General features: G+C 36.5%; 1 long non-coding RNA gene across 1 annotated transcript; it reads right to left on the bottom strand.

The window, feature by feature from the left end:
* Positions 1-39,445: 39,445 nt before the first annotated feature.
* LOC122846476 lies at positions 39,446-52,381 on the bottom strand. The gene is made up of 3 exons (XR_006373245.1): positions 52,332-52,381; positions 45,643-45,719; positions 39,446-39,656 (listed from the first exon to the last, which is right to left on the bottom strand). It is a non-coding gene; the product is annotated as an uncharacterized LOC122846476 (long non-coding RNA).
* Between the last annotated feature and the right edge of the window lie 19,708 nt (positions 52,382-72,089).

Genomic DNA, 72,089 nt, shown 5'->3' with positions numbered 1-72,089 from the left:
GACTAACAACCCATCCGTGTCTTCATCAAACTCAAGTGAACACACCAACAAAGCAGGTAATTATAGACAAGCTCGCACATAAATTAGTGGAAACAAAGTGAATGCATGCCACAAGCAAAGCGTCGACTTATTAAACTAAATCATCTCATTGAATAAATAGTTGACTGCACTTTTGCTCTGCATTGAAAAAAAAAGGTGATCAAACAGCATATTTTCAATCATAAACGGTTTATTTCTAAATTATGAATTCTTGTACGTCCTCTTAAAATATGCTTTAATGCAATAAGAGTAGAGACCACAGAGGTTGTACAGCTGCAGTAATTCAAGTGCCTGGAAATGAGAATCTCTATCAAACAAACTGAACCAAAAGGGGTTTATTTTTGTTTTTTTGTAAAGGACATTTTAAAAAAACTGATTTATGAAAGTCTCAGAGCAAACCACTGCAGTAACCACGGTCGAAATAACACAAATTAAGGACTGACAGTACTTCAAAGTAAATAAGGCTTTCCAGGTCCAGGATTTAATCCACACAGAGAAACATTTCAACATTCAGATGCTGAATGCAGATTGGGAATTGTCTTGTTTTCAGTATTCCGATTTTCAGTGTGCTTTAGCTTCATTACATGAGGCACAGGAGAGTCATGAAGAAGAGAATGTGACGTAAAAAGAAAATGACTTTTCACTGTGGATAGATTTTTAACTCAGGATGTTCCGCGAAATAGCAAGCAAACAGTAAACATCCTTCAGCTGGATACATACTGTATTGTGTGAGGATCATCAACAACTAGCTGGCTGGCCGTTAGCATGGGTCAGAGTGAACAACTGCAATGTTTCATATCCCATAAAATGTGTTGTTTTCCCCCTCATTTGCTTGCACCAAATAGTATTCTCATCTATTGTTCCCTTTAGGTACTACGTTTGATATCTTAGAATGTGGAAAATGCTCGTTGAGCGGTGCTTCTAGAGATAGGTTCTAGCATACAAATGTATAAATAATTACAAGTTGTGCATGGAAGGTCTGAGGGGAATGTGAACTTTCCTTTTTGCAAAATTATTGTTTTCCCTGACTTCAGTTAAGGGCAAGGTTGTGCAATCAAGATAACAAGGTGTTCAGCTGCAAAGAGGACAGTTGTGTCACACAAAATGAAGCAGTCAAAGACACATCAAGCAAAACGTACTTATAGGTATTCTTCCAGTGTACGGCCAATTCTCTGAACAATCAACAGAGCCACAGATTTGTCAGGAAAACATTCTGCTGCAACTAACAACAATTTTGTGAAGCTGTTTGATTTACACTACATCTTCAGAAATGTACTTCAGAATATATATATATATATATATATATATATATATATATATATATATATATATATATATATATATATATATATATATATATATATATATATATTCACAAATACAAATAACCATGATCAGTTTTCTCTCTGTGTAGCTCCAATTTAAATTTTTACAACTTCAGATACATAGATAAGCTCTATTAAAGCAAATAGCAAATATGCATGAGAAATAGCAACATTATGCTGTTTCACAGATATTGTGTGATCTAAGTAGAACCTGCTTTGATCACCAACCTAACATTGGCTGTGCTTTGTTTATTCTAGATTACTGGCACATTTGAAAGCTTATGACAACATGTGGCTCCCTATGTCATTATACAGACTAATTAGGCAATGTAGGACTTTGGAGGATTTGGCCTTTTGAAGGAAAATCTTTTTTTTTTCTTTTTATATATGTTTTTTTCTTTCACACAGTACACTGTAGACCCGCCCCAAAAAATATTTCCTGCACATATTTCTTAAGACACACTAACATCTACATTTGTGAGAGCAAAAATGTCTGTTTACTTATTTCCTGAGTACACAAAGACATTTCTCTAACAAACTACTGTCATTCTAAGGATGGAAAGGTGTAAAGCTGAAAGTCTGTGGACCAGTTGGGAAATACGCACAAGATGTTTTTTTTTCACTCCTGGTGGCCTCTGCAGTGGTGGATGTCAAACACATAAAACCTCATCCTGGAAAGTTTGTCTTAAGAAAACCTCCAGGCTCAATGTAAGGAGGCTAAAGGGAAGAAAGTGACAAGTCATTGGACAAAAGCAAACAGAGCAAAAGAACATATGAGCAAAGTTTGAAATCATTTTTGCAACAGCAAGAAGACAACAATACTTAAAATATTTCTGTGTAGTTTTACATGTGATTCATGTGTTTTTTTTTTTGTTGTTTTTTTCATTTTGGGGAGCTGAAGTTGAGTGTGTCTCTGTTCTAACGTTGTGTCACTTCCTGTTGGTGTATTTTATTGTACTATGGGACAATCTTCAGTTCAGTTCACATCACACCAGTTAGCCACAGAAGTAATATCCGAACACAAGAGGTTGACTTTGAGCTAGTACGTTGTAACATGAAATCAATTTCAGTTCAACTCATCTAGAATATCCAACTGCAAAGTAATTCATAAATTTCAGTTCAGCTTCAAATTCTGCTAGATAAGTTCTGTTTTATTAAAATTCTAACAATTTATAGTCAGATCCAGAAAATATAAACCGCAAGTTCAAATATATTTTTCTAAACTATTTTAGTTGACCTTGCAGATTTATCACCATCCCTTGAATTTTTTTACATTTTGTCAAACAACAACCATGACATGCATTTTATTGAGACTTTATGTCATACATCAACACAAAATTATACATAATTTGAAGTGGAAAGAACTAATAAATGATTACTATAATAATAATAAAAAAAAACTCAGCTAAAAATCACCAGTCATTTTATTGCAGTTACATGACATCACTTTTGGTAGATGTCTAGGCCAGTTTTGCAATTTTGGCCAATCTCAGTCGTTATCAAGAGCAGCTCAGTTTTCAAGCCTTGCCAAAAAACTTCTCCATGAGAGTAAGTGGAAGAAAATTTCATTTTTCACTTGTCAGATGTATTGCATGGAGAAGTTTGTCGAATGTGCCAGGGCATTTTTGCTCTGCAGAAATGCTTGATTGACTTTATTAAATCAGGATTGCATCTAGAATTCATGTTCTATTAGTAAAATGGAAACCTTTGATTGTATGACCTTTAACCTTTTGGCTTATTTGCAGAAGTCTAGGCTTTTCTAACATTTTATTTTGCTTACATCTACATCAGGAGTGGGGAACCTCATCTCAATCTCGGGGTACATTTCAAGTTTGTAAAAGTCAGTTTGTAAAAAAAATGAAAAATTAAAGCAATATGATGTAACTATTTTGGAATTATTAAAAGCATAGAGAATATGTTTGCATATTCCTTTTTGCATACATTTCTAAAATTGGCTTTGTAGTTGTTTTTTATATGCTTCCTTTCAAAACACAAAATAATACAATAACTTACCACCAAAAACAGAATGAGACATGTACAGTTAATTGTACGTTATACAAATATAATTATCAGTTTTATTTTTTATTAGGGATTTGATAACTAAAGCATTTGAAACAACTGCATTTTGAAAGCTACATTTCTACAGTCAGAGTGGAACTGCAGCGTCTTAGTCAGGCGTCTTAGTCAGGCGTCTTATGTCTGCAGGGAGACAAGTTGATGCCACTTGCAGTTAATTGTCCAGATTGGGGTCAGTGAGATATTAGCGGGACCGACTTCTCGCCACAGTCAGTTAATACAAGAACTGCTCACAGCGGTATGTTGTCCCAAACAGAGATACAAACTGGAGGGCATGTCTCCTTAAGTTGGCAAAATCCTCAGCATTGACATACAGTCTGTAGAAGTCCAGCAAAGGGTGACTGATGTATGTGGCTTTGTGCTCATTATGGCTGTGAAAGAGGATGATTTCCAGTCGGGTTGTCTGGCACATCAGATAGTTACATGGTAAATATGAGGTTCCTTTTCTTTTGTCTTCATCTGTATTGATTTGACTCACTCACCAATTTATTCACTTGTTACAAGAGGCTTTTGAGTAGGAAATTGCAGTGTTGCTACTTCTCAGCTGATGTTGCTAAAGACTTAGCTTCTCCTCCGATGTCTTCACACGAGGCAGCAGAGAACTGAGGAGCTGGTTGAGACCTGCAGCTTGATGTTCAGCTCTGACAGCTACTTAGTCATGTCCACCAAGAATGCCACATCACAGAGCCACTGGCTATCACTACTTTGCACAGCAGGTTTCCCTTTAATCTCCAGAAACTGTTAAACTTCCTCGTTCAGAGAATAGAACCATCAAACATGCTTAGTGTTTTCAGTGAACCCCTCCATGAACTGACAGCTGTTTAGCCCTCCGCTTTTGATGAAGTATGCAATGGAAATGCCAGATGTCATCAGATTGGTCATCTTCAGGGAATGAGCACACAAATTCCCTTGATGCACGAGGCAGTGGCATATAACTAAATCACTAGGATAGACACCGAGGCGGCTCATTTCATTTTTAATTAATTCAGTCGATCCCTTTTGCCCACCAACCATCGGTCGTGCTCCATCTTCAGGGAAGCCGCTCGGCTCAAGTTTGTTCATATCCAGAGCAACGTGATGGAACAGATTTTCCCCTTTGGTTTTTCATACTAGCAAAAACAGCAGCTAATTCTTGTTTTTCTTTTTTTTTGTTTTATCAAAGTCTGCTGTAACCCTATGCACAGAAATTATCTACCTGTGCAATGTTTGTGATATCTGCTGTCTCATGACAGGTAAGAGAAAAAAAAACCTGAAAAGTTCTTGCAGTGTCCTTCAGTGTTTTTTTTTCCCCCCGTTTTTTCTTCCATATCAGTGATCTTGTCTTCAATTGTTCGTCTGGCAAACTGATGCTTTCATATATCTTCACTTTGTCACAGCTAACAGTTCTGCAGCATCAGCATTGAGGTCTTTTTTCACAAATTTGCCCTATATGTCAGGCTTCAGCTTCTTAGCTAGTGATTCACTAACCACAGTTTGCACTCATAATGTTGAGTGCAAACTGTGCATGGAAACTCTGACGAGGCACAGTAACGTTTTCGGTCTGCAACCATCCTTTTCTCCTCCTCCAGCTTAACATGCTGGTCCATATTACTTTTTCTTCACTCCCACTGCCTCCCCATGATCTACATAGGCGAGTTTGCGTTTTACTTCAACAAATATACAGCATTTGGCATCTACATCTTTCCTGAGCTGTCAGCATGATCGACACGTGTCAGACTTTCTCATCTTGCACTGATAATTGATCACTTATGTTGTGACTGTTATCCTTGCTCAGATTAGCACTTTTACTGTAGAAATGCCCTCTATTGCCATTTGATCTAAACCCTTCCACTGTTGCTCTGGCTGTGTGCTCAGGGTCCTTGTCCTGCAAAAAAATAAATATCCACCCCGATCTTTGTTGCCAGTAAAATTGTTTCTCCCAGGATTTCCCACTATTTCCAGCCATCTTTCTTCCTATTAACTTTAACTAGCTCTTACTTTCCTATTGATTATAAGCGTTCTCACAACTTGATGCTGCCAACCACCCTTTCTCACAGTTGCCATAGTGTTTAGAGGGATAATATATGCTGACAGTGTTTTGCATGTTGACTTAAAAGTTACATTTGGTGTCATGTACAGAGTGCTATTGTCCATAAATTTGCTTAACTCAGAGATATGTGGCAATATCATGGAGAACGGCCATGATTTTTACAGGTGCACCACACTTTTTCCATTTTTAGATGATGAAAAGAACAGTGCTCCATTGGATGCTCAAAACTTTGCAAAGTGCTTTACAACCAAATTAAACTTTAAACCAAGTCTCCATATATTAATTAATATTTTATTAATTAATATTATTTAATACACTTCTGAGTTCTTTAATGAACCACTGCTGAGATTAAATTACATATACCGACTATTTACTACTTAAGTCTCATTAAAAGGTAGTTCACTGAGCTGGATTTTATTTCAGGGGAAAAGAGCAGAAGAGACTGACCACAAATCAGTGTCACACACTTTACATTTTTATCTGTAAAAGCTATTAAACAACTTTTATGTTTTTATTTGTACCATAGCTATGCATGAAAAGGATCAAGGGGTATTAACACTTATACATTACATTGTATATTTGTCCATTATGTCCAATCACTTTGACTAAAATACAGAATTACAGACAGAAAGACCTTAATCAATTTTAATTTTCTGCTTCTTAATTTATATAAGATTGAGCTTTTCTGTTTTTGGTCCTAACTGCCCCCAGATGATACAATCTAGATTTGTAATTACACTGGAAGGTGTGACCTTGACCTTTAGAAAGGTTTTTGTGTTTTAGTTTCCACAGTCAAAAATAAACACTTCTAAAAATGACCAAGCTTCAACAGATCTCACAACCTCATCAATCCATATTTTCTCAAAATAGCTCTTCACTGTCAGGGTGCAGGGGTATTACTTCTTCTTCCTAAGGTTTCCTGAAAATATGAGAATTTGACGTAGAGCTTTCACCTCTCTTGATCATGGAGAATTAGCTCCAAATTTGAGTTTGACAATCAGAAACATTCTTTACCTCGAAGATTAAGCCTAGACCCTTTCTTTTTTTTACAGTTAGGGCTGGTTTGAGTAACCCTGAACCAGCAATTTAGCTTTGCTGCAGTGCGCCTATAACGCTGGAGGACATGCTGTGATTGCTGAGCTATTATTGCTAACAGCAGTGGGGGCAACTATATGCTTTCTGAGGTGTTTACGGACACATTATAAATCCCCCGCCCCAACTATTCATTACCATAGCTGATTAGCAAAATGACAAACAAAAACAAATTGTGTAGTAATATAATAAAATGTAGCAATACCCAGTGTGTAATACATCTTCTGTTGTGGAAAGTGTGAGATTATAACATCTGAACGACAGCCTGTACTATATGAAAGAGTGTTAACACTAAATTGTTGCATGTCGTCCCTTTGCACTCACCCATTTGTCAAGAATGGCATCAAATGAAATAGAGCATGCAACACTGTTTTCAATAGAGATCACTGCTAACTGGGTCAAGCCTGTGTTCTTCTCCACTAAGTCATATGGTCAAAGAAGCATTAGTTAAGAGCTTTAAACAAATTGCAGATCTTGTTAATGCACTTTAAAAAAAATAATCACTTGGAATTAAGTGGCTGTTCCTACATTTCCACTTAATATTATACCAACCTTTGCCTTCCACTGTCTGTCCTGATTCTTTCTCTCTTCTTTTTGTCCATCCAACTGAATGACATGAACTTTGTGTTTTGTATGTCTAAAAAATGCAGCTGTCAAACCACATATTAAAAAACATGACATTTTATTGTAAGTGAGATCCTTGTTGGATAACAGTTATTGAGTGGATGTTGCATCTGATCAGACTTATCAGATACATCACAACAGACCTGTGGTAATATATTGAATGAAGACATTAATTCTCAAGGCTATCACTGCCACATTCTATAATTGATCTGTTTTATGATTCTTCATCTGGATAAACAAATGATTAGTTACTGTTTGGAGAAAAAATAAGCACAAACAAATTCCTTTATTAGTTATTTTCCTTGTCATGATATATTGTTAATACAGCACAAAGTTGCTGGACAACAGTGGCCAGTAATTTTAACTGTTACTTAAGCAAACGTGAACATTTCCAGACCTGCTCTTCTTACACTGATAGAACTTACCTGCTATCTTCCAAAATGTTTTTTCATCCCTATCCTTATCCTTCTTCCTCTTACATTTTCTGCCTTCAAAGCTTTCTTTTCTGCCTCTCCATCTTCAACTTCCTTTCTTCAGATGACAACACAATTCAAATGACAAGAATCACTTTGCAGCATGTTCCTAGAGGGGTGTGCACTGGTCACCCTCTATTTGGAGGGAGAAGGGCGGAGAGATGGGGGGATGATGGCGCAAAAGGGCGCCTAATCAGTACTCTTCCTCTGTTATTTATCACATAATTTGCACATGCACGGGTAGCTGTTAAATACAGAAATAATTTTTCTGTCATTGCTTTGTTGTCGTCTCTAGCACAGCACCACTGTGTTGTGGGTTTAGTGCAAACCAACTTTTTGCACCACTAACAGTATCTTAGTCGTTTATTCTTTTAACACAGAAGTCTCATAGAAGTTTTTGCTTGTCATTTTTAATGTGGCCATCTCTGACTAAAGTAGATGGCTGCTATTCAAGAGTGCCCATGAGTATTTAGCCCGCTACTGTGTCTGCTCAGTAAAGTTTCATTGTGCTGTTGTAAACCTAAGTTTCATTCTGATTAATTTGCTTTGCTAGAAGTATATTTTGGAAATTTAGTGATAAAGAATAAATAAAGTGATATGCACACACTCCTTTAAAACAACTGCTGATAACATGTCTTTGTTGATGTATGACAAAAAAAAAACAAATTGAAAAATTGAAAACGTGTGACCCCATCTATGTAGCATGCTGGGTACCATAAATGTTTAATCTACTAAGGTTAAGCTGTCAATGATCTTTTAAATCCTATAAGTAATATCCAATAAAAATTCATCAGTGTTTTATGATGAAGAGTAAGAATCAATTATTACAGTTTTTTAACATAGTACAACAACCTTGACAACTTGTATTACTCTTCTCAGTTTATGTACATGTCAAGTCAGCATACAAATAGCCATCTAGATTGGATTTTTATGTGTTACTTTGAAAAACAATGATTCAAAAATTAAGTCTCATGAATTACTCTCAGTACTTGGATAAGGAAAGACATAAAGTACATGCACACGCATCAGTCTACATGCAGATGGATTCCCTGTGTGAGATGATTAATCATTAATGATTTAGTGTCAGAGTGTATTCTTCCCTTGTGTTCAACTTTGATTTGACAGATTCATAACTCTGATTTGTTATTGCTGTGTATTGCTCAGAGGAACAACAAAGCTATGTCTTAGGTTGAGACACAAAAGTTAATGTCGACACTCTGACTAAAATAATCTGCAATGCCTTTATTCAGTAGAACTAGCAAAAGAAAACTCACTGCTAAAATTAGCCAGTGCACAGCAACGTGAAACCAGAATTTGCAAGTTTTAACAAATGTGGGTAAAAAAGAGAAAAAAGACCATAGCCAAGAAATTCAGTAAAGACACTGAAAATAAATGACATTATAATTTATTTTGTCAGCTGTTGAGTTGAGTTTATAATCCACAAGTGAACAAGGTAAACTGTTCAAATCCTGCTTTTTTCTAAGCAAACTTGTGGCATTCAAAGCAGTGGTGTCCGAATTTACTGGCAACCTTAGAAATTATGTGTGAAAAGTCTGAAAACAAATTAATCTCTTATTTAATCTCATACTGAAAACATTTCTTCACTTCTCCAACAGTCAGCTTTGCTTCAGATGTTTTTCAGGTCTCTTCCTCCTTAGTGTGAATAATGGAAACATAAACTTAACTGGATGATCATCCAATCATGTTACAATTTGTCCGTCACTTTTTGCAGGGAAACCATTCTGACCAGGCATTGGTATTAAGAGAGTAGGAAGACAAGGTACATTCCTTTCTCTATTAGGTCACTTTTCATAATTTTTTCCATATTTAAGTATCAACTGACCATCATAATCAACAACCTTCAGTTTTGAGAAGGCTAACTATATCAGAAACAAACAAAAAAAAGACTTTGCATCTGACGCCTTGAAATGGACCTCTGTCTCTTTAAGAATCTCCTTCTGTTTCCAACATTGCCTCTTCAGCATGGCATCATGACAATACTTCTCCATGCCGTCCATTGGTGACATTTACAACCATTCTTAGGGGCATTGTAGCTTCTATCATAAGCTCAGCAGACGTGCAGTTCCACCAGGTGTTTGCTAATTGCTGCTGTCACAAGTCTGCTGGAGTTGTGTGAGGGAGGTGTGGGGGAGGGGTCCTCAGCCAAGTCTTCAGCTGGGCTGAGGACTGAAGTGCAAAAGTTATATTTGAGTAGATAGGTGGTGCATAGCATGACCAGATGATAAAGTGAGATTCAAGGATTTCTCAAACATGCATGAACAAATCAAAGCAGGTGTGTATTTGATCAGGGAGTGAGACAATATGATATAAAGCTCAACAGAGTGCTTTCCCCCTTTTAAAAAGTAAGTCATGGTACCTGTTTGCATTATGTTAAGCATCCAGCATGCTGAGGTGAGTGAAGAGTCTACATAGAGTATTGGGAGATTAAATAATGCCTTTACTGGGTCGTAGTGGTGCTGATTCTGTAGCAGTGGGATATGATGGCATGACGGTAACAGCTGTGCTGCTTTTGTGACAGATTTTTTTTTTGACACATCCAAAAGATCTGAGACAACCAACTCTGATGATCAAATTCTTTATGCTGTCAGGCAACATTGTGTCTTTCTTCAATATCTACAATAGCATGATGGGAGACTTAGGAGTGCCACATCATTATGGTAAAAATAATAATTACTGGATGATTGAACTTTGAGAGTTATATAAATTCAATAAAAGTTTAATTTGTTTAAACACATTTTACTCATCCTCACCAGGGGTGCCAATAAATGTTCAGGGTTCTGTACATGCATGCACAGAATACATGGAGATACCCAATAATCCAATAACTATAGATCTACTGAAAAGATTTGTCACATGCAATAATCTTTGATGAGCCAGTATTTTAGTTTTTCTTCAGTCACTGCAAATGAAATGCCATGAGACGTCAGCACTAAAAGGAAAAAGGCACTTGTCACTTTTCCCGGGTTGGTGTCATGAGATAAAGATCAGTGTTCTGATCAATCTTATCATACTGCTTGATACTCTTTTATCCTTCTGCAGGTTAAATATCTGAGAGGGTCGCAATATTTGCTTCACTCAACAACACTCTGAAAATGCATTTAGAATAGATTTTGTTGCAGATATCCCTCGGACCTAAATTTGTGGTTGTGCTGGTAATGATAAAGTAATTCTTTTTCCTGCGTCAATATTATAGCTCCACAGCTATCATCAAAGGCTTGAAGGGGCTTTGAGTATTGCTCCAACTATGCAACATCTGCGAAAATGATTCCTTTGTGAGTAATTTACCTCTCTCCGCAGCATCCATTTTTAACAAAACAAGATATGCTTAGCTGAGATGGCAGTGTTTGAGATATTTATCATACGGCAAAAAGAAATTACGTGTTGACCCTCTAATCAGATTGTTTCTTTCTCACTTCCTGCATCTGCAATGTATTATATTCCTCCAATGTGTTTTCTGGGGTTTATGGATAATACCAGTGGATAGCTAATGTGCACTCCCTCTGAAACCATGATGCTTCACAATGCGACAGAGGATTTCTGTGTGAATGCTCCGTGGAAGTGCAACAAATCTTTGCCTTTCTATGTGCGACAGCTTAAGGGGCACAGTCATTATCTACAGCATTTTCTTTAAGAATCTGTGGCTACCCTCAATCTAATGGAAATCTGTTTTTTAAGGGGGAAGGGTGGGGTGATGGTAAGGAGAAGCCTGATGGAAAATAAATAAATAAACTCCAAGTTCATCATGCAAATTCATCCTCCCAACCGTGGCACATTCTTCAAACAGACACCTCCTCTGGAGAGAGGGAGACACAGTCTGATAAAGAGACAAATGAGCTTGTGATCTCCATACCAACCTCTTTCGTGGTGTGCTCATTTCAGTTTTGGTGTGTTTGCGTGTGTGTGTGTATGCCCGTGCGTGCACATGGGTGTGTTTGTGAGACGGAGAAGGTTTGTGGGTAGGTGGGGTTGGGCAGGCAGCTGAAATGGGGCTTTCAATGACCTTTGCAATGATCACAAGCATGTCTAGAAACAAGGCTGTGGATGTAGGCCTTATTTAACTTTAAGTGATTACAGCTAAAAGGGAAAGCAGGCTCATAAAGAGTTCTGCTGCATCAAGAAATTCTGTGTGTACCCTGTTTTACTCTGGCAGGGAACTATAATTATGTAATTACACAATAATCACACATAATTATGTGATGGTATACTGCACAATAGAACAAATTTTGTTTTTGTGATACAAACCTTTGGCTTGGCAGATGAATCAAAAACAAAAGCTATTTACTTATTAGTGAGGCAACTAACCATTATTTTCATTCTAATGTCATACACTGACTACGTTTTTGAATCAAGTGATTAATACTTTAGTTTATAAAATATCAAAAGATGCTTCGGCTTGTTCTTGAATACTCTGAAAATATTGAAAATGCAATAATGAAACCTGAAATGATGGGCCACAGTTCATCTGCGGAGCCAAATGTTTGCTCACTGTAATGTCGAACACGTTTCCCTCTCTGCCTCTTCTCTCCTCTGATAATGTATTCAGATATTCCAACACGGTGATACCAAAATTGCCTGACATTCCCAGATTTATTGCTGTATTTTCCTATTATTGCCAAAGAAATATACAGAGATTCCACCCCATAAATCATATTGAGAGAGCAGCGCAGACACTATTGTGTTTAGCCCATTGCTACCATTTTTGGATTAGAAATAAATTGCTGCCTCATTTTCACAAATGAAACGAAAACCCAGTGCTGGCGCTACGGCGTGACTTTTTCAACAAAGTGTTTATCAATGGATGGATTTCTTGAGTGTTGCTGCTACATGAGGATCAATTACTATTAGCTCTTATTGGCACTGACAATGGACTTAGATGCTCCTGTGTTTAGTTATATTTGTTTCCTCCCCTCTTTGTCCCTGTATTTCCCAAGCGCCTCATTGTAGCATTAGATGAGAACACACACTTCACTGGAAAATACACTTTAATATAATATAGAAGAGAAGGATTTATGCACATGTGTCATGGTAATGGAAATGACATGCATTTGTGATTTATGGGCCAGTCTAGCACTGAATATTCTCAAGGCCATACTCAGCAAGGGACTTCCTCATTTCCTTTGCCTTATGAGCACACATCATATTGCATAATGTATAATAAGACATAAACAGAATTTTTTATGTAAAGTCTAAATGTTTATTTTACATGATTATAAAATAAAACCTCTTTCTGATTTACAGCTATGCTGTGCAGCTTAGGTTCTTATGGGTTATTTTGCACGCCGTGGTGCAAAATAACTGATAACAGTGCTGAGTGGAAGACCTTACACGCTACACACAAGGTGTCATTTTTGGTGTTAGAAAACAGATTTAGACTCGATTGGGCTGTGACCTTTGCAAACACTGCTGAGGGCAACGGATCAGACGCAGACTTTTTTAATATTTATAGGTTTTTTTTTTTTGATGCCACACAAGGTCAAAGCAGATGCTCTTCTTACACTTCCTAGATAGTTTGAGCCTTTGAATCAGAGAAGATGTTGTGCCATTTAGAAATCACTTTTTCATGTTCAAAGTCAGAGCATCGCCCGGAAGGGTAGTGAAGGGTAGTGGATTTTAGGCAGTCTGCTTTTACCTTGGGGACAAGAGTGTTGGCTCTAAGTTTTGGGTCTGCCCGTTTGCTCTGTTATCAAGAGCTTGCATCTGATAATAGTATTTTGTGATGTTGAAAGCTTTGGTGCACTTCTGAGCAGAGGCTTGGTGACTGACCGACAAACTGGAGTTATGTCTGATGTGGTTAAACATTTCACTTCCTGTCAAAATGTGCAAGACACAAAAATGGTGCAGATACTCAATAGTTAGCCATGCCCTACTTACTTGGCTTCACACTTTCAACCAACACACTAAAATAATACTAGAATATTTTAATAATACTTCATTCCACAAATTACAAGTAAGTAGGTTGTCTTATCTGACGCGTGCATAAAATCCTGAACATTTCAAATTCTGTACAGTTCATTTGGTAAATTCAAAATTCAATTAGGCAACCCTGAGAAAGAAAGCTGTAAAACCATTGTCACAAGGCCATCGATGTGAGCAGCATCTTCATCCAAGCAAAATTATTAGAAAGTACAACGGATGGCAGTAGGAAAGCTTTGGAGGCTAATGTGAAAACTCAGGGTTTAGTTTGGAGTACTTTAAAAGCACAAGACATTTTGTATGATTATATAATGACATCATGTGAAAATAAATGCAATAAATAAAGATCTTTCAAATAAGAGGAAAAATGTGGCTTACCTCTGCAGCTTCTGCAGCAGATTATTTCCTGCAGGAGTCCTTGTATGGGTCCCTCGGTGAACATAAACCAGTAAATTTCATTGGCTTCAGTTTTAAGTATATATTGCGTGAAACAGTGCATTTGTTTGGGGACTGTGGCAGATATCTTTGCCAGTGGTGAAAACAGCAGGGGTGTCTCGACTTTTATTTTAAATTTGTCTTATTGTAGGCTCAGAGGTGTTTGACGCTTATCTGCTCCTCCTCGCTGAAAAATTAGAAATATTTGATCTGGTTTGGAAAGTCTTCATGTTGCAGGGTGTCGGGAATTTTCAGATATGAAGGGATTATTCACTGTGCACACTTGCTAATTCTTTTATTTTAGCGCACTTCAAAAAGATCTGACATTTTTAATAAATGTTGAATTAAAATTATACACAAATGTATAGTACCCATAAAAGGTATTCACCCCTTTTAACCCGTTTATCGTTTTTATGGATCAACCACGATCAACAACATTTGGCTTTGTCAAACAAAAAAGAAGTCTTTAATGCCAAAGTGAAAACTGATTAAAAAAAACTAGAGACAATTAAATAAAAATACATAGCACAAAACAATTGAATGCATAAAATGTTTTGACATTTTTTTCCATTAAAATAGCCACATTTTGTTGACCATGACTGATTAATAAAAAAGAATAAAGAGGGTAAAAATCCTAGGGAATTAGTATTGCATAAAGACAGTGTAAATGAAAAAAAACCAAAAGGCATTAAATATTTTTCTGTGGGAAATTAAATAGAACAAGGTCATGAGTGCCAAATCAACAGTCTATAAGCCTGACAATTCCCACGACCTCATAGGCAACATACATTCAAACGACAGGTAAACGATATCCTAACGTTTTATGCTAGGTCCAAAAATTGTGTTTTCATTGTTGAAAAAAAAAACTAAAAAACCGCAAATTACATTATCCCACATCTAGTAACAAGACAACTGCTTTATCCAGACGGTTAAGCCTTTTTCTACTTTACGTTGTTTTTCTGCATGAATCAAAAGCAGCACATAATTATATTGGATTCAAAAATTGTTTACAAACTGAAATATCACTTCAAATCTGGTCTAACTATTCATATGAAATTTCATTGTGAAAATATACCGACACAGTGCAGTACAAAAAGGGAGAATGTCAAATGCTTACTTTATATGCATGAGCACAGTGCATTTACTGCCTTTTGTGGTTGGTTAACCATGATTTCCCAGCAAACGTCTCCCCTATTAAAGGTATTTTTTCTGTTTACCTTGCTGCTGGGTTACATCTGACTGAACATAGTAACAAAACTATAACACACCCATCCTTTCATTCTAGTGTGCAGCAAAGCAGATCACTTTTCCATCTTCTCACGCTCACATTCTTATCTGGTTTGAGACCAGATAAGAATGGTCCTCTTTTGGCTGTAAAGAATCCAGCTCTAAGTTGTACAAATACTTTAAGCGACAGAGCCTAGAATAAAGGGGTTTTATGGTGAGCCAAAAGATTAATGTGGCTCTTTTATTCCATTGTTTTTCTAAAGTGAAAGAAAAAAAAAACTGTGGGGGTCTATTCTTTTTTACTGAAAGATAATGCAAGTCAGTACTCTCCTCTCTTTTTGCCAGCTACAGCAATTTAGTGTTTCAAGGTCCATATCAGATTCTATATCAGATTTTGAGAAAAAAATTTTAAGCCAAAGGTTGTTGTGTGATGGCAGGGTGCCATGGCTGAAAGTGCAAAGTAAGATACAACTTCATACAGGTTGCAGATACTGTACACCCCGAGTACAGTTGTAAAATAATGACTCTACAACCATGCCAGATTCTGCCTCTTTCACTGTAATCTCACTGGTAGAAACTGTAGTTTACCTGGAGCACAATGGTGTCGGCTAAATGAAAAATATAACAGTTTAATCTACTTTAAATGAAAGAAATAAACACAAGCAATAAAAAGAACTGACAGAAAACCAGAATTATCTGAGAAACTTCTACAGCAACTAGTAAAGACCTGCCCTTAAAAGAAATATCTAGCACCACTAAACTTACTCAATATGTGGATTGTCAGATATTGTTACATTTCTTACAGACATTTTAAGATAAACCCATGCTAGATTATTATGGGGGAAAACGCAGACGATGTTAAATCATGCTTGGTTCAGTCCCAGCTGATTCCAGTCAGTGAATCAAACCTACAATCACTGACATATTGATAGGTCAGTATGAAAAATTGTTATGTTATTATTTCACTTTTTAGCTTTTAAATGTAATAAGGTTAAAAGGTAAAAAAAAATTAAAAACTAAATTATATATATATATAATAGACTAATGACTACTCCATTTACCCTTCTTTTCAGTAACAGTCACAAGGCTTCAATTGATGGAGTCATTTTCTCGTTCTGCTGACTCTGCGTTTTTATAGCAGCAACTTGACACTGAGACAAATCTTATGTTTAAGAAGAGCCCACAAGTTCTGAATGGGATTTAATTTAGGTGAGGGAGAGGTCATGTCATTATCCTTTAATCATTAAGTCCTTTACTGGCTACCGATACAGTGGAGTACTTTGACTCATAGAGGATTATGACCTGCATAAAAAAACCATGGTCTTAGTGAAAAATATTCACTTTTTTATGTACCACAACTTCAAGAAAGTTGATTTTTTATATAATGATTCAACTTTTCACCCAAATCTCTTTAACAATAGCAGCCCATACTTCTTCTCTACCTCAGCCTTGCGAGTGTCCAAGTCAAAGTGGAAAATTTTGCCTGTCGTTCATTCATCCAGAAGCCAGTTAATCTCCTTATTCCATAAACCCTCTGGAAATCTCAACAGGCTTTTCTGTCTTAATGTTTATTGTTCAGACGTTGGGGTTTCTGTCTCCTTTATCATGGCCATTTTACCACCTTGTTGCTCTAGACACTCCAGTGGGCTGAAGTTCTGCTTTTTTTTCCATGTTTGATTCTTGTCAAATCTTTTCTTTTCTCAGCATACGTCTTGAAGCCGTGTTAAATGTTTGCAATCACAGGCTTGATTGTTCTGTGATACCCCATTAATATTGCCCATTAATAAATTGGCAATTTTAATTTCTTAGAATTGCCAATATATTAATGTTTACTTTTTTCTTTTTCAGAGTTATTTTAATATAAAATATTAAGTACACCTTAATATAGACCTCTTGGAGTGTTGTGAAATGGTTTTTGTCAGTCTTTGAAAACATATGAAATGATAAAGTTAAGCTGTTCTACTTTTGCTGTCATTGATCATAATGATATAAGGCCTTTAACTTCTGTCTTTATGATTAGTGATCCTCAGTGTTCTTTAATAGTTAAGATACGTTTTTTATTATCGAGCAAATAAACAGCACGTCGGTGGGTTTTCTTTCTCTGTGGTGTAATGTAGTCCTATTCTACTTGACTTACTCTTGATATTCTCACAGCTACATTGATTCACCATTACTTCCTCTACTGTGCTACTTCCTCTTTGGTCCTCGATGTCCTGTCCTGTTATGTGTCATGTTCAATCTTTGTATCAATAATAAAAGTAATCTTATAGCATTTCTGTGTATACAAGCCAACAGTGTGTTGTCACAACCATTTAGTCTCAGCAGCTCCATATAACACATCACTGTTGCCTCTGTTTGGCTGTATGTTTCACATATCCCCAAGTGCATGTACAGTTATCAATCATAGACTGTTGCCACAGTTGAGTATTTATAGTAAATATTGTAATTATCGTTTGTGACTCAGGGCGTGCTCAGACTCTGGCATGAGGCGTATTGGATCGTGCCAAGTTGAACTCTGAGTATTCAGCCATAAAGCCATTTGTTTACACTGAAAATCACATAGCCTCGAGTGATTATTCAATCAAACCAGAGCACAATTTGAAGAATCCGACCAAATGAAAAAAAGGTCTTACTAATCAAATTCTTTCTCTGTCTTTCTAAAATAAACAAACAATGATACCTTCCAGTCGCAGTGAAGGTAATAAAAAAAATATTTTTATCTGACAGCTATAATCCTGAAATTCCTCACTGCATGCGTATTTATAAATATCGTTTCTTACGTGGATGACTCACAAAAGTTTATAATTTTTCAGCTGTAACATACACTCAGATACATTACAGCATAAATTTGAAAAGGGAAAAGTATCTATTCATGAATTAAATGACCTACTCGAAGAGACAACACCATTCCTCATTATTTATTTAAAATGTCAGAGTGCAAGCATTCAGAGTGCACTCGATGAATCTTTGCTTGTTTACGGGAACACTGAAAGACATAAAATCAGTATGCTTTGTTGCTAGTGCCCTCCACATCCCCCACCCACCCAAAAAATAAATAAATAAAAATCACTTTAACAGCTAGTCTGTTTTTATTAAGTTGTAACTGACACCTATCTGGATTCTGTCTTTTTCACTCTCTTCTAGCCATCACTGTCCCAATGCAAATACAATTTTTGCCTTAAGAGATTTTTTTTTTGAATACTCTATGGCTCTATGGGCTTTATGCTCCATTATTTCCATCTATTGAAAACTATTTAATGCCCTGCTGAATGTCATGCTGCAGGATTAGTCTTATCAAATTCTAGAGCATTGTGACTAATGGGTACTTTAATCTACAGAGAAAAAAAGTACACAAAACAGCAAGTTATATTCATTAATCCTTGGAGCACACGGTAATTGCTTTATAGATACATTAGGGGCAGCATTTTAGGACCTAGTGATGAAGTCAGGAGCCGCATTAGGCATAATTGAGAGGCTGAAATAGTGTTATTGTGTCTGCGTCTCTAAAATAACCATTTCCATGACGTCAGATTTAATTTTCATCAGTCCAAATGTAAATATTGGAACTAAATAGTTTATCTGCAGTTCCTAAAGATGATAGTTTGAGTGGCTTTTCGAAAGTGCATACACCAATATTAACATACTAGCTTTTTGTGATGTAAAAAAAAATGAGACAATGATAAAGAAAACATGTGCCACATTTCTAATGTTTTGCTTCATGTTTATATCCACAAAAATATAGAATTTGCTAAAATATACAAAAATTTCCTGCATATTTAATAACCTGGAAGAATAGGTGTAAACACTCTTATGCTAAAATTTACAGCCTTTGCATTACAAAAACTCAAGGTTTCTTCAAAATGAAACCAAGGTTTGTAAAGGAGACTGCCAAGAGGCCAACTCAAACTCGGAAGGAGCTGCAGGACATTCTGGTAAGCACAACCAGTAAGCACTGGTTGTGACATGTGACAAAAATCTCCAGTTTCTTCTTCTGTTTCAAACCACAGGGATGGTGAGAAGTTTGTGTAACCTGCAACTCACAAAAACAGGTTAATTAATTTAGTATATATATATATATATATATATATATATATAAGAAGTTGGGCCTAATCAGAAGATTTTAAATTCGAGAGAACCCAGGTGTGAGCAACAAAGAAACACACAGTGTCTACAAGAAAACAGCAAAATTTAATATAATAAACAATGGTGGATCCACATTTAAAACAGACAAACAAATACTGCGCGCTTTTAAAAAAAATAATAAATAAATAAATTGAATACTTCGGTCTCCAATGAGTCAATTGTTCAGTCTCAGTCTCTCAGCTGGTGACCAGTCGGGTCACTATCTACCCGTGCGCCTGGTCCTCTAGGCTGGGGCTCGCCATCCAGGTTCAGGAGAAGAGGGTCTTGGAATCTTTGGCTCTCCAAGCCAAAAGTGTATCAAACAAGCTAAAAAAAAAAAACCTGACCTAGGCCTGTCGCGATAAACGAGAAATCGATTAATCGTACGATAAATTAAAACTATCTACGTCATTTTAATTATCGCCGTTATCGTCTCTTCCAGCCTTTTTCTCTTTCTGTTGATGACGCTAAATGAAAAAAGGCTCAACTCCGGTGCTCTCCACTGACCCTCCCTTCCTCATTTCCTTTGTGTAATGCCCAGCGCACACGACACCATCTTAGTGCTGTCAGTCGATTGCCGGCCCATTTTCAAAATCTGAGACCACACATTAGCCGACAGAAATCCTAGATATAACGGTTCCAATGGCTGGCTACAAGTCCAGCTAACTAATTTTAAAACCAGGTATTAATCAATGCTTTACTACAATCTACCTGCAGTGCATGAGGCTCTAGTGTCACCGTAACGTCCTGACTGAATGAAAATCATTATAATCTATTTATGTCACGTTAACGAAGAACAGCTGAAAGTTACCGGGTTCATCAACTGCGTAGCGATTTCGCTCCAACTCCTCCCCTCGTCATTTATATATTCTTCGTACGAAATGTTTTATAACCATTAATGTTGTTTCCACATATCATCTCCAATGTCCGCTGGACTTCAGGTTGCGCCGTGTCAGCTGTTTGGGATTTGGGTCAGCTGTAATTTCCCCTCTGAAAGCACGGAGCAGAATCCGCGCATTCTGATTGGCTACTTGTCACATTCAACAGGCTGTATTAAGATCCCAGCGGGGAAAACCTCTGATTTAGATCGGGGGGCCACAACGACCTAGCGTAACACACCACACACTACAGGATGATAACAAGAGACAATCTTAGAACGATAAAAGTTCTAAGATTGGCCTAAGGGTAAAATGTTTGTGTGAACAAACGCGTGTAGTGTGAACTATTGCATCAGGTAGTCGATGTGCCCATCTTCTCTATTTAAATCTAATGATTACTGAAGGGCAATATGGTTTACAGACCTCATAATCTGCACTCTTTTGGTTGAATGCAGTATTTATTTACACTTTGGCTTTATGTTATTTCGTTTTTATTCAAGTACATTTTTGTTAATGGAGACTGAGAATCAATTTTATTTTTATTTTTGGTTGTTTTGTTTATTTTTATTTTATCAGTTCCAGTGTTGGGTGTTCTTTTGAAAATAAAGTGTATCTATCTTTGGCAGGAAATCGCATGCATTATTATGTCATTTCCATTAAATCAGTGTACAAAGGTCTTCAAACAATACTATCGTCTATCGCAATAGTTTTTGAAACAATTAATCGCTCAGCAAAATTTGCTATCGTGACAGGCCTATGTGTGTGAATATATATATATATATATATATATATATATATATATATATATATATATATATATATATATATATATATATATATATATATATGGATAAACAACAGAGGAAAGTTGTGGTGGATGTGGCAATACCAAGTGACTGCAACATCAGGAAAAAGGAGCATGAGAAACTAGAGAAATACCAGGGCCTAACGGAGGAACTGGAGAGGGCCTGGAAGGTGAAGACCACAGTGGTGCCTGTGGTCATCGGGACCTCGGGGCAGTCACCCCAAACTGGAACAGTGGCTACAACAGATCCCAGGAACAACATCAGATATCTCAGTCCAGAAATGTGCAGTCCTAGGCACAGCCAAGATACTGCGCAGAACCCTCAAGCTCCCAGGCCTCTGGTAGAGGACCCGAGCTAAGAGGAAGAAGAATCACCACCAGTGGGTGAGAAGGGAAAAAATATATATACCGTAATTTCCGGACTATAAGCACTTTCTACCCTGCGGCTTATACAACGATCGACTTATTTATGAATTTTTTCTAACGGCCAGTAGGGGCGCTGGAGCAGAAAAGGTAAGCGTGAGACAGCTGGAATATATCTATAGAGGAAGACTAATGTAACGTCGTGCTTTGTGGATGAATAAAATTAGCTTGAACAGACCCTCATCATGGAGAATGCAAGAAGAAATGCATATAATGCAGCTTTCAAGTTAAAAGTAATCGAGCTGGCCGATAAAGAAGGAAACAGACACTGAGGAAGAAGACTTCCATGGTTTCAGTGCACAGGAGGAAGAGGATGACGGCTCTCCGTGACTTTTAACTGTATGTTATTTAAACCAGCCCTGTTAGTGTTGTTTTGCTATATTGCTGCTGTTCAGATAAAACTTTAAAAACACCTTCTGTGTACCGTCTTTCTTTGTAAATATCTCATGTTTCAATGTAGGCACATGCGGCTTATGTATGTATAAAATGTGTTTTCTTTAAAAATGTAGGGGGTGCGGCTTATAATCAGGTGAGCTCTATAGTCCGGAAATTACGGTATATGTGTGTGTATATATACATATATAGAGAGAGATATACATATCTATCTATATCTATATATCGATATGTAGATATATATATCTACATCTCTATACATAGAGATGTAGATGACATATAGATCTATCTATATATATATATATATATATATATATATGAGTATAGATCTATATCCGTAGATGATATATAGATCTATCTATATATATATGGATATAGATCTATATCTATATATGGATATAGATGTAGATCTATATATAGATATAGATCTATATATGTAGGTATATAGTATTGATATTATAAGTCAATTTGCATATATCTATATCTAGATATTTATATAGATAGATATATAAATATCAGTATATATCTATACATAGATATATATATATAAATTTAAATTTATATATATATTTATTGATATCGATATATCTATATCTCTATATAGATAGATATATAAACATCTATCTATAGATGTAGATATATAGATATATCGTATTGATATTGTCAATTTGCATTCACTATAAAGCTCACTAAATCTTTTTAGACTGTGGCAGGAAGCCGGAGCACCCGGAGAGAAACCTGCAAACTATTTATAAAGTTTAATTACAAAATTTATTTTTTATCTGCACCTAAAGAAAATTTAGAGAGACCAATTACACAGACGTGATTTTAGAGCGCCTGGAGAGAAACTTCAGATGAAATAATGGTAAAATATATATTCATTAGGGGTACAAAACTTTCAAAGGTAGAAACACTAAAACAGAACAAAGCAATGCCAAGAGTGAAAAGTGTGGAATAACCAGCCCAGAAAGAAATAAGACACGGAAAAAACACCCAGCACAAGGTCAACAAAAAGTAAAATATTGGCACGATATCCTCCCAGAAAGCTTCTTCACCTATCCTTTCATATATTTCAGGATCCCAGTCTTCCATCTGACTGACCCTCATTACTCCCTCCTCAATATGGCCGCTGGTTTTGTCCTCTGTGGTATTCTGATCCTCCACATTTAGAGGTTCTGGAGAGGAGCCAGCCGGGTCCGTTTGCTCTTCTAGGCGGCAAACGGACCCAGCCTCTTCTAGGCGGCAAACGGACCCATCCTGGTCCGTTTCCTCTTCTAGGCAAACGTCTAGGCAAACGGACCCATCCTGGTCCGTCTGCTCTTCTAGGCGGCAAACGGACCCAGCCTGGCCAGCCTGGTCCGTTTGCTCTTCTAGGCAAACGTCTAGGCAAACGGACCCATCCTGGTCCGTTTCCTCTTCTAGGCAAACGTCTAGGCAAACGGACCCATCCTGGTCCGTCTTCTCTTCTAGGCGGCAAACGGACCCAGCCTGGCCAGCCTGGTCCATTTGCTCTTCTAGGCGGCAAATGGACCCATCCTGGTCCGTTTGCTCTTCTAGGCAAACGTCTAGGCAAATGGACCCAGCCGGGTCCGCTTGCTCTCCTAGGCAAACGGACCCAGCCGGGTCCGCTTGCTCTCCTACGCAAACGGACCCAGCCGGGTCCGCTTGCTCTCCTAGGCAAACGGACCCAGCCGGGTCCGCTTGCTCTCCTACGCAAACGGACCCAGCCGGGTCCCCTTGCTCTCCTAGGCTAACGGAACCAGCCGGGTCCGCTTGCTCTCCTAGGCAAACGGACCCAGCCGGGTCCGCTTGCTCTCCTACGCAAACGGACCCAGCCGGGTCCGCTTGCTCTCCTACACAATCGGACCCAGCCGGGTCCGCTTGCTCTTCTAGGCAAACGGACACAGCCGGGTCCGCTTGCTCCCCTACGCAAACGGACCCAGCCGGGTCCGCTTGCTCTCCTAGGCAAACGTCTAGGCAAACGGACCCAGCCGGGTCCGCTTGCTCTCCTAGGCAAACGTCTAGGCAAACGGACCCAGCCGGGTCCGCTTGCTCTCCTACGCAAACGGACCCAGCCGGGTCCGCTTGCTCTCCTAGGCAAACGTCTAGGCAAACGGACCCAGCCGGGTCCGCTTGCTCTCCTGGGCAAACGGACCCAGCCGGGTCCGCTTGCTCTTGGGGAACCATTGTAGGTTGGTTCCCACAGGAAGTGCTCTTGTCCGGAGAGGCACTCTGGTCTAAATCCTTCCCTGGCAGGTAATGGTCGCACAGTTTTTTCATTCCTGTTGTGACCAGGTATCCGAGTCCCCAACCAACAGGGAAAATCAATGCGTAAGGCATCTCTGAAATACTGAAAATATTTGTCCAACACGAAGCTTCGTTTCACTGAACTGTTTGGATTCTGACTGACGATGAACTGAGTTACACGCATTTAAAGTCTCATTGACCTTCTATGAGGTCATCATAGAAGGTCTTTGATGTCATCAATGACCTCACTGGAGCTCTGGTGCAAGGTCTTGCTTCTGATCGTTGCTATGGAAACGAACACATCAGTTCTGCATGACTCAAACTATAGATGAAATAATGACTAAATATTTAAATAATGTCATTTTTTAAAATTTATTTAACATAAAGAGATTGATAATAGATTTTTATATGATTGAATTGTTTCATTTGTAGTTTTCTGTATCTGCTGTGCTATAAATTGTCTTAACCCAATTATCCATTATTATTTTTAACACAATCCTTTGGTAAGCTAGCTGTACCAGTTTGAGAAAGATCGGTTTAATCAAATCTAATCTGCTATTATCCGACACTTTGATCGCTCTGATTTAAGGGGATAAAGCAGATGAGATTAACAATGATTTCCCAAAATGAAAAAAAGAAATGATCTATGCAGTTTGTCTTCAGGCAGCAAAAAGGTGCATAGACCCTGCAGTCATAGTGATGTAGCTTATAATTTATTAAATGATAACCTGATAAAGAAAAACCTACTTTGAAATATATATTTCAGTGCTGTCAGCGTTAATCCGCCAATACAAGCGATTAATGATCTGAAAAGTTTAACTCGTTAATGTTCCTTCCACTGAAGCACCAATTTACTGTTAACAAAACGACTCATTTTAAACCAACTTCAATAAAACTCAGAAAACTGGCGTGAGACAACAAAAGTCTTTCAATAACGGTTTAACGGTTCGTTACATAAGTAGCGAACCGTTAAACCGTTTTACGACGTTAAAACTAACCGTTAAAAAAACTAAACTTGCTACTTACGATGCTAGCGCCGTTCCAGAGTGGACTTTTACATCACTTCCTATGAATTCATATATTTTGATTTTCTGTTAAAAGGTCCCTGATTGAGATGGAAATATTAACTGAAGGGTTGTTGTTTACTATACTACCACAGTGTGAGTCACATATTCTGTAATGATTAATAAATAATCGATTACTGTTTGTCTATTCTTATTCTAGAAGTTCTATGAAGTGTAAAAACTAATTCATTGGGTATTTCTGTCATCTTTTTTAATAAACTGATCAAGTTTTTCTCATTGGACATCGAAAACAATATGTAAAGCATTTTGAAATGCCTTGCTGCTGAAATGTGCTGTACAAATAAAATTTGATTGATTGATTGATAGTGTGAACTATTGCATCAGGTAGTCGATGTGCCCATCTTCTCTATTTAAATCTAATGATTACTGAAGGGCAATCTAATATACAGACTTCATAATCTGCACTCTTTTGGTTGAAACCAAAAGAAAAATAAAGATTATTTATTATTTATTGGTTGAAAAATAAAGAGTATTTATTTCCACTTTGGTGTTTTTATTCAAGTACGTTTTTGTTAGAGGAGAGTGAGAATCCATTTTATTTTTGTTTTTGGTTATTTTGTTTATCAGTTCCAGTGTTGGGTGTTCTTTTGAAAATAAATGTATCTATCTTTGTCAGTTAAATCTCATGCATTATTATGTCATTTCCATTAAGTCAGTGTGAAAAGGTCTTCAAACAATACTATCGTCTATCGCAATAGTTTTTGAGACAATTAATCGCTCAGCAAAATTTGCTATCGTGACAGGCCTAACCTGACCTATAACAAGGCCAAAGTAAAACATGTTAGCACATAAGATGCCAGCATCACTAAAGCTTAAGCTATATTTAATAATTTCTCAAGTTCTTCTTATTGTTTTTCTTTCATGTTGTACAACAACAAGTTAACAGAACACAATTATTTCCAACATATTAGTAAAACTAAATAGATTAGCTTATATGTGGTTAAAAAAATATATAATATACATTCAATCTTAAAATAAATGCAATTACATAAAACAAATACAACATACACAACAATAACAATACAAAATATTTCAATTCATTTCATTTTATATAAAATTTGATAATTTAATAAGTATTTTAGCCAATTTTCACCAAATTTTCTTAACCAACGGTCGAGCGCGTGCAATGACTCACCGATGCTCCGAGCTGTCAACGGCTATTTCTCGGGGTTCAGCCGTTTACAGGGGAAACTCTCCGAGATCTAATAAAACGAATTTAGTACTTTGAATTACATATTCAGTCAATTTATATTAATATTGATTTCCTTACCAACCTCCAGATTTGTCAATTTCTTTCAAGCTCTTTAAGGAAACAACCGTCAGCTGTTAGCTCTCAGGCGTTCTGAGCGAAGCAACCGTCAGCTGTTCTCAAGCGTTCTGAGCGGAAGCAACCGTCAGCTGTTAGCTCTCAAGCCTGTCTGCTGCGCTCCGAACGAAACAACCGCCAGCTGTTGAAAGGGGCGGGACAATCAACCCCATTGGCCGACGCGAAACCAGACCGCGCCAGCCATTGGCTGCTCAAACCGCCAACAGAAGCTAACACTAAAGGCCTATTTCACTTTATTATTTTTTTTTACGTAATTACCTTTTAGTTCTTTTGGTAGAATAAGACATTGAATTAACATCTATTATTATTCTTTTTTCTTGTGTTTTTAAACACTGGGTTACATTTGTATAACAAACCAAATGTGGAAAATAAAAGTTTTTCCACTGCTAAAATAATTTACGTTGCATAATCAAATGAAACAATTTAGCTTAAGATTGTATGCCATCCATTTGGGAAACTTAATCAATCTAATAATATGATTATTATCTCCTCCGCGTTCGATAAAGTCAAACTCAACTCCACACAATCATATTTACATACTGATACCATCATAGTTTAGTGCATCAGTCCTTCCTGAATCTACAGATTGAACAGATTCCATCATCTGCTCATTTTACAATGCATATTTTTGTTCTGTCATTCGGTAAATCATGACACTTTTGATACAAAGTTGACATTATTCAAAATGTCTTCTTTATGACAACTTGACATTAACTAAGAAATCATGATTTGACATAAATTTGTTACAAATGTATTACTTATTAAACTTTAGCTTTAATAACAGAGAGCTATATAATTTTTAAAGTTTAATCCGTTATACTTTTATGTTCATGTTCATAACAGGTGTTATGTCATGTTTATGATGGTGTCATGACAGTCTTATTCACAAAGTGTTACCGCTTTAACCAGTAAAAACATGGATATTTGTTTATCCTGTACAAAGGAAACTATGAAGCAGGAGCAGCATCCCAGACAGTCTGGGAGTCTATTACTTTCATTCTCTGTTAACTAATGCTATGAACCTTGATATAAATCCACCTGACAGCATCACTCAGCAGACGATAACAAAATGGGAAGAGAGGGACGTAAACACTGTTGCTAGAGTTGAAATGGTGTTTTGCATATTGTATAGCTATAAGTAAGATAAAATTCCACAGCAAAAATACAAAAAGGTAGAAGAGTGCACACCCAAAAGACTTCAGAAAAGCCACAAGGAGAGACTGCTTCAATGCTTTCAGAGGCACGGCGCGTCTTATTAGGAGAGAAATAACATAATTTCCAAAGTATTTGTTCTTGTTTGCAAATCAAAATATGTCTTAATGTGGGAGAAATGAATTTCAAAACCATTTGTGTTATTTTTTTCTGTGTCAAAAAGTCTTTAGTGGAGCTTTGAAGAGAGAAAAAAAACACTACTTGTCATCCCGTTTCCCCTTATTTTGAGATTTTTTTTATTATTATTATTATTTCAGTGTCAACAGCAAAACAGGTATGACAGATATGGCAATTTGATCTTTCTTTTTTTTTTTTTTTGCTTGTTTGTTTAATTTATTCCCTAGACGTCTTATCCATTTATTTTGGGCATTTCGCAAGTATAACATATTACAAGGTAACAAACATTTCAACCACACACACAAGAGGTTCATTTACACACTCTAGAATTAGAAAGTTAGAGAAAAAACATATCGCTTCTTTAAATGCTGCTTTGTGCAGCCATCTTGGACTGTTTAATACAGGTGTGCTGCTGCACCACGGGGAAGATGACAGGCAGAGGATTAGATACAAAGAGTTTGTGGAAAATGTCAAAGTTTCAGAAATACACTCATCAAAAGTGGATGTGTTTAGAATTTTAGGGCACAGTATGTACTTTCTGGACGTTTACACTAAATGTTTTGAATTTGTCTGATTTATTATTATTATTTTTTTTAATTGCACTTTGTCATAATGTCACTCCAAGTGACAGTATGACTCCTTCATCACTTCCTTTCTTCCTTTCAGCGTCAACGTCTCTCCCAAACTCCTCAAGGTCTTTTACATTTCCAATCCCTTGTCGAGATTCCTTCTATAGTTTAGTTGTTTTTCTATTACAATTGTCAAAATTGTTACAATATTATATTTGTAACAAAGGCATGTCAAATTCAATTCAAATGATATATGTTATTTTAAACAAAACTTTGTAAGATTAAGCATTGCTGTTCTTAATTTGATGTACAGCTGAAACCAAAAGTTTACATACATCTGCACACTCAAGTTTACATGTTAGAGAAAAACACAGGAACTTACCACAGCAATCATAAGTTCATTATATATAGCTGTGATTACAGTTTGATATTAATTAAAAAAATAACTAAACATTGAAATAATATATGTAATAATTACCTTTATTAGGTTTTATCAGGTTTATTATAAAAGTTTTCATAGAAGAACTGTAGTGCTGGTCACTGGCCATTACACAAATTGAAAAATATTGACTAGTTAGTGCTAAAAAGGATTTTTCATTACTTAATAATAGTCACATATGACTTATTAGTTGTGTTATGAAATTTCTTAATCCAATGTCAAAATAAACACCAAAAAATAAATTTAAAATAACTTTTTCTTCTGACACTATGAAACAAGTGTACATTTAATGTGGACTTTATTCGTTTTTATATAGTAGCTCTAATTATACAAATAGCATTAATTATTCCCAGGTCAACTGAAACAATAGGATACTCATCATGTGCTCTGTGAAAACTTAACCAAATATAACAAAAACAGGTCTAGATATGGAAGTCTGTCTGTTCCCAGACCAGAGTCTGACAAAAAACACAGAAGCTGACTGGCTTGTATTATATGAGAAAATATTGTGAATAAATCTATCAAAACTTCCAGAACAATTTTTTAATTTGTGGACAGATGTTAAATTATTTTGATGATTAATTTTTGACTAAAAAGATGCAATGAGCAAACTAAATTCTTAAAAGTAACAATTTTCAGCGTAAAGCTCCCAAATGAATCCAAACTGTCTCACACTGGAACTGCCAGGTAATTAAAAATTAATGCCAAAAACTTGTCATTACAAGAACTGCAATCCAGTAAATACATTCTTATTCGGAGTGTTTCTGTCCTTAGCCTCTGCCTTTTATATTATTATTTTCACTATTATTTTCACTTCCTCTCTGTGCTCTGTGACATGTTTTTAATGGTTAAAGCTAGTTCAAAGCACAATTGACATACTGCTGAAAATGCAACAAGCACAGTGGAGCTCAGATCATGTGCATGGAGAAAGGGAAAAAAATGGTCTAAAGCACACCACAATTAAGTTTGAATACGAGGAAAATGGCAAGAATAGTTTATGTACGGGTGATTCGGTTTTGAAGCGTCAACACTGACCACAGCTTTTTATTTTTGGAAGCTCCCATAGTTTTCTTCTGCGCTGTCCACATTACAACCCAATCTGAGTTGTAAGTAAAATGCAGGTATGCACCAGACATCATGGGCAAGAATATGAGTAAAATGTGGGTGTCCAGTAGAGGCTCAAAAACACTGAATAACAGCAACAAAAAATGTAGAGTATTTTAAAAGAAAACATAAATATTACTCAAAGCAAAAAGACTGTCAGGTTTCAGGTGTGAAGGTGACCCAAGAGCAGAGAGAGACTGCGATCCATGGATTACTTTCAACAATGAACTTCCATGAGAAATAACAGGGAGAGCAGGTTATGGATCACAGTCAGGCAGCGAGATGGAAGAACCCAACAAAGAAACGATGAAAACAAAAACACTTGTGGCTCATGACGAACACAAGCTACAGAAGGAATATATTTATGAAGTTAGGCCTGATTTACTACACAACTATATATTAAATGTAGTTAGAGCTATGCTCATTAGCTGCCAATCCATTTTTATTGTATTTGCATGTCAGGTGTGTGATGTGGATTTCTCCCCTCTCATGGCTTCAATCACAAAAAAGGAAAAAGCGAGGCTGAAGGCAAAGTTGTGGCATGGAGTGCTATTGTGTATCACATTAATATGTCTCTAATTCCTCCTTCTTTGAGCGTGGGCAGGCACTAAACTGCATTTTCCAAGTAAGCCGTATGTGGTTGTTAGTCTTCAGGGAAGAGGAGGCCTTAATAGAACCCCTGACCTGCATGGATTTCTATCTCTTAATGAAATATATTGTACACGCAGTAGGGGATGCACTTAAAATGAAGTGCACCCTTCAAAGTAAAGTGCTCCCTTTGGCCAGAACTAAACTTTTTTTCCCCCCCCATTTAGAGGACCATAATTCAAAAGTGGATATTCTGCAACAATAAAACATGAAGCTGAAATTCACAAGTTCTTTGTTTGGATCTTTTAGAAGCTGGTGTACAAAGTCCATTCCTTCCACTGAAACATGAAACATGTTCATAAATGCAAATTGTGAATCGTGTTGAAAAATAAAAATTAGATTGGACTGTTCATGTGCAAATAATGTTAAATAGTGAATAACTAATTAGACTTTGCAACAACGTTTCTAACATAATGGTTTTGACTAAGTCTGTTGTTTAACAACCACATTTTACCTTTTTTCCAGAGGCAGAAATGAAATTAGAACAAATTAAAAAAAAATTGAGCCAAAAGGGTATAGAAGTGCTGTAATGTTATAGCAAGATTTGAATTTTGTCTGTATGGGTGATTCGGCTTGGAAAACTATCTGGTCTTAAATAATCTGAGTGAGTATAAATAAGGTTGGCTGTTTGTCTAGTCATATTCTGTGTTGTTCCTGTCATGGATGTTGATGTTTGACAGAGTGCTGTGATGAGTTAATTATTTGACTGTTGCAGCTCTACAGAAAACTTTGTTTTGTTTGTTGAAATAGACACACTAGGTGTTACCTGTGTTTGTGATGCTGCTCATTGGTTATTTTGGCTTCTCTGGCCAAATATTTTGATGGAGAAACTAAAGGAAGACGAGAGGAAGAGATCTGTGTTTGGGACAGCTAATGAACAGTTCTGCAGTTGCAGCAAAACATCATTAAAAAATGTTTACTGAGATTTACTAATTTACAGTCTTTCGAACAGAGATCCCCAGTTGACTTTGACCTATTTTATAGTCCCAAATATTAAACCAAACTAATTAGTACAAAAAAAAAAAAAAACAACAACAACAAAAAAAAAAAAAACACATAGCATGAGTTAATTTGACAAAATCAAGGAAAATGGGTGTAAACAGCAAGTTGATTATTAGTGAAAAATTTGGAAGAAAATCAAATTTTCTTCCAAATTACTGCTCTTTGTGCCCATATTTATGAAAGGAACATATGGCATCAAACAGATATTTGTTTTTGCCAGAATTTCTGAGTTGTATCCTTCATAAAAACAGTGAAACACCAGGAAGGGTAAAAGAAAACCATTTACAGCCTAGGAGCAAGTAGGATGCACTTATAAGCCAATACTCGGGTGATCACATTACAAACATTTTAAGACTTTACCCGCCTCCTAATACAAACATGTAAATAATGGGATTTAACTGTCAGATTTTCTTTGTGGTAATCTGACTTCATGTTGACAAAATTTAGTTTTGATTACTATAACACCATAACTGAGAAACAGAAAAATGTCCTGTTTAAAAAAACCCAAAAAACATATATATGTCAAATGACCTTTCTTGGTTATTTATTACCTAAATAGCCAAACACACACTGCTTCATCTTAGAGAATTTTTTTGATATTTGAGAAACACCCCTACATCCAGGCCATGTCTCAAATTTCGTGTGTGTCAAAGTACAGTTATTATCTATTTCAAAGATAACGACATGCACAGAAGAAAAACAAAATCCCTGCCTGAAATAATCATGTGTTAAGCCAACCATCCTTAAAAAAATCCCCATTATTACTGAAATGTGTGTGGGTGCAGATCTGTCCACCATTGTCATTCTGATAGTAAGGCATCTGAGGCTACCCATCCACCATCTTTCATCATGTCACACTACATGGGATAAAATACCTTATTACTATCCACAATGCTCACTTTGTGCAGCACACACCGCCTCCAGTGATACTATGTAGGCTGTGGGCCACACTATTGAAAAGGAGGGTCACCTTGACTGATGCTAGAACAAAGAGAAAAAAAAAAGAAAATAAATAAATATCAAAAAACATAGCCTCCATGCTGAGTAAAATAATAGACCACTACTGAGCTAATTTCATCCTTAAAAAAAATCTGTGTTAAAGAACAGCATGTTGCTCTATTTTGTCATTTAGCTTGACATGTTGGTACACGGATATTATATTATATTTTATATTTTACATACTCAGCGTGAATTGTTGTCCACACTACTTATTATGCTTTTACTGCAGCGTGATTACAAAGAATTTGCATGTTGTATTGCAAACAACAAGACTGACTGTCAAAATTTTTATTATAATTAACCAACTATATACATTACAGCTTTTAATCTGTAAATAAATAAATTGCAAATCCAAACCATGCATTCTTTACACTCCACTGCATTTTGTGTTGGTATATCTTGTAAAGTTCCAACAAAATACACTGAGGTTTATGGTTTACAGTGCTTGAATTATTTTTGCAAGACACTGTACATCTCTGCAAAATGATTATCTTAGGTGAAGTGGAGTCCGCCGCGCCCCTCTTCCCCCCCGACATGCCAACAACCCCCAAGGTATTTGTAGAAATACAAAAAGGACATCTGCTCTCCCACCATGCTGATCAATCATAATGAATTATTACAACAGTTCCTCTCACTGTGTGAAATGCCAGCCAGTGCAAACACAGTCTATGAGGAGTAAAGAAACTCTCAGTATTGAAAATGTTGCCATGCAAACAGGGATTTTGCCACATCATACTTTTTTTCTTTTAATTCTTCTAATGCAATTTCAATCACAATTATTATTTATAACTATTTGCTCCAAGTACAACTAGAATCACAAACAAGATGTAATCAGTTTCACAATGTAGCAACTTGTAAATTAATGAATCCAAATAAAATAGGTAGATGGGATTATAAATGTGTAAATTTTTAAACATTGCATTCATGTTTCCATTGTAGTAGCCAGAAAACAAATATGGGAAAACAGTCTAACTTTGTAAATTGTGAGACATATTATTGTATTTTAAACCCTCAAGTTATCGGAGTGAAAAAGCAAAGAGCTTTATAATATGCAGCATGCAATGGCTTGCTCCATCTAAATAAATAAGTAGTATTACAGTAGCCAGATCAGAACATCTGACCATCTGGAAAGGCACAAACGAGGAAACATTGGGGAGTAAGTGTGTTTCATCCTACATGCTTGAAGAAGGCTTGGACACTGACTTACAAATTCCCAGAGGACAATGGGCCAATCTGGCTTTGTCCGTATTGTTTTGGACACTGAGCATAAGCTCAGTGCTGGGCTTAAAACTCAGTGTGAAAAAGGAAAAAAAAGAGGACATTTTGTTACACACAACACATGCTTTCCAGGTGCTACAACAAATGTATTAGAATTTTCACAGCTGGAAACATGTTTATCATTACTACTCAAAGTAGCTTGAAGCTATAAATCAAGGACTTAAAATGTCACCTGCTCTCTTTCCACTTTAGCACGGTTTCATGGTAACTTTAGCATGCCCTGTGGCTCCTAGAGGAGCTGAATCTCATTTTACATATATTGCAGCCCAAAGAAGCTGGTGTAAATATCACTTCAGCCACCACTTGCACACTTAAAACCAAAATCTCATGTATGCAAGCCAACCAAATTTAAATGAACAAAAAAATTCAATACTGGACAAATTTGATTTAGAAACCAGAAAATCTAAAAGAAAAACTGACTTAATTCATAGTGATTTAAAAGTTATTGTGGCATGACAGATTGCTTGATCTGATCTTGTTTTGTGATTTGTGTTTTTATGTCCCTCAAAATATAATGTGCAACACAGGAATAGTTAGTGGTTGTCCTTCTTGTCTGTTAATAAGGGAAATCTTGGTCTGATAGTCCTGGGATTTTTTTTTACAGATTAGTTGGAACACTTATAACATTTCAATTACCAATATACTCAAAAAATGTCTATTCAAAACTAATTATGCAGTACTTGAAGAGCAAACAAAACAGTTTGTAATTTATTTTAATTAGAAAAGGGATTTTAAGGACTGTAAAGGATATTAAATAATTTTTGACAAAAAACTATGGTGCAGTGGTGTCCTGTTATAGTCTTCCTATAATACTTTACTTCGAAATACAAAATGTTGTTCTTATGTACTTTTTGGACATAACCATTTTGGTGATACATTTATTAGGTAGGAGAGAGTTTGTGGAATGTAATAAAAAGAGGAATGACTCTATAAAACATATTCATCGGGTGGTAAGTGTGGCTCAAGAGGGTTTGTGGAGTGACACTGCATGATAAAAGCATGTGTGCTTATGTAATCAAAAGAAAAGTTTCTAATTTTTAAATCTAAAAATTCAATGAAATCTAATTTTTGGATTTAATCTAATTGTTCAGTCTGTTTTGATTGAACGTTGCCGATTAAGTGAACCTTTTGTCAAGATGACTTTTGACTGGATTTGTACTTTTAATCCTGATGTAGGCTGATTTGTAACAATTTACACACCATGTGACCAATGTTTACTGAATGTAGCCTGTAATAGCTACTTCACTCTCATTTCTCATTTATTCTGTGCTCTGATTCTTTGAACTCTTCTTCCTGTACCTCACCTTCATAATGTTCTTTCCCTTCCATTTCTTTGTAATTTGTCATTGATGTTGCACTTTTTCTTCTTTTTCCACCTCATCATCTCCCTAATCTTGTCACAATCAGTGGAGTGGAGGTGGTGAGGCGAATGCAGGAGACCCAGGACGAGGTGAAAATAAAATGATTTTAATGGCAGATATCCAGAATAAACACAGTCCAATAGATCCAGACACCAGGCAGCACGGCCGAGCAGGAAGCCAGGGCTCGACACCAGTAGCACCGGGTAAACGAAGGACAGACCGGGCACACGGACGACGGGGAAAAGAGACACCAAGAAAGACGACTACACACGACTGCTAAGACAAGGACCCGACGAGGAACAAAGAACACAGGTGGGGTTAAATACACTGAGGGTAATCAAGGAACGAGACACACCTGGGAAACAATCAAGAGGTAGACAGAACAACATGGAGACTTAGGGACACAGAAAAACTCTAAATAAATACACGGAGAACAACACAGATCACAACAAATCTCCAATGCCTGCTAACTTGTTATTCCTCACTCCCTGGTTTTCACTCCAGAAACCATTACACATTCATCTTCATTCTTTAAGATTCACAACGACTTCAATATCATCTCTCAAAATGGTAGGTCATTTTCTACTCATAACAATGGGAATACTGTGTACATTAGTGTTTAAATTCCTTTTCACCATTTTATTATTTTTTTTAAACTGTAGACTGTGTTTCATAAAATCTCCGATATAAGATTAAATGTTTTATTTCAGTGTGTTAGTTTATTTGTAGTTCAACAAGTACATTAAGCTTTAGAGTAGCATTAGGATTTATATCCTTCTTGACAGACAGGACATTTGTGCATTAATGAAAATGATGATGTTTTATCTGTGCTAACATACTACATTTCTCTGCACTAATGTGACAAGTGAATTACATTTACTTTGGGATATACACTTTTTTTTCATAAGCACTGATTTGACAAGGTTACATTTTTAGCTTTTAGAGCTCTTGCACTCAAAGACATCAAAACATTTCATCAGGCTGTCCGTTCATTTTCATCCATAGTTTAAAACAGTCTCAACTCATAAAACTGCCACCAATTTCAAGAGTACCTCAAGTGACATTAAGAACAAAAGGAGTCATTAGAGGATGCAATATTTCTTAAACCACTACAAACAAATCAAGAGAACAGACATACAGAGGAATGGATCCGGAGAAATTTGTTTAGCCACATTTTACATAGCCCTGACTCAAGTGGTCAACTGTCCCACGCAACCCATCTGTTTTCCTGAAGTTATCAAGCTGTCTTTGCGGATCTCTGTTTGTGGAGCGATAGGATGAGGTTGAGCCTTTACTTTGGATTCTACTGCAGAGGAAGCCGGGGGTCAGCCAAGGTGCCAGTCAATCACAGAGAAGCAATGTCACTTGATTTCTCTTCAACAACTGCATCCTGTAGTCTTTCAAAAACTTTTCAGAGTGCTGCCCTGTGACACATCAGCTTCAGAGAATAGACTATAGACCGGCTGCACTATAGTCTAGTGCAGCCGGTCCGCTGCACTAGACTATATGCGTCATTTAAAAAAATTTCAATGAACATTCGATCAGTCCGGCCCTCGGCTTGTAGCGAAATTTTTTATTTGGCCCTCCGTCCATTTGACTTTGACACCCCTGCTGTAGTCTTTCAAAAACTTTTCAGAGTGCTGCCCTGTGACACATCATTGCTCACCCTCCTGGGAAAATGATGCACTAAAACCCATATTGCTGGCATTTTTATCTCCATTTGATTATCAATTTGGTGTTACGGTCACTGACCTCTAGGGGCTCTCTTTATGAGAGAGCTTCTTCTTTGTGTTTCAGTTCCACCTGGCTGCCACAGGTGTAATGTGTTGGAGCTCGTCAGCCACCCCATAAAGAGCTCCAAACATGAGATGTCAGATCCCTTTTTTCCCTGGGCCTTGATCTGGTGTGATCATGTCTGTGAACTGACTTTTGTTTGAGACTTTGGATAACTTTGCTGTGAGCATTTGTGTGAAGCTTAAAGTGGTTATAATTTTGTTTTTCTTCACAGTGGAAGCTGGTACGGGTTCTCTGCCATTTTGTTTAACTATTTTTCTCCTGTTTCTTGGTTAGTCAGGGAGTTCAGGTTTTGTACTTTGTTTTCAGTTCTCTTCTAGAAAGTGTTTTTATTTTATAATTAAAAGGGGGATGTTTTGTTTGTTGTTTTGGCCTTGGAGACCCTGAAGCTTAAAGCTTCCCTGTGCATGTTTATTGTGACTTAGATTTTATGTTGAACTGTCAATTAAACTATCTTTTTTCTACTGAAGCCAACTGCTCCAGATATTTTATTTTGTGTTACATCCAGTGCCAGTATTTACCCTTGGTGGTCTTGGGGGGGGTTGTAACATTTGGATATCGGGGTTTGTTATGAAAACTCAGGCTAGTTAGCATGGCCACAGATGACAGCAAAGAAATAGTTTTCCTGTAACGGTAAGTTGTTTCTCTGTCATTCGCACATTTGGTAGTGCGTACACTAGCCTGATTCACAGCACTAAAACCTTTCTCCTGGCTCTGATTGGTTTCTATCACAAGCGGTGGATTTCAGCAGAGCACAAATTGTCTGTCTCATATTATGCTGTCATTAATATGTCGACATGATGAGAAGACTAATATTTTTTAAAAACTGGTTCATAACTGCCATTTTGTTTATAACGATCACTTTGTTACCAATATTTTAGTTACACAGTGCTCCTTAACCTGTGTCCAATTTGTTGCCGCTCCAGATTCCCCCTGGGTCTGTTGCTGGTAACCTACGGACATTGCTGTATCATTTTTTATGTGCCCCAAGTCTCAGAATTTCTCCCTACAGCAAACTTTCAGTATGAAAGATGTGCACTCTTCTATGCACGAGGTCCCAGGTGACCTCAGCCATATTTTATTGAGTTTAACTGCAGCTCCAGCAGGGCAAGGGCAGGTGTGTGCCATTCCACCTGGGACATCTGTGCACGTCCAAAATAAATACATAAAATGAACAAATAACTGATATAAAAAGTCGTAAAGGTTAGTGCTGTAGGTGTTAATGTTTGGTTAAAACGAAAGAGAAGTTTTAAACTTCAGATTAGATTACCTATTTTTCCTTATTATTAAAAGGTATGCTTCACCCTTGAGCCAAACAAGGGCCAAAGAAGCATCCAAATATTTCCCCAAAGGTAAAAAAAAGGACGATCACAGATTTCACAGGATAATTCCTCTAAGACACAGGTGTCAAACTCCAGTCCCCAAGGGCTGCTGTCCTGCAGTTTTTAGATGTGCCATAGGTACAAAACGCTGGAATGAAATGGTTTAATTACCTCCTCTTTGTGTAGATCAGTTCTCCAGAGCCTTGCTAATGACCTAATTATTCTATTCAGGTGTGGTGCAACAGAGGCACATCTAAAAGTTGCAGGACAGCGGCCCTCGAGGACTGGAGTTCCACACTGCAAGTGTCAAGATGTATACACCTGAAATTACTGAAAACACCTCCACCCTGCAAAGTTCTGTAGGCCTAACAGAACCACTGGCAAATGTTTGGGATTCATGCAACTAATGTTAACTCAGGCATTTACATTAATATAGCTATTGTAAAACTCAACATCATGATAAAGCTTATGAATTGCAGCTTAAACTTGAACTGTTGTACACTTGCAATGATGCAGGACAAGACTAACCTGTTTATCTTTTTTAATTTTAGTACATTAAATAACTGATATTTTACTTTAGATTTACCTGGGAATTGATGTGGCTAAGTGCCAAACTCTACCAAAAGAGAGTACAGTAACTCCGGTTTGAATTATTAATGCATATTTGTTTGCATCTAACATGTATTACAGTTTTCCAGCACCTGGTTTCAAACTAAATATTTTTATAAAATAAGGATAAATGAGAAATGTGATTTTTTTGAGGATCTGTCTCAATATATCACATTTTAGAATAGCTCTCTTATTGTCAATGAAAGCTGTCTACATAAATAATAGTTCACTAGGAGAAATAAAACCTTTTTAAATTGAAATGTCAGAAAGCTGACATTTGCATTTAATAAAGCTATTCAATTCATTATGGGTCTCACTTAACATTAACAAACTGAAAGAATGTATCATTTAATATTGTCTTAGTGTAGTTTTATGAATACACAGTGCAGCTTTGCTGTTTTTGCACTGGAAGGACTTGTTTGTTGTACATGTATTTTTTGGGTGTTATACAAAAGTAATCTGCAAAAGGAAAACAAGCAACGCAACTTAGAATATATGTTTCATTTTGCAGGTGTACAGCTTACTCTCTTAAACTGTGATTCTTTTCTGCAGGGTTGTGGCTAACAGCTCATTGCTGAGTGTCCAAAGAAATGTCAGTATGCCGACAGGTTGTTATCATCAGTGCTCTTATCTTCGTCTTGCAGCTGCGCCAACAAAACGAACACCGTCTGCACATCCAGACAGTCAAGGTTTTATGGGCCATTGCTGCAGCCATGTAACAGTAATCAAGGGATCAACTTAAGGCACATAAAATTTCAATACTTCAGCTGTAAAATAATAAAACTAAAATGGTAGAGCATGCTACATGGTGATTGGAGCAAACATTATATCTGTTATTTTTTGTTGCCCAATCAAGTTGTTGCATAGAGATACTTGTAATAACATGACGACCCCTGGATTTACAGGATATAAAACTGAAACATACCACAGATTTTGCCAATGTTTCTACGGATGTTGTTTATGTTCCATTCTATTCCGTTAGAAAATAAATTTTATTTTGTTTTCAGAGAAAGTCTGGCTTTAGGACTGAATTATTTGTAGATGTTATAATGTGAAAAGTCAATGACGGCGTGGTCATCATTGACTTCATATCCACCTCATTACAAAAGTGGAAAAAACAGAGAGTCAGCAGAAGTATTATTTTTCCACCATATAATTATAGTATAACAATTGTAAATGCCGGTGAAACTGATAATAATTGTTTAATATCCTTTTGTCTTTGGCAATTAGTTACAAATCAAATCAAATGTTAGGCAAATTGTACTCATAAAGGAAGCAACACCTTTAAATACTACAGAACCTTTAAGTAATGTTGAGCTCTCCATGCAATAGTTGTTGAGGAGACAAAATGTAAACTAAAATAGTAGAAAGATTTTCTTGAAAAGTATGCAAGTTTTTGGACCCATTAATTAGTGGTCAAACTTCAAAAGCATATATCTATATGAAAAATTTACAAAAAGATCAGCAGGTTTTGAGAAGAAAGTACTGTATACGGGTCTAAAGAAATTTAAAGAAGGTCTAGCGAGTTAGCACTGCTCGGAGAGACTCCACTTACATTTAAAGCATCGAAATCAAAGCATCATGATTTGTAAAAGAGATCAAGCAATGTTTCTACATTAATATTTAATTCAAACTTAACACAGGAAATGATGGGTCCCTTTTTTTCTTCTAAAGGTTTGTTTAATCTTCACACACATGCCAAATAAAATCTCTTTGATCCTCTTTTTTCCTTTAATCAGTGTACATGCTCTCATACCCTCCTCCCTTTTTCTGTCTCTCATTCAGAGTTGTTCTTCCACAACCCGTCTGTCTCCTTGTACTGGTTTCATTTCTGTTGACAAAGCATTACAGAGCCCCCATGTCTTGTCCTGCCTAATTGGTCCACGTAGACTAATTTAGCATCTAATTACCACACTAGTTTTCATGCTCCTGGATTTTCAGGGTCGTGTTTTGCCTTTAGATAACTTTGCTTCCTTTCAAGGCTAAGCAGTTGCTCACAATTCACTTAAATGTTTGAATAACTGCTTTTATTGAAAGATTAAATAAAACTGAAAACCCATTCTTGTAAGTATAACTTAAATACTGAAATACAGTAAAATCAATGTTACAAGAGCTGCGTGGTATGACAAAAACATCACAACAAATTGTTTATGAAAGTTTGTTAGTACAAAATAACTGAATTATCTCGATGGACCTGGTAAAAAGAAAATTTGATGATGGTTCAGATATGGATTTTTTTTACCGTGTCAGAAGTTTGTAATTTTAAGATTTCTCTACTGTGTATTACAAGTATTTAGATTTTTTTTATGAGTAACATATTACTTAAATCTACATTCTAATAAAGCACTCTTCCGTGTTACGCACATTCACCCCTCACCTACTCAACACATTGTAGATTATCTGCTTTGGATCAATTTGCCACTTCACTAATTTGTATCCCCAGTTCACATCATCATGTTGCCATTTCATCCGTCCTACTTCCATTTTTGTTCTTGTAAACAAACCATTTTCCACGCATGCAATTAAATGCTGTTTGATTTTTTTTTTCTTTTTAATTAGGTATTTTCATAAAGTACAGCCATGAATAGTAATGTAAATGCTAAAATCTCATCTATAAGTAATTCAGTTGCACGTGATAATTACAAGAATAATAACTCTTATTCTTATAGTTTTTATCTGAAAACGTTGCATTGTACTCTAATCCCATCTATTTTGTTCTATGACCTGTATGGGCCTGTTGAGCATTATAGAAAGCATAGAGGGGAATACTTGATCATACCAAATTATCTGTGTGGTCTCATACTGATAGATATGGTCTATTTTAGTCATAAAACTATAATTTTCTTCCAGTCTAAGAGTAAGCTATAGAAAATTACTTTAAAGCATCATTTGTGAAAGCTAGTTAAAGATTCCCACTGCTGGATATGTTTCATATGAAACAGCCCAGGGTTCACAACAGCATCTTGTAACAGAAGAAGTAGAGTTATAAGCATAACTATTTAATGGGACTGTACAAAGGTGTCAGCTAGTGTGATGGTGCTATTACATATTTTACTGTATGGCTGGTTAAAGTTTATTGTCAATAATTTTTGTTAAATGTAGCTAGACGATCTATACTGCCTGGTTAGGAACAATAGTTGAAGGGACATATCTAATGTTTCTGACATAACTGGAACAGAAATCTGTAAATTATTTGTGACAGAAGAGAGGGCGATTGGAGGGGCATGCAGTTACTCTTCTCTTGGCTATAAAATTTAAATTATGCAGTGATCAAATTGCTGGACTTCCATATTAATAGCAACCCACCTGCTGCGCTCTATTGTAATAATGTCTGAGACTCTACAAGGTTGACTTTGATGTTGACACAGAGAATTGTCCCATTATGTCATACTCCTGGATATATAGCATGGAGCAGTAAATTCGCCATGGTAACTGTTCAATCACTGTGTTGTTATGAAAGAGGAATTACTGTAGTTGAGGATACAGGAAAGCTGATGTATAAAAACCATAAATTATGGAAGACAAACTCACTGCACATCATTTTCAGATACCTGTCAAATTACATTAATTTAAAAAAAAATCACTTAGATTTTCTTAATGAGTATTTCATACAAAAACTGTTTGGACTGACGTTTATTGTGTAAAGTTGTTTGCCAGCATGACTACATAAAAACAAAGACCTCACCTTTGGTAGCATTAGCAGCCTTTCTTTCATGGCAAGCAATTTTAAAAGAAAATGCGGAAGGAGAAAGACAATTAGCTTTTCATTCCACTGCTTATTTCACTTCAAAGATGATGAAGATCAGTGCTTTTCCCTTTTCTGCTTTTAACCAACCAGAAAGTTTTAAACTTGGCACAACCACTGTTTTGATCAGTGGCGAGTCTCAATGAGTCCCATCCAGCCATGCAGGGAATTGGTTATGTTTGCTGGACCAGTAAAGTGTTGTTGGCAAAACCAAACTAGAGAGCCTGAGTGCATGCTTTGATGGCGGAAACAGAGATAAATCTTTTTTAGGTAAGCACCAGCACCAGGCTAACGCTGGAACTGTTTTACTTCCAAAGCAGACGTGTGTTTGAGGGTTGAAATAAAAGGAAAGTTAAAGTGCACTTCAAGGGATAAAACAAGGATCAACCACTAGGAGCCTTTTATGCTTAAATCTTATCAGAAAACTGAAAGGATTTCTATTGACTTAATGTCATTTCACATAACGTGAAAATGCTTTCTAATGACTTTTGTTCCACTTTATGAAACTTTTTAGGACATGAGTACATCAGAGGCATTTTAAAAATATTTGACAAACTACCATAAGTAGATATACTTTGGAGATAGAGCAAGTTTGAAAGCTGTCATTTAGCTGTAGAAATGGTCCTGATGTTATCCTTCAATATATGTAAAAAGAAAAACAACAACCCGAGTTTAAGACTGCAGGTCAGCTTGTTATACAACCCTATAATTCAGAAAGCAACACAGGCTTGACCGCCTACTTAGCATTCAGGTGCAGAAATAGGCAAGGAGGAGGAATTTTAAGCCATTTTCTGTCCTTGAACTTTATAGAAATGTGCAGTCACTGACAAATAAGTTGATAGGCTTACAAAACTGAGGAAGACTTAAGATTTTTTTTTATTTTTTTTAAATGTTGCATTATGTATTTTACAGAAGCATTCTTGCTGGATGCATATCCTAAAGTCCTGCACCCAGTTTCAAGACCACATGAAATGACAGAGACAATGTTTGAAAAAGAATGATCAGAACTGTCAAGACGCATATTTTCAGAGTGTTACTAAAAAAATAACATAGCTGGGATGTGGATTTTAAATTGAGAGTTCACTTGTTCATTTACTGAACTTCATACATAGAACTATTAAGTTTTTGATTATTATTGTGCAAACATTGACACAAGTATAAATACATGTATAAATATAACACAGTATTAGAGAATTCGAGAAGAATAAATTGTTTTGAGTTAATTGTGTTTGTTTTGGAGTAGGCGTGGAATTAAATAAGTTTGTTCATCTTCCCATCCCTTTTTGGGCATCAGACTGAATTCATGTAATTCTTTGCTTCTTATATTTCATTTAATTATTTATCAGTTATTATGATCATTTTTGTTTACTGTAGCAAAGAAATGCATATTCGGTGTAAAACTTACTGCCACTGCTGAATGTGATGTCTTCTGATCATTTGTGGTTACAAATGAAACACAATAATACATTAATGGCCTCTGATTGGAGCAAAGATTTTTCAAAAAATAATCTCCCAGACTTAAAATATTTGCTGAAAAAAACTTTCATTATTCTTTGACATTCTTCTATACAAATTATTTTAAGAAATAAAAGCATGTTAAAACCAATGTTTTTCTTTGAATCGATTTGAAGGAGAAAACCATTTATTTACTGTGACAGATGACTCTAAGGATTACCATGGAACTGCATGAATAAGGCATGCACAGCAATGGATGTTCTTGTACTATTGTACCGCAACATCAAGCAATTTCCATTATTAAAACGTGGATACATATCATATTGTACATAAAAGATGACAACATTGTTAACACTCAGAATATGCACTCTGGAGGTATGGTGTTCAAGGGTAGGCAGGCAGAAAATGTAAATTTTTTATCTGTAATTTTTTCACAGAGCTTACTTCTTGCTTTTTTATGTGACAGCTGCTAGGAGTTATCATTGTTTAATGAGGACCTTCTATGAATCATTCCTTTATTTTTTTGGACATGCAGATATCCAAATAATTTTCTCAAGATTTAGGCAAAGGATGGCCTTGCATAGATTTTGGCAAAAACAAAATACAACTCATATTGACAATCTCTCCTGGTCCATATGAGACTTTTGCTGAGTTTAGGACTCATAAGGATCCATCTTTTTACCCATGGATGCCCTTGATTAGACTTGGATCACCATTAACATGAATCTCTAATGTGAATATTGGCTGGATTTACACTGGAGCCCTATGCTAAATATCTGGGAACTTATATCCGGCAGTTTTCAAAGACATGCATCATAATTATGCTCCAGGAAAAGCCAGGTGCGGTAAATCAAGATATATATAATGGCTGAAATGTGTAATCATGAAATTATGAAAGAAGACTCTTCAGTAAAGTGTATCACATCACATCACATCACATCTTGGACAACTCTTGATTCGAACACACATCCATACAGACAGAAGTCATAGTCAATGTTCCACAAAAGGATATCGCTATTAGTTGTGTTTTCTCTGCTGATGTGTGACAAGCTACTTACAACAACCCACCATGCAATTCTGCTCATCGTGTTATGATTTTGAAAGCCAACATGCAAAACAGACCTTACATGTGCAGCATTATTTGTATGTTTGATCATGTGATTTCTAGCAAGACAACACAAGCATTAAATGGGAGCTTCATCTGACACTCCCCCTTTTTCTACATCTTGAAGCCTGGCTTCCAATGTCCCATCACTACCTGCCTGCTCTCCACTAATCTGCTCTGCCTCAGAAATTTTGAGATCTCTAATAATCCACCGCCCTACGAAGCTCACCTCCAGACTGACTGTGATATTTCACTTCCAAGATCACAACACAACTCTCAGGATTTTCTTTAAATCTCAGAACCATAAGCTTGCACTTTCCTTTTATATATCTATCTTTTGTCAGGTTACCTTTTGCTCAGTCTATCGTTGTCCTTCTCCAGGTTCAGCAGAACCCCTGGATCCACGAAGACGTCTTCATGCACATTCTGAAACATATTATACATAAATAATATCTCACATTTTAGTCCAAGTCTTGTGATGATTCGACATGTGGATTTATATTATCTCAGAACATGACACTTACCATTTTATGTAATGGTATCTTGTAAAGTACTGCATTCTGTCAAAGCTTAAAAGGTTTCTTTCAAAAGTCTGCTTTGAGATGTGAGTACAATACTATCGTATGGGTTTGTAATTTGGTACGTCATAACAGCCATGATATCAACATAATTGGAAATGTAAGATCCTAACTTCTTAGGCTGTAACAGAGCACATAAGCTTCATTTGGTCAGGCAAATATCGAATGACAATCACCTTTAAAACATTAATGGACTGGGTTGTCAGATTCACTTCTTTTCTCAAACATAATGACACCAGTTTCTTTGCAGGGATCTTGGAACAATAACGGTGGTCTAAAATAAAAGTTATCGTCTGCAGACACTGCCTTTCTTGGCTTCAGCCAGTTTCTGGATCACCAGTTCAGCTGTCTCAAATACACAATTAATTCTGAGTAAATACTAAATTAAAGGAGCATTCATCCAAACTAGGGAAGCTTTTAGCTGGGGTTTTCTAGCATATAATAATGAAAGTGGGACACAAAGGCAGCTTTTGTAAAACTAATGTCAAGTATCACTTTGTTTTGAAAATATTCAAGGTTAAGCTAAATGATTATCCCGAATATATCGTAGGCTACAGTTGTGTGGGGACGTATTCAAAATGTCACAAACTTAAAAAAATACATATTTCATTACAATATTTTTGTACTTATAAAATATTGTTTACTTACCAAAATGTGTAAAATAATTGTTATAAAATTGGTTGTATAATAAACAACCAATTTACCAATGCTCTCAACAATTGGGATTACATGTTTTACAATTGAAGTCCTACACACTGTTTGGTTTGTGCAACCTTATTCCTTGAAATTAATGTATTCTGTGTGGTGAATTGCCATTGACAATTCATTTTAAACAGATAACATTAAATAAATTCTGATTAAAAATAAAATAAATTGGAGTCTCTTAAAGCCTCAAGGGAAAACTTGGAATCCTCTTACTTCAATGCTTAAATCAAGCTCAGTCGATGTGTTATCTACTTTCACATAATCAGCCAGAAGACATAAATATGAATTTGCCTGTCATTAAACCCCAATAAGGATGCTGATTACATTCTTTTTAACTTCCATTTTGCACTGACAGACTATTTAGTAACATTGTTAATCTTTTCTAGTTTCAAAAACTAAAGAAATAAGATTTGATTAAATTATAATTCATCTATCGGCATTTTTGGGCATCTTAATCAGATGTAGATTGTTTCTATGTTGTTAGTTATATTTGTCTCCTCCTTTGAAAAACTACAAAAAAACAAGTGCACAAAAACTGTAGGATTACTTATTTGTATGATAAGACAAGTTTGTCCTTGATGGAAATTGATGCTAAATCAAAATTATTTGAATATGCTACATTTTCAGTAAGCAATTAAAATGACTAAATTTTGATACATTTATTTCAGATGTCTAGTCATTGCAGAATCTTTTATCCCAGGATTTAAATAAACTTAAATTGGTCTGAAACAATAGTCCAAAGCATATTTACAGGTGTACTGTAAATAGTAGTATGGAGCAGCAGTGCATTTCGTGACATTTTACAGTTCTATACAATTTACTCAAATATCCTAGAGAGTGACCCTAGATTAAATCAAGCACTAAAAAACATATTATAGTTTCCTGAGGCCATTGCTAAGTCCATTCTAGCTGTAATGATAAGATGAAGGAAGACAGCAGAACACAAGGCTACGTTTACAGTTTGAAATATTGATAAAGTGCAGGTCAGCAGCCTCTCATTGCTTGTACATACGGTGTATAGGACAGAGGGATGCGAGGGACCAACAGCGCTGTACACTGTAATCTGTGCTTACCAGTGCAGCTCTCTGTGGCGGCGAGCAAATGAATCTGCCAAGCAGAAGTAGATTCATAAAATCCCTCAGGTAGCTCTGTTCATTTATCTACATTTTCCAGGGATTCCAGATGCCAAAAGCAGGTGGCAACATTTTGGATAGGAAATGGACTGTTTTTAAGATCTAGCGCTCTCTCAAGGGGAGTGAGAATGGACAGAGGGGCTGCTACATGGGTATAAAAAGCCACCAGTGGGATGAAGGCAACAAGATCATCAGGTGAAGGGTATCAAGTGGGTAGGAGTTCCACCTTACAGCCTTGTAAAGGCCTCACATCAAAAGTGTTTCACTGGTGCGATAAACTGAAATGAAAATGCCCTCATTTCTAATTTCCACTCCTTAAATTCAATTTCTAGATTTGTGGCACACCCAGGGAGTAAAAGGCAGTGCCTGCAGGGGGCAATCAGCGCAGAGGCAGAAGAGATGCACTTCACCAGATAAGAAATTATACATGGAAATAATCTAGAGATCCATTTCCTCTCCACCCCTGTCTGCCCTGCTGTAAATACAAAGTGTTGTAGAGCACAATTACAAATCTCTTTGACATGCCTCACTGCAGTTAGCACTTGCTGGGAACCGGTGTGCTTCTTGGGATTAGATCTGGGGCCTCAAACAGCTGCTAGCCAACAAGCACTCAGTGTCTGATTCATATTAATGTGTTGCCACCCCCAAATAGCAACAAAAACAAAACACTATCCAGTCCTACAACCAACCGCAGACACTGTTTGACTGAAATATGTTTAGTTTGCAGAAAAAAAATAATGTTTTCATTAATAGCTAATTTGCAAAACAATTTAGATTTTAATATAAATGCCTTTTTGTCCATCATTAACATACATCTTGTGAAAGTTAAATGGGGCCAAAGAATTGTTTGTGCCTAGTCATTAACAAGAACATTTTAATATGTGTTCTTGTTAAAAACCCAGGAGTTTTAGCAGTTTACACAAACCAGAGGCAGTTCAGTGCAGAATCAATGTTTGCGGAGAGCTGTCGTCATGGAATGAGTTAAAGCAGTGTCGAGCTTCATTCACTGCGTTTCATTTAATAAATACATGCCACTTTGTCTTAGTGTTAGTTCACTTGCCAGCTTAGATACACGATCTGTAGAGGTTTGATTTTAGCTGGCCTGAAATAATTTCATGAGAGAAAAGAAAAATCGAAAAAACTTGGAGGATAGTAGGAGCAATAATGGCAGATAAACCTTAGGAATTGCACACCCTCATGTAAACATGTTTTTATGAGTTAATAGAAATATTAGGATGCTTAAAAATCTTATGAAAACTTTAGATTTATTACAATCTGCATTATTACAAACAGTACTATGACCCTTCCAAATTTTTACAGGTTCAGTTTTTATAGCAACAAAATATTTTTTGCTATTTTATACTTGTCTCATAAAATAGCACCGTATTAAAGTTAAAAACAACTAGGATTTATTTCTGACTTGCCGGTCAATTGTTTTAAAGGTGTCACGGCAGAAATCATTCAATCAGTTTAGAGCTTTTCCATAACTTTTAATAGGAAAACAAAATTCAGAAGTCTTGCAATCACACAATTAAGCTCTAGTTCATAAACATCATATTTATAGCTGCTCAAAGTGTTTGCAAATGATTTCATCTGCATTTGAATTCATCTGTGGCTCTTTGCTTTCTGTACCCTTGAAACAGAATAGAGTACAAGGCGGAATGAAATGAGCATAAGCAAACATGGGTATTAGTTTCCAAACAGCCTTGCTCACCATTTCACTTTTCCAAAGGGCTGAGAAAAGACTGACACAAATTACTTTGATGGTATTTTCCCCCTGCTCTTAGGGAAACGCTAAACAAAAATAAAAAAATCACTACATAAAGAACGACATTGATCAAAGCCATTCAGGATTCTCAACACGCAGTAAGGCATAAAATCATCAAGTAATTACGTAAATTCATGACCTTTTATTCCAAGTATGAATATGCTCAGTGGTCTATTTATTGAGGCATAAAAACGTGTCTTCTGTTGCATTTTCCGTTAAGTGGAATATCGCCATCTGTCTGAAACGTCCCTAGATGTGTGTTGTTTACGATGTTGTGTCTCAACACCGAAGCCATTATGAAGAAAATGATGAAGAAAACCAATGTGATTACCTATCATTAGAGGTGGCAAAATGCTGATGGCTATATTCTCAACAGCAGGTCAGGGGTAAGTAACAAGGAGAAAAGTGCAGGATTTGCACATTTGGTCATTAAAATCTGGTCAAATTTTGATGCCTGACATTCTCCACTTTGAGATTTCTGCGTTTATTCCTCCAAAATGCCTTCAAAGCAGAATAATTTATTAAAAACAAGTTTTACAAAAACATGTCTTTGTTATTTAGTTGCTTCAACTTATTAGATTTTACTTCAGCGTTTGTAAGATATTTGTGAAATGTATTTTTTTCTTTTTTCTAAAATAGTTTACATTTTTATTTTGAATGCCTCACACCATAAATTTATTTTTCAAAATTGTGACAATTCATTTAATTCTTTTTTGTTGTCAGAAAGTACAGCTGTGTGGCATTGTCTTCACACACAGAAGTCATTTTACTTCTGCTTGTTAAAAACCATGTACTTTGTATCCCACATTGACAATACAGTTGCAAATTATTTACAATGATGTATGGCAAAAACTCAGATTTTTGTGTGGATTAAAATGCTTATTTTTTAGCAATAGTGGGGGTAGTTTAAGAATAATTTCAACTTTTCTGAGTTATTTCCTTATTTACTATATTTACTTATTAGTAAATACTTATTAGTTTTAACAAACTAGAAGAGATTCATTGCTCAAAATCCCTGCTGCCAAATTAAGTAGGAAGCATTGTATGGATTTCCTAACAAAAACTTTATTGTTTTTTGTTTTAGAGGATGCCTGTGGTAATTTATTCTACATTTTCCTCCTCAGGGCTGCACAGTGACACAGTTGGTAGCACTGTTGCCTTGCAGCAAGAAGGTCCTGAGTACGATTCCAGGACTTGGGTCTTTCTGCATGGAGTTCACATGTTCTCCCTGTGTACACCGGCTTCCTCCCACAGTCCAAAAACATGACTGTTAGGTTAATTGGTCTCTCTAAATTCTCCTTAGGTGTGTGTGGATGATGGATGTGTGTCCTGTCTGTCTCTGTGTTGCTCTGTGACAGATTGGCGACCAGTCCAGGGTTTACCCCGCCGCTCACCCAAAACGTTCGCTGGAGATAGGCACCAGCAACCCTCCTGATCCCACTAGGGACAAGGGTGTTAGAAAATGGATGGATTTTGCTCCTCAGATGATCAAATGCTCTGTGGTAAACAGTGGAGATCTATTTCTTATACATGGAATTCCATTCATGAAATTATTCACTCTTAAAGTAATTGACCTGATGTCACTAAAATAAAACTTTAGGTCTTCTGTCAATTAGAAAGAGGAAAGGGAGGGAGCAGTTTGTTTGTTAAGAAAGGGCCTTTAATGTTGACGAAACCTATTGTTCCTGTGCTTTACATGTGAATTCAGATTGAAGATATTAATGATGCACAGCTCCAATGACACCAAAGTCAGATCACTGAGGTGTTATCTATAATTGGGGCCTGATATAACAATGCATAAGAGAGCTTTGGAACATTTTCACTCTTCAGCCAAATTCACCAACTGCATAATTCTTCTTAAGTAGTGTAAGATAACTAGTATTACAAAAGAGCAGCAGTTTTTTTGAACAATAACAATATTTGTTTTTAATCTGTTGCTAAGAGATGAGCACATTTTGTGGTACCCAAGTGCCACGAAGTAAACATCTGATCTCTCTTTTTGCTAAATTTACCAACTGTAAATTTATTGTGTCTAAGCAGATAAGCAGTATTTCAAAAGAGTTTATGTTTTATAAACAGTAATTAATTAGATTTTAAGAGATGAGCATTTTTTTTTTCTAGTAATGAACTGCCACGAAGTATAAATCTGATTTTTATTTTTGTGTTGATTGTCTGTTTTCACTTTTCTGCCAAATTTACAAACTGCACAACTCTGGTTAAGTAGTATAAAATAAGTAGTATTTCAAAAGGGCAGAAGAAATCTTTTGTGTTTTTGAACAATAACAATATTTGTTGTTAATCGGTTGCTAAGAGATGAGTGTGTTTTGTGGTAACCAAGTGCCACAAACTAAACATCTGACTATTACTTTTGGAAAATTTCCCAACTGTAAATTTCTTGTGTCTAAGGAGATAAGCAGTATTTCAAAAGAGCTTATAATTTATAAACAGTAATTAATTTGGTGTAAAGAGATGAGCCTTTTTTCCTCTGCCACGAAGTATATATCAGACTTTTACTTTTGTGTTGAATGTCTGTTTTATAATATATTTACCACCAACGACATAAAAAAATAAACATTTTCTCTTTTCTGCCAAATTTACAAACTGCACAATTCTGGTTAAGTAGTATAAAATAAGTAGTATTTCAAAAGGGTAGAAGAAATCTTTTGTTTTTTTTGAACAATAACAATATTTGTTGTTAATCGGTTGCTAAGAGATGAGTGTGTTTTGTGGTAACCAAGTGCCACAAACTAAACATCTGACTATTACTTTTGGAAAATTTCCCAACTGTAAATTTCTTGTGTCTAACGAGATAAACATTATTAAAAGTGAGAGGTAGCATTAGTATGCATCTTACCAGCAACTCAGTTAAGCAGCTTCTGCCTGGTTGCTGCAGCTACGTCACAGAACCCTGCTTTGTGTAACACTAATAATCGTCCTCCCAGAACAATATTTACATTAGGAACCAAAAATAAAAGGCGTATAAAACAGAAATAGTCTGCCTCAGTCCTAAAGCAGTTTTTGTTGTCAATTCAACAAAATAGAAATAAAAATATTTTGAAAAGGTTCATAAATAAATAAATAAATAAAATTAACTCAGCTGCTTTAGCACACTGAATGGAGGAAGTCAATATAAGACAACATGGTAGTGATACCCCACATGCCACTGGCAGCATTTAGGCTCACGTTAGTATTTTGGCTAATTTTAGCTGATAAACTAATTTTAACATACTGAATGGAGTAATTCCGTGTTACTGAACATGTTTGTGACTCTCCACATGCTATTGAGTACATTAGCATGTAGCAATGTAGCACTGCTGTTACTTTAGCAGTGCTACATTGGCAGTCCCCGATTAAATTTCTTCAGAAATTGTCTACTTTTTTCTATTGTTGTTATTATCAGTCTTTAAGATAATAAAACTGGAAGTGCATGTGTGCACCTTCGTAATTTTGTTCTTTAAAGCTTTGGTTAGCTTTTGAGTAAAAATTCTTGTTTTTGAAATATTTTTATCTTCAGGGTGTCCTCAAAAAACTTTGGACCATAAGAGTATTTGAGTATTATTTGTAAATTGTCTTTTACCAACAGAAGAAAGGATTCCCAAAGAATAAAAAATTGTATGCAAAAATTGTCTTATTTAGTCATTTCAAGATTAAAGTTTCCATGTCTTGAACATTGTATATGTGCTTACTTCACAAATGCATTTGAATGTGCCTGATCGCTTTAAGATTGCCTCAACTTTTAATTGGATTTTGAAAGCTCAATTGATTGCCTATTTGGATATGTCAATGTGCATTCCTGTCTTACAGTACATTTTGCTTGCCTTTGATGCCCCTTTCTTATTGCGTCAAAGTTTGACCAAGACTTGAGCAATTTGAGAGAAATAAATTGTACGAAAAGTAAAATAACCCCCTGGCTGCACAGAGGACCAGAGAAAATATTTATTCACTCTTTGTTTATACTCCATTACATAGGTTGGTTTTCTTCACATTATACTTGCATTATTAAGTTAACTCTAAAAACATTACAGAAAAATAAGATGAAGTATTTATTTATTTAAACATACTGATTAAAGCTAACAGCTTGAAGCAACAGACAATGCTTCCCTCCCTGTGGTTATGAATTTTTCCATTAGGTTTGAAGATCTTTGGTATTTAGTTCAGCTCCCTCTGTGCTGCCCCTGTGTTAATTAGTCAGCTTCCCTCAGTTCTTCTGCTCATCATTGTCCCTCAGCTGTCCATTGTCCTTATGAAACTCACCTGGTTTCATTTCAATAACTAGTTTTCAACTATTCAACCCTCCACAGTATTTAAAGCTGCAGTAGGTAACTTTTATGTATAAAAAATGCTTTGTTTCAGTTGTTTTGTTTTTTTTTTTACATATTTGTTGACACTGTCATTGTGTTGTAACAGTTTATTACAAGACAAAATTATGCTCCTCTGCCTCCTCCCTGTGGTTCCACCACCATCTGCATTAATACATCGCATGGTCAGAAACAATCAGAGACAGAAGGAGGGACTTAGCACTGTCAGTTAAGATCATGTAAACGCTGCTCACACCTTCCTTCTTGGTCTCTGCTGTGCTACAGCTCTTTACCCACAACAGAGCCTGCTGTGCATCCACAAGCTAGTAAACATGGCCATTGATGATGGCAGATGAACAGTGTTAACGTAACGCTAAAGTGTTTCTCCAACAATACTTGCACAAGCATGATCGACAGTGCCAAGACCTTCAACCTTGCTTTGATTGGTTGGTTTTGAGTTGTATATTTCTGCAGATGGTAGCAGGACCACATGGAGGAGCCAGAAAAGCCAGTTTTAAGAAATATGGAAAAAAATAAATATATAAAAGTCACCTACAGCAGCTTTTAGGTTACCTTGCTGGTTTCTTCTTCTGCTCTTAAGTCTAGTTCCATATCTTGCTTTTGTCTTACCAAAGTTAAGACAAAAGCAGGTGTAACTATGATAACCAGGTTCCATCCTGCTTATCATTAAAATTTTTCATTTTCTTTCTTTGCGTACCTGAATTTGGGTCCAAATGCATGCATTGTGTGATCACACCAAGACCATGTAGTTAGTGAGAGTACTGCTGGCTCATGAGAATAAGACCAGGGAGGGTGAAGATCCATCAACAGAAAGATTCTGGCTTCTTCTGATAATTATCAATCAAATCATTAAATATAGAAATCTTGAGAGAAGAGACTGCATGTTCATTACACCACATTTCATGGTTCGGTTCTTCTGTTTCTTTTGAACATATATATTTTTTTGCTCTGTAATGGAGTCGAAGAATGTTCAATATCATACTGACAAAAATATCTTCAACTGATTTATTTATGAAAATCTGCTCTGACCTGTAGCCTATTACATCACTTTCTGTGGAATTGAGGCCATCTGTTGAACCGTCAATCTGCATCTCAAAACATGGCTTGGATGTAATTACAGTACATAGTGTGCGCGTGTGCATGTCTGTGTTGCTTTGACTGGGTGACTTTGCCTTTTTTATATAACGTTAATATTATTTTTATTTGAAAGAAACACATGGAAGAAGAACAATAGCCCCTATATAAGGCAATCAAAAAAAACCTGTGCTACTGAGAAATTTACCAGTTTTCCTCTTGGGTTTATAATGTTTTTATAAATAACATTCGTGCTTATCGTTTGTCAGGGACTACTTATTTAACCATGGTTACACATTTTTCAATTATTCCTCACCTGCTTGCACAAATGTTCCGATCCGTCATCATCAATCATGATCAGTTTTGTGTGTCTTTCACTGACCCCGTCATCTGGTGTACCTGCTGCCATCCTTTTACATTCTTTTCATCTCATTAATTTAACAAATTTCAATCGTGCATGTTTCTGACAGATATTATTTTCTGTCTTTCATTCAATAGCTTTAATCTGTGTGGAATTATGGACTGCCAATTCATGCATATATGTAAGGCTGAGTAAACAATGCAAGGTTAATAACGCTTACTGAGACATGGCGGTCACTGCTTTCACCCACATAAATCTGTGTGCAGACACTCACACACTTAACATTCAAGGTATTTAAAGAGAAAGCAAAAAGAAGAAAGAAAAAAAAGAAAGAAATCAAAAGAAACCTGAGATCCATTTTCGTCCAACAGGATTACTGGCAAGACAAACATGTTTGAGACATAGGGGTTTTGAACTATGCAAAGACAGATTAATTACCTCAGTATGAGCAATACAATACGCCAGCAATCAATCAAACTGTGAAATTACCAACTGTGACAGCAATCTATTCCCCTGTTTTGCCCCTTTGTATATATTAATCCCTGCGGTCAAACCACCTTCACTTCAATCTGCTCTGCTACAAGAATCCATTTAAGTATTAAAATGACCCCTGGCAGTTATCATTCTGCTGAAATGTCTTTTTAAAAACATCTGTTTAAAACTTAACTTTACATTTAATCAACAGACAACAGGACAACTCTGAAAATAATTTTTAAAAAGATGACAATTCTACAACCTAGTCCCTTAAAGTTGCAATATACGGTATACATGCTTTTATTTAGATATTTGCTAAATCTCTCACTATGTCATGAGAATATGACGTGAGACAAATAATCTTTGAAAAGATCAATCTACTCCAATGCAACTATTGCAATATCAAGAAATGTACCAGTCCCAGTCAAAAACAACCAATAAGAGTCAGGAGGAAGGTCTTAGCGCTGCCACCCATACTTGTGTGCGCACTGCTAAACGTGCTAATGGCGGAGAAACAACTCATTCTTCCAGGAAGGCCGTTTATCTACTGTCATAGGTGGTCAGGCTAACTAGCCTGAGCATTCCTGGCCAACTCTGCTATCAGGACAAAGTTGAAATGCCTATTTTCAATATTGCTTTAAGTCTAATAGTTTAATTAGATGAAATATATATATATTTTTTGTGTAGATAAATATGAAAATAATCAAGATCTATGTTATATTTAGGACCTGATTGTTCCTTGGGCTCATTACAGAGCAGATTGCTTCCTGTTCACGTTCATTTTAAAAGTCAGTTAGATGCTGCTTCTTCTATATCCATAGTTTTCAGCTGATATGTTCCTCTAACTCTTATTTCTTTCTTTTTAATTAACTTGTAATTTCTGAAAGCAAAAGAAACGGAGACAAAAAAAAAACAAAACAGACACAAATACGACTGTCAACCAAACAATAAAATCTCACAAGAAGCCAGAGATTTCTGCCACTTTGCAAGCACGACCACCCACTGATGCTACATCAAACCACCAGAAATTCGGAAATTTTGTGTCACACAAGGGTCTTAATTATCTTCTTTTTGAAAGACTAATGAACAGAATAAAACACCTCTCAAAGTGAAAAATTTAGCTGACACCAAGCTGATTACTGTACAGACAGGGGTATAATTGGAACAGGTAAAAATATGCACCTTTTATTGTCTCATACTGCCTGTGACAAAAATCTGACAGGCACAATTAAACTGTAATATCTCTCACACACACCAGACACATCACCAAATCTTTGCTTTCACCTGGTTCTTAATAAAACACATTTCAGCATTTTCAAAGACTAAAAATCAAGAGCAAACATGTATAATCTTGTCAAAATCACTGTGAATATATTAGTTTCTCCTTTCACTGTGGAGGAATTTAGGTCCTCACTTTCTTTGTTGCCCTGGATTTTAACGTTTAGGTTTAAGAGAGTTTTATTTGGCACGACTCTGCCAAGGTCTCACCACAAAACATTAAATGATTCGTGATCTCAACTTTCAGTGCATTTTTGCATATCATTGATTCATCTTTTCAGCTTTGTTTGGAATTACTTCCCTGTTGTATGAACAGACTTTGGCAGAGCTTCAGCTATTGCATATATTCTGTTGAATGGTTTCTAAAAAAAAAACAATTTAGTGATGTGGTAGCCTTGCAAAAGCTGAAAATGGCATGACCTTTCTACAATCACATTGTTATGTCTTATCTTATATTTTCTCCAGTAGAGATGTTAACCCAGCACCAAGTTGATTACTGTACAGATTTCAAAATTCTGTTTACTCAGACTCATCTGCTTTTGCTGAATGAACGTTGAGCTTTTGTTATTACGACTGTAAGTATTTCTCAACTAAGTATAAAGTTTTACAATAACTTTACTATTTCTGGAGAAATAACCAGTATTTTACCATTCACAAATGAAACTACCCCAGAGCAAGTTATGAAGTCAATTTTGATGCTAAGGATGCCTAATGCTTTCTTAATGACTATAATTTTGTGTAATGGACAAAGTATTTGGTATGTTTGAAGATGACAAAAAAAACCCTCAACTGAGATGTTTTTTAGGAGGCTTAGAGTTGCATTAAAAAAAAAGATTTTGAACTGCTAAAGTAAAATTAGATGTTCATTGACCAAACAGAGGATAAAAGTTATTCTAGCAACTACTACTTGCACATTTGAGCATGTCCATTTTTATCACATGCGATTGTCACCTGATCCCTGGGTTTTCACTATACGTCAAAAAATATAGTCATTGTCATATTAAGTGGTATTTGGCAATTTAAACAAATAAGGCCAGATTTTGCCTTTGGAGTTCATTCCAGCTCCTTCTTGCTTTTCATTACTTGTGCATCTCTTCAGATTAGTGTTTCTTTCTTTAGTTGTTGTTCATGTGCTCCTCAGCTTATCTCATGTTTATTAGTGTCTTTCCCTCAGTCTGCCTGCTTAGCCTCCTCTCACAGCTGCACATTGTTCCCAGTCAGCCACCTGTCACTTGTCAACTAATGAAGCTACCCAGTATTTAAGCTCCTCTCTCTGTCACTCACTGCTGAATTTTTCCTTTGCCTTTCTACTGTTTTTCTGTTCCATGCCAGGCTTTTCTCGTGTGGTTTTTGTAAGTCTCTTTGTTATAATTTTATTAAAATATTCTGTTTTGTCGCGAATAGATATGTTTGGGTTCTTTACAAAAAACATGACATTTTGGTTGAGGTTCTTCTCCAAGGAGACCAACCAGATGGTGCTTTCTCTACCTGGAGCAATGAAGTGAATGAAGTGCGTAGAGGTTTAATGTATATTATTGGGCTCCCTTGGTTAACATTGTCTTACTTTTGTAGCCACATCTCAGTGTTTCAAATCTCAAACAGATCTTTCTAAACTATTGCTAAGATACAGTTGGTCAAACATCCATCCATCCATCCATCCATTTTCTGAACACCCTTTGTCCCTAATGGGGTCGGGAGGGTTGCTGGTGCCTATCTCCAGCTGCGTCCCGGGCGAGAGGTGGGGTTCACCCTGGACAGGTCGCCAGTCTGTCGCAGGGCAACACAGAAACATACAAGACAAACAACCATTCACACACACACTCACACCTAGGGAGAATTTAGAGAGACCAATTAACCTGACAGTCATGTTTTTGGACTGTGGGAGGAAGCCGGAGAACCCGGAGAGAACCCATGCATGAACAGGGAGAACATGCAAACTCCATGCAGAAAGACCCCGGGCCAGGAATCGAACCCAGGACCTTCTTGCTGCAAGGCAACAGCTCTACCAACTGCGCCACTGTGCAGCCCCCTGGTCAAACATTATTTATTATATTTTGATCTGACATTATTCATTCAAACATGAAGTTTTATTCTGATCGGAAATGAGACTGGCATCTCTAAAGAATAAAACACTGTTCAACCAACGTTTGGTCAATAACCCTTGTCAATAGCTCAGTGGTTGCCAAAACAAATAATTGCCTCTGTAGTGAAGTCCCTTAAAGTTACATTATAAAAAGAGATATTGTCCACAGTCAAAGCCACTCTCTGGAGCAAAGAAAGTAAAATATAATAAAAAGGTCAATGTCATGGGGATTTCTCACACTTAGATCTTCTCAAGTGCAACATTTGAAATGATAAAACACCTTGGCTGATAGCATCAGAGGCTTAGCATTGAGTATCATAAATCAACATGATTTAGAGTGTTGTAATTTAAATAATGCATGATTTGCATTTTTTTCCCCAAGTATATCCCAGATAGAAAATATCTAACAGAGAATTTGTGATGGATGCAAATCACACATTTCTCTTATTTATAAGTAAACAAGTCGGATTCATTGATTTTCAAAGAAAGCGTATGATTATGTCTTCATTTTTTTAAGCAAGGCTGATTTCTAAATGAGACAAGGGGATTGTAAATACAACAGGGAGTCCTGGGCTTTTATATATATATATATATATATATATATATATATATATATATATATATATATATATATATATATATATATATGGTGGGTAAGAGTAAACATGCTGGTTTGTGTACCTTGAAAGGGGTAAGAATTCCCACCAGCTCCAAAAAACATGGAACATATTCCTGTGTATTAATGATTGCCTGCTCTCCTCTGCTAAGTATCAAACAGAAATTTCAAGTAGGACACAAAGAGGGAGACTGAGCAGGGAGATCTAACAGATTTCAGCATCACACACTGTGTGCCATATTCTTTTACTTACTGTAGATATATAATACAATGACCCCCCACATTGCCTTACTTATGCTCCATATTCACCCAAAAAACTCATTTCAACTCATTTTGATCAATGAAACATTCTGTTATATTACAGAAATCATATGTTGACATAGTTCATGGTCTTTCAGGACTGGACTATGTTTCTGGGATCATATGGACTTTTCTACCAACGCTCACTGAACCACTTAGCGGATCAATAAAGGATCTTTGTTTATTCATTCTTGCAGTCTCCAGCAGTACAAAGCCCCTTCATTTACTGAGATCACATTAGTCGTAAGATAAGGGGCTTCGTGTTTTCTTGCTTAGCCATTTGAAACTCTGGGATTTATTTACATTGTCCCCATTAATATATAACATATCTAATGAGGTGTGATTATCCTGTTTGCTCAATGGAATACTGAAGCAGGTCAAACAATGATAGAGGCTTTCTAAGCACATAACACTTGACTGACTTTCCAGTGAAAATGCTACATTGTTGTTAGTTTAGGTTTTTTTTTTTTGCATATGTGAGCATTCTTTTTTATCTTCAGATGAAAACAAATCAAAAATCAAATCAAATCAAGCTTTATTTGTATAGCACATTTCAGCAGCAAGGCATTTCAAAGTGCTTTACATCAAATCAAACACAAAAATACAATGCAACATAGAATCAACAATAAAAACAATATCAAGTCAGATTCAGTCAATAAATGTGCAATCGATTACGTTTCGAAAACAAAACAATCAACCTCAAGAAATGCATTTTACAAATTAAACAGTACAAAGTTCACAGTAAGTTCACAGTGGACATACACGTTTCTTAGAAAAAGTTTTACATGAAGTCAGTGTTAGCCTTCAGTGATGCAACATGTTCATCACTGAAGGCTAAGGCCTGAATAGGTAATAGAAGTGAAGGCTTTTGTTAACCTATGGTTAAAAAAGCCGCTGGTTAACATGGATACGGTGATGCAGGCTGGCAGACAGACATTGCTGACCAAAGAGTCACAGATATATCTAAGGCAAGTTCCCTCGCTGCTTGGCAGTCAAAAGATTTCACTGATGCCTCTCTCTACTCAAGTGCTGTTTGATCTACCAGATCTAGAAAAAGAGAAGCACGTTGATGTACTTCAAACACCAACAACAAGAAATCCTATATAAATCAAATGTAAAATATTTTAATCCGTATGAAATGACAAATAAATTACGTGCTTCTTGTTGCTTTTAAAATGTTTTAAACGCAGAATTACGAGAGCAAGAATAACTCAGATTTTGCTGTGCAACAAAAACACATTAGAGATCTTTTAAACATTAAAGAAACGTTTAAATGCCAGAATCATTTTCCAGTGTGATAAAAAAGGGATCTGCACCCAATGTTTTCAAACACATTAGCTACATTCCAATGAATAAAGTAGGAACAAACCTAAAATCAGATTTACTGATAATTGTAACTGTCAACTCTTAAAACCTATTTACAAATAAAGTTTTTTTATTTATTTTTTTAAATTTATTTTCTATTTTTTTAATGAAACATACTTATTTGCAATGTCATGTAAGATAACTTGTGTAAATAAACAACGAGCTGGCAAAGACATGCAATGTTAAAAAAAAGACTACTTGTGAAATGACTCAACTATGTCAAATGTGTTTCAGTCTACAATTTCACATTTAGGAAATGCATTTCATCATCTGTTTAGTGGTTTCTCTGTCTTTCTGTATAGAAGGCACAAACCAGTGCTGATTTTATATCATTCCTAGGGTCTCGGGCCACATTATCTTAAACGCAGATATGATTCTGTTGTGTAAATCACTGCAGTAGCATTGCTTCTCACTGCGTCAGTAAATAAAAGTTCACCATTAAAAGAAAGAAAATCCCAGAAGTATTGGTAAATCTCTGAGCCTTAGCTAACTAAGATTGATCATGGTGAGGAATAAAAATTTAATCTAGTTCTAATTATTATCAACACTGTTTTTCTGCAGGGAAGAAAATCAACTCAAAGACCAACACTGATGAAACTTTAGGAGAATTGGTGCACATAACCTGTGTGAGGGCACATCTCTGAAGCCAGCAGAAATCCTGAGTAGTGAATACAAAACTAAAAGGATTTTTGGTGATGCTATGTTGAACAGGATGATTTCAAACCACATTCTGCTCATTTTAAAACTGTGATTAAAGCTGCTGGGTGGCCAGGGCTGGAGCTGAAAAGCTGCTCCAACATATCATCTAGCAAGAAAAAATATTTCATTTTTTCACTTCCATAACCTCGGTAATTTGTCTTCTTATTTCTGCATGGTTTTGAGAGTGATCTGTTTTTTTCCAATTACACAAGTGGCACAACTTGCAGAATGTCTCATCTAAAAACCTCAAAGGTTTATAAAATATCTGCAGTATTCTCCTTGTAATTAAGACATTTTTAAAATGTTTCCATTTTAAGACTATTTTTCCCCCCTGACCCATTCTAAAATAAGAATATATAAAATATTGGAAGCAATTTACAATTACCGGTATTTATTGGGTTGAGATAAAAGGTGAGTCATAGTGGAAGCATATTATGGCAATTTTCCAGGACTAGTTTACAATTCTTTGTGCAGATGAACTCAGGCTTAGTGCCAAATAAAGTCTGCCTCACAAAGATAGAAAGTTGTGCATGATTAAAAAACATGAGTTTCTACATTAACATTTTAGAAATGTAATATGATTGAGTTTGATTCAAAGCACATACAGAATTTAAAAAGGGCATGATTCAGTCTCCAGTATTGCAAAACATTTTTAAAAAAAGGTAACTTTAAAAACAGTCTGTATGAGTGAGTCTATACATGTTGCAACATCCTACATCTACATACTATATATATATATATATATATATATATATATATATCCTCTCTACTCTGAACAGTAATGCAGTAATCTCAAGAGTTGGTGCCTGTGCTCTTCTGGAGCCAACCTCGCGTTTCAACTTTTCACACCTTTTCTCTTTCCAAAGTTTGAATTCCTCAAGCTTCTCAAGTCCATTCCTATTGAAGTTGATGTTCCTTGGGATTGCTGTGCTATCGCTGCTGTTTTATTTTGCATTTTGATGACAACAACAACCATCTCCATTTGGTTTGCCATCACCTGTTTTTCAGTCTGGGTCTGGAAGGCCCTCAGTTTCTCAGCCTTGTCATTTCTCCACCACCCTTGGCAGTGAGATTTCCAGCTCACACTTGGAACAGATGTTCCCGTCTGCTGTGCCTGATTTTACTCCCTGGCATTATGTACTGGACCATATCCGTGGCTTTTCTGCAGAGCCTGCATCTTGGGTCCTGTCTGCAATGGTAGAAACTCAGCCTCCCTTGCTCTTGTTTCTGAGTGTTGGGACTTGTTCTGCAGGGATTAGAAGTCTTTTCTTGAATTTCTTGATATCAACCACTTCCACAGTCTGCCAGTGGAACCTGCCATGCAGAGAAATTATAGTTCCTCTTGGTTCTCTTCCAAAGAGTTTTTTTTTGCTTTGTTTTGTTGCCTGACACATTCACTTATGTTCTGATCCTTACTTGTCTTTGCTTATTCCAACCTTACATTCCCTTATAGTACACTCCAAGGGTATTGGTATATAGTATGGCATATATGCAGAGAGGGAGAAAATCCACCATTCCTGCAAAAGTATTTTCAGGAACATATATGCTATTGCGTTTTACATATGACTGGCTTATTTCTAAGTCATCAACATTTATTGCTGGGAATTCCATTTTTACCAGGGCCTCTTAAAATTGATTTTTAGTTCTCTGTGCTGGCTCTGTTTCTCTGACTTCTAGAGTAATGTCCATTTTCTGTTTTTCCTCTGCCTCTGTCAGGTGATTTGAAGCTTTATTCAGCTTTTTTGGCCTGGCGCTGATGAGGCCTTGACACCGGTCACAGCTCTGTACACAGCATTTCTGCACTCCACTGTCAGTTTCAGGCATTTCAACCTTTTCATTTTTTTCCTTTTCTCTTGCTCTCTCTTCTTCAGTGACACAGCTACAGCTTTGGTAGCGCTTCCTTTTTTTTTTCTTTTTTTTTATAATAGTACTAATGATGAGATGTCTTTCTGAATATTTTGAAGAGATTATCCATTATAAATGTTTTCTTTGTTCCGGAGTGATTGTGTGAGACAGACTAACTGCAATGTAGTCACACAGAGTTGCCTCACATTCATCATTATTGTTTTTTTTTTACCCTAATAATGTATCTTTTATGATGTGGTGTGTAATGTTTGTGGTGATTAATAGCATGGTATTATCTGTTCAATCAGCTCTGATCATGGCACCGAAAAGATTGATTGAGATAGTGGTTGAGATGGAGACACCGTTGTTTTACCAACGTTTTTATCAAAGTTTACGGAAAAGAAAGAGAACAATAAAACGCAATGAAAAGATGATCTCTTGACTTCAATGGAGACCATGTGCTTTTTCAAAATTGCTCAGCTCTTGTTTCAGCTGCACGCACTCTTACAGTGAACAGCCGTCAGATGTTGCAGATACATGCTATTGATGAGCATGGATGTAAAAGGACTTGTTATAGTTCGGTTGAAAGCAGAGGCTGGAGTCTGTGCAGCTCTTACAAGAGATGATTTTGAAGCTTGTTAGTTTGGGAGCTGGTCCCTGTAAAGAGCCTCGAGGTTTTCTGTAGTGCCTCTTGATTTTCTCCTTCATTTGACCTTTGCTGTTCTTTTTTTTCTTCTTTTTTTTTTTTTAACCAACGCATTTTCTGTCATTTCATAATCGCACATTCGTCATGCATTCCATGTTTTCCTTTGATGTCTGTTGTTTCGGGCGCAAGCTTTCGTCTTTCAGAGACACTTTGTCCTCTGGTGCTGTTTGACACTCTGATTGCGAGTCAAATAAACAATGGAGGGCAGTGAAAGGATGTGAATTGCTTCAACTGATGATTTATCTAACGCAAGATCAACCAATTTCTCTTCTTATCTTGTCAATCAATAAAACTCTGCAGTGCTTTTCAAAGCTTTCCTTCCTCAGAATGCCATTTCATTGACTTGTTTTTTTGTGTGTTTTTTTCCTCTGTGCTCTACTGTCAGCTAAACGGTATTGTTGCATGAGCGGTTGCGCACAAGGAGGCTTAACGAACATCAGGCGCACAGCACTCGCTGGGAAAAAATCGTTCTATTAATTAATGGTGTAATTAAGGTTTTGTCATTGACATGGCACAGGCTGACAGGGATAGATGGGGTACTTGGTCCTGAACCAGGCAGCCTCACATTCCATAATGAATGGCAGCTATTACCAAGCCGTTTGGGTGTTGATGGGGCCACCTGCAAAGGCCTGGCTTCCCAACCTCTCCTTTATTTCACCACCAACCCTTTATCTGCTCCCAGCAGTTTGGCTTCCCATTTCTGACCTTATCCTTCATTTAGCAGGCCCCTAATTTAACACACTGTCTCTGCTTGTGTTCATGCATTTTTACGAGGCCCTGCTGCTGTAACTGCCTACAATTAATGTCAGGTAATTTGACTAGAGTATTCCCCTTGCCACAATATTTTTGCCAACAGTTAGTGTCAACCTTTAGATAGTTTATTAGATTCAAGCTGGTGAAGAGCACTCGCAGTAACGTGGCGACACATTGGGGTTGCTATTTTTGACAGTTTTTCAAAGTGCCCGTCGACAAACATGAGCATTTTGTCACCAGACTTTGTTTTGCATTCAATCAGAATCGTGCCCTCATTTCTGTCAGAAAACCTATACTCAATACCATCATCAACTGTAAACCCCTCCATCACCGGGTCCGCAGAGCTACCGAGGCTACCACCACTGAAACTGCACTGTTTTAGGGAAGGATGTGTTAAGCTTCTGGTCTGCAATCAAAGCGTCAAATAATTTTTCTGCCCCCTTTGAAAATGCTCATGAATTGGTTGCTGCAGTAAGCCGTGGCTGCTCAAAAGGACGCTAAGTACCGAACAGCATCTCGCCCATGTCTCACACAGAATCACATCTAAAAGTAAGAAAAATATTTGCTTTTCACATGCAGCTGTTTTTTCTTATGCGGCAGCTGAAAGAGTAATCAGCAGCAGCAGTTCAGCGTTTAATTATTAAAATAAAAAAGGATGAGATGTAATATTAAAGCTTCTTCAGGCATTGGTATTGAGGATGGGAGAGCAAATCTATTTCTGAAAAAATAAGGAGTTCTCCAGCTCTCCACCAAGAGTGAGTGTGGATAGGTTTGGAGCAGTGATCTTTATTTAGATTTTTAGAAGCCGTGAAACAAACCCATTCAATAAATTAGAATATCATTGAAAAGTTTATTGATTTTAGTAACCCTATCCCTAAGTGAAACACATTATATAGATTAATTACACACAGACTGATGTTTCAAGGCTTTTATTTCTGTTGATGATGATGATTTCCTGCTTACAGCTCATGAAAGCGTCAAATGTAAGATTGAATTATTACATCTACAATGTTGCATTAAATACAGGAATGTGGGCTTAATGAAAGGAATGTTTGTTACCTGCTTAAAGTTTGGTGTTTCCAAAAGATACTTTTAATTTGACAAACGAGGATTATTAGAATACATACTCAAAATTTTTGAATATGACTGTAGTTTTTGCAAATTGTCAAAGGGCTAATTGTGTTACTTTAACAAAGAATTCTCTGCAAAACATGTAAAATAGAAAAATAAGTTCCCACACAGATGTAGGCACTCCCACTGAAGTTGCACCTGTGAATGCACTTCCCTACAATAATCAGTGCTCCATTTATGTTCAGTGTGAAAAGCGGAGCACTTGAAGAAACACAGCATGTTGAGAAAATGCAAATGCCAGAGAAAACGACCGCCAGCTTAAATTTAAACCTGTGCTGTGAGGCAAACTGTAGGCTGAAGGTGGGAAAGGTTCAACAAATGTGTTGCTAAATATGGTAACAGGTGAAAAAACAAATGAACATCAGAGTCAATTAAATACTTTGTCTTTTTCTGAATTGTGTGGTACCATGCTTCTTGGAAAAGACAATTACAACTTGCTGCAACAGTTACCAAATGAAAGAGCTCAAAGCAGCTTTTAAGGAGCTCTAATCTGTTCTGTAAAATAAACGTAAGGAAATAAATTAAAACATGTGGAGTTAGTTGCAAGAGCATTGAGAATGCTTGGGCTTTTCCACATTTTGTTACATTGCATCCACAAACTTTTGTGTAATTTTGTGTGGCAGACCGACAGGTGGAAGGGAAAGATACATGATTTTCTAAACTGCTGCATTTTGCATTTATTTGTAAACAAACAATAAGTAAAACATTCCTTTCCATTAGCACTGCTTAAATGTTTATTTTTGTGCTGCAGAAGCTGAAATTTCACAAATATGCTACTGGAAGAAGATGTATCTAAAAGCTAGATATTTCTCTATGAGCCTGCTCTTAAAAATGCCACTGGGTTTACGAGAGTATATGACTTAGCTGCTATAAAATGTCTATTTGACCCACTGAAAATGTGCATTTTTACACATTACCAAATGCAATATCATGCACATAGCCACAGCAATGCATTTTGCTTGCATTGATAATAACAACCTGCTCAGTGAGTGTTTTCATGAACAAATGATGCTGCTTTTCTAAGTTGGAAGTGGAACACGGTGAAGTTGATTCAAATCCTTCTCTTATCATCTGATGCAGGTTTATCAGAGCAGTCATACACATAAATAAAGTTAGTTGTATGCTGTGACATGTCAGCCATTTCACACTTATTTAACCATGAAGATTAGATCATTCACACACATGATAAAGCGTTGTATTTGTGTTGGTTTGGCCAGCCTTTTGCACTGGATGTTGCCCGTTTGTCAACATACAGCCTTACTATCTCTCAAGGTTACCTCCTGTTTGAGATTCATGACTAGAAAACCTTTCTTGTGACCTTCCTCTGCATTTTTTCTCCCGAAGAGTGTCTGTAATATCAACTCCCTGATACTGCCAGCGAAAGGAAATTAGTCATTTCAGGAAATCAATCATCCTCATATAAATTCCTGCATCAACTTGACCTGTTTCCAGATGAGATATTACAGGGAAATGATGGGACTTGGGTGTTTTCACTCAGTAGCTTATATATTTTCTCTTTTTTTGGTGGTTTATCACATTATAGTTGATCATTTTATTGGTAATATTATTCACAACCTTTACGATGAGTTAAATAAATTTCCACAAAGTTGTCAATTTAACATCCACAGCATACATTAAATTAGAGAGTCATGCAAACCTTATAAAAGTGATGAGGCAAACTGATAAGTTTGATTTTGAATTACTTTCTGGAAGTGGCTTCATCAAGCTGAGCTCAAATTGAAGTTATGATGGTATCAACAATGAGCCAAACACTGTGCTAAGCTGCTCAAATTTCAATCACCTTTTAGGAGGTAAGAGGAGGAAAGGCAAAGAACGATGAAACGGAACGAGAAAAGAGAAAGGCAGTTGTGGTGGTGATGTGGGGGGTGGGGGATGTCAGTGAAATGCGAGAGAAGCTATATCAGTCTGATCAGTCATCCATCCTACTCCAATCTCCTGATAAAGCAGGTACTGCAGGAGGTGAAACGATGTGTATCAAGACCTCATGAAGATCGATGGCATCCTTCTTCCAGATTTGAGAGAGACAAAAGAGAATGAGCACAAGAAATAAAAGAGAAAGGAGGCTATCTAAATTGGTCAACACAAAAGCGACAACAGCAGGGAGACAGAGGAGATTGCGGGCTATTAAAAAGTACGAAGAGGAAGGAGGTTCAATTTTTTTCCCCGACAGCCTGTTAACACGACGTTAAGCCATGCGGTAAATAAGTCCCTGTGAAATGAGGGTCCGCTATAATCAGAATTCAGTGAAATTTGTGCCAGGTGTGTTTATGTACACAGTGCTTTGGTAAACATCAGAGCGACAAGTTGTTTAAGCTTTTAGTGCCTAACAGACTTGCATATGCTGCGGTCACATCTGGGTTTCACACTTAAGACACAAGATTTCTATTTTCACTTCCTCTTTTGTCAGCAGTACAGAATGTACCCATCATTCCACTCGATTTGGATGGAAACTTGGTATAACATTTAAATAACAAGTTCTAATAATGAGAGGAAGCTGATTGTGCTTGAAACCCCAGATGTGTAAAGTTAAGCTTGAATAAATGTAATTACACGTGGAGGTTTGATTAAATTACAAATAGCTCTGATCAAAACAAGAAAGAAACTGATGCAAATTTGGTGTCCCTTGAAACCTTTCTGAATGAATGTAGATTAATTTATTTTTGGTTAAATAGAAACACCAATGCATCAACAATGTGCTCATAAATAAGAGGAACACCATTTGCTTACAATACTATGCTATTAATAGCTCACACTTTCACAAGCTTTTATCTTTAGCTTTGCCTTTTCCATTGCATGAATACCTTATATCAAGGATCTGCAGCTCCAGTCCTCAAAAGCAGATGTCCTGCAATTTCTCTTCAACCTTCTGGTTGTGACCTAGAGATTGTTTTCCTGAATTTCTTTTGATTTATAAGAAAAAAAAAATGAACTAAGCTTTTGCATCAAGTTTTAGTTCAAATCGTTAGTCAGGTGGTAAACTATGCATTACTTGTTTAGAAATAAAGCTGAGCAGAAATACAAATGGATGGTTTCAAATGTTAGATTAGATTAGACCATAGATTTGGTTCTTTAGATTTGGTAAATAAAAAGCTGGTCATGCTGGCTGCAGTGAGTTTTACCTTGAAATATAGGAAACTCTGAAGGCGCTGCTTCAAATGTATTTCTTTGAAACACTACTGGCAAGGAATCAATGCAGTCTTTGTTGAAGCACAGCTAACACTGTATAACTTAGCACTGTGATCTATACAACTTGGCAATGCATTGCACACACAAAACTCTCTCACACAAACGCACACATCCTTGTACTTCTATACAAACTGAAGACTTTAACTTCCATTCATTTCAGTAACCACATTTATGCCTAACGCAGACATTTTCCCTAACCCTAACACCACACTAGTTTAATCCTAACCCTAACATAAACCAAAACTTAATTCTCACTACACCTACAAATCTAACTGGTAGAACACAGTAGAACTGCAAAAACATTGAGTACCAAGAAAAGGTCCTCACTTTCCACAAATGACCCCTCTTTGCTGGTAAATGTTGTGAAAGTAGTCCTCTATACAGTATGTAAAAGTACACACGCACACGCCCACATTCGTTTGCCAGAACAGTCCACAATAAATGGTTGGACCATTACTGCACTACTGTCACCTAGCTTCTAGCTGCTCTATTATTAAAGGTGATGGTGATCAGAGATGGTGCAATATAACAGGCCATAAATCAGTAAATCTTTTGTGAACAAAATAGGTGTTAGATATTTTACCACACTACTAAAAACACTTTATTCTGGCAGCACCCTCCCACAGAATTACAGATATTTGAAAGTGAGAGTTTTAAACACAAAAGAACCTTTATTGTTTAATATTTGATTGGATGTCTCCCAAAACTGGACCTCACCAGTTCACATGGCCAGCCACTGCTTTTTTTTTCCCATTTGTTTTTCTCAACAAGTTATAATGTAGACTATCTATTTATGAATCCTTTTCACAGCAGCCAACTTTTCTTCTCAGACGATAGCATGATTGGATTGAATGGTACAATATCCAACTTTGAACGCATGACTGACTGAACAGATTGTACATTGAGATATTCTAAATCACAGCATGATGTGCTCGCTTAACCTTGGGATAATCACTGAATCTATAAATATCTAGAAGTTAGAGTAAGTCAATGCAAATTCTGGTTTTGAGCAGGGTAAAAGATTCCAAATTAAACTGTGTGATTAATTTTTCATTTATGGCTTTTCAGAATTTTGCAATTGAGCATCATCAGAGAAAGCCCAACATTTAAATTAACACAAAAACCCATTATCGCTGCTTTATGTAATTCTTCAGTGGCTCTGAAACCTTCTTCTGACAGAGAAGGCGTAATTAATTGCGGAGTGCATGGAGCAGCTCATGTGTTATCACAGAAAGCAAAGCATCAGCATTGGCGCATAATGTTGTTTGTTTATGCAGCTGCAGATTTTAGCCCTGCTCAAATCTCTTGGTATCATCTAGAAATTCTGCAAACAAGTCTTGATGATGGTTTACAGAGAGCTACTTTATGTGTGCAGTTTTTTCGTCATACCTTCATTTCTTCCTGTGCAGAAAATGCTTACAGACAGTTTGCTTCTGTAATATACAGTTAAAACACAATATTTACAGAAACATTATTATTTGGGTGAAATGTTATGGTTATCAAGTTTTCCACAATACTGTTTGTGGAAATTTGGTCCATTCCACTTCACTGAACAATTGTAACCGAGTGAAGGTTTTAGACTGTCTTGCTTTCGCGTCTTTTCAGTTTTTTTTATGATGTTCTACAGACCAAGGTAAGGGCTTTGTGATTACCGCTCCAAAAACACTGACGTCATTGAACTTAAGGTAATTATTTAGCATGATGCCCGAGGTCTTTGTGCTATCTTACTTCTGACCGTTTTTTGTTTTTTTTATTTATATTATAGCGTCACATTCATACCCGAAATCCTAAACTTATTAAGTAATAATAACAGCACATTCATTAATTAAGAGAGCTCACAGATCCGATTGTGGGCATTTAATTGTTTTAGCTCCCTCTACCCATCTGTATTAGCCTGGCCATTGCCTTTCTGTGCAGAGAAGAATAAGAAGGTAAATAAAAAAGCTAAGGAAAATCAACATTTTTTTGTTTTCTTCTTTGTTCTCACCTGCCTCCTCCTCCCATCTGGACTTTGAAACCACTTCATGTCCCCCACTTTTCTTCTACTCCTGTTAGTCCCTTGCTAGCACTCACCAGATTTGAGCTGAAAATCCATTGGCCATTCCAATGAGTGTGTGCAGAAAGGTGAAGAGAGCATGTTTTACTTCTCGCCATGCTAGAAGAGCATGGTTCTGTGATCAGAGTATGTGCTCTTTCAGCTAATAAATGTGCTATTGTGATTGCATAATAAGCTAGTCAAAGCTTTTTGGCAGAAATGTGACTCCATAATCTTGCTGCAAAAACAGACAACATGATCCTGCCAGCCCTGTACTTCACAACTTGGTTGATTTTCTGAGATTTACAATGACTGTAGTCAAAAAAGCACTTTGATTTTTCAGGTTCCTTGGGCCCGGCGGACATG

This window comes from Gambusia affinis, linkage group LG02 (genome assembly GCF_019740435.1).
Source record: "Gambusia affinis linkage group LG02, SWU_Gaff_1.0, whole genome shotgun sequence".
NCBI lineage: Eukaryota > Metazoa > Chordata > Actinopteri > Cyprinodontiformes > Poeciliidae > Gambusia > Gambusia affinis.
Note: the sequence above shows the minus strand (reverse complement) of the source record. Positions and strands in the feature narration are given on the sequence as shown.